Genomic DNA, 65,482 nt, shown 5'->3' with positions numbered 1-65,482 from the left:
TGCAAGGGTTATAGCACTTATAACCCTTCTGCTCGTCCCAGTAACCGACCAAGATGCATTTCTCGGCCTTTGCGTCCAGCTTCCTCCTTTTCTCCTTCGATATATGCACATACGCAATGCTACCGAACACCCTCAAGTGTCGAAGGTTCGGCTTCGTTCCGAAATATTGCTCGTGCGCCGACACTTTGTCTCCGATCCGGTTCTGGATATATACCGCGGTCCTTACCGCTTCGGCCTAGTAGAACTTGGGCAAGCTCTTCTCCTCCAGCATTGCCCGTGTCGCTTCCACAACTGACCGATTCTTCCTCTCGACCACGCCGTTTTGCTCCGGCGTGTATCTACAACTGAATTCGCGCCGAACTCCCATTTGTTGTAGATAACCGTTGAATTGACCGGAAAAGTACTCTTTTCCGCCATCCGACCGCAGGCACTTGATCTTTCGTCCCGTTTCCGTTTCCACGAACCCTTTTGAGGTCCCGAAAACAGTCGAAGACTTCGCTCTTCCTCTCAATGAGGTAGATCCACGTGTGCCCCGTGTGGTCGTCGATGAAGGAGACGAAATATCGGCTCCCGCCAAGACTAACGTTTTGTGTCGGCCCCCATACATCGGAGTGTATAAGGTCGAGCTTGTTCCGGCTCCGGTTTCGCTCGTTGGGGAAGGGAAGCCGATGTTGCTTCCCGAGCTAGCAGGCTTCACAAATTTGTGCCTTTCGGCCACTAAATTTGGGCAATCCAAACACTACCTGTTTCGATTGCAGATCTTGAAGCCGCTGGTAGTTGACGTGGCCTATCCGCTTGTGCCACAAGTCGATGTCCGACTCGGGTTTTTGTCCCTTCGCGAACATTGTGGTGCCGCCGTCAGTGGAATCGAGGATGAACATCCTCCCGTCTCTGCGCCCTTGCGCAATCACACGGCCTTCTTCCTCAATGAAGCACCCGAGGTGTGTAAACCGAACCTCCATCCCTTGGTCGACGATCTGTCCGACCGAGACCAAGTTTTTCGTGATTGTCGGAAAGTGCAGTACGTTCATGAGTTTCCCTTTCTGCCCGACATGGCTAAGGGGAACTTCGCCGACATTCGCGATTGGATGCAGAGTGTCATCTCCAGTTGCGACTACTCCAGGTTGTATCGGTTTTTCAAGGTACGAGAACCACTCCTTATGGCTCGTCATGTGGTTTGACGCGCCGGAGTCTACGTACCACACCTCGTCCGATCTCGGGGTGGTCTGTTTCATTGAGTTTGCTTCATGTCTCGTCACGAAGGCAGACCCTTCTCCGTCTCTCCCGGAGTCTTCGGCGTAGTGCGATCGCTGCCGATTTCCCTTGTCGGTATGTCCGGAGCCGTTTCTGGAACTGGTTCTCTCCGAATCGGTGCGCTTCTTCCAGCACTCACTTTCCTTGTGGCCTTTCTTGCCACAGTACCAGCACTCCGCGATGGCCTTCCCTTGCCGGTTCTCATCGCTTCGACTCCCCCTGTTTCCGGAGGGTCCAGAGTTGTTGTCGGCATCACTTCGGTGCCTTCTTCCTTGATCTCGTCGGCCGCCTCCATTGCGTACCGACTTGCCTCGTCCGCCACGACCACGGGGCCTTTCTCCCTCCGTGTACAATGTCTTGTTGTCGGTGTGCGTGCTCGTTGACGCACCCGCGTGGTTCTCCTATACCATGAGCATTGACTGTAAGTCGAAAAAGAACGGCGTATTCTCCCGGGTACACACAACCGTTCGGAACGCTTCGAACTTCGACGCCAAACCTCTGAGACAAATTTGGACCATCTCGCTCTCCTCGATGTTTACCTCTATGGAGGCGAGGGAGTCGCATATATCCTTGATCTTCGAGGTATAGTCCGCCACCGACAAGTCGCGTTGTCGTAGGTTGCTCAACTCCTGTCGGAGCTGGAGCTTCCTGGCTGTGGTGCTCGCGGCGAAAATCTTCTTCAGATTTTCCCACGCACCCTTCGATGTCTTTGCATCCCGAACATAGCTCAATAGTTGTTCGCCCACACACGACGCGAAGTAGTATAATACCCTGCTCGCCGATTGCTCCCATGACGGGAAGTCTCTGTGTGTCGATTCAGGTGCCGCGTCATTAGCTCCTTCGACATAACTCCAGTAGCCGTGCCCGAGCAGGTACTGGTGCATCTTGTAGGACCAAGATGCGTAGTTGGTTCTGTCGAGCTTCTCTGTTGGAAGCGAGCTCGCCATGCCTCTATCCATCGTTCTTCTTGTTCTTCTTCGCCAAGCTGTGTCGGCTGCGGAGAGGTTCTCAACCCTCACGCTCTGATATCATGTAGAAAGTAGCGTGCGGAAGCAAGTATAAAGACAGAATAGAAGGAAGAACACTCAGGTTTAATGGAGAGCTTGAGCTTACACAGTATACGCAGCAGAGACAGAGAGAAAGACAAGAAAAACTATTTTCAACAATAATACTCGATCTGTACATAAGACGTGCTTCAGTGAACACTTTTATACAAGTCCTAGAAGGACTGACCGAAGTACTGACAGTACTTCAATGCTCATTAAGAGCTCCTACACTAACTCCCAAATGTATTCCTCACGGAATATCTTTCCTAACGGCCTCCCGGTTTACGCACTCGGCCTAACTGATCAGTCCCAACCGATCCGATCCTCGGCTTCTTCAGCCAATCCAGCCGATGTTGAGCTTGACTCTCAACAAATTTGAACTTGAATTTTTTGTAACGGTTTCATGTTTGTTTTGGTTTGGTTTGGTTCGGTTTAAGTTTCGATTTTTTTAAATGGTTTGAAATTCTCCAAGAACAGGTCTCTTGGAATGCACTGATTGCAGGATATGTCGAGAATGGGAAATTTGAGGAAATGCTCAATCAATTCTATCAAATGAAGGACCCATGGCTAGCCATTTTCCTACATAAGACAAGCTTGTGAATAATTGTAATTTATCGCGTCCTTTCCATCAATTGTGTATTTTGTAGCTGATATGCCTTTTTAAAACTAATGGGAGTATATTTTGTTTGGAAAAAAACAAACGGTTTGAAATACATAATTGATAAACCAAAATTGCAATCTTATTCATTACCACTTCTTACTTTAGGGAATAACTGTGATTGAGGCTCAATAATACCTACTATATTGTAGTTGATCGCTCTTCTGTTGAGCTATACACCCGTCCATTGAGTTCAAACGAATAATAACCACAAAAGTGAATACGAAAACCCATCTTACTTTAGGGCACAACAAAGATGGAAGTGATTGACCTATTACACTACAAGTGATTGTTTTACTATTGAGCAATGACATTGCCATGAGAAACATATCATTCATATATAAACGATTATTTCCACACTATTCACCATGAATTCCTACTTTAGGGAGTAACTACCATTGATCGGATGACCAATTAGATTGCAACCGATTGCTCCACCACTGAGCTATGCACCCTTTGACTAAACACTAAACTAAGCATGATAACCACATCATTTACATATAAACACCATTCACATCATATGGAAAGAGAAACATATGTGCCACATCATTTATATATAAACACCATCAACATCACATGGAAAGCGAACCACGAGAAGCACACAATTGATATAAAACCAAAATTGAACCTTATTCACCACCACTTCTTACTTTAGGGAATAACCATATGATTGAGGCTCAAGAATACCTACTAGGTTGTAGCAAATCACTCTTCCATTGAGCTATACACCATTAATTTGAGTTCGAATTTCAGAGAAGCACACAATCGATATAAAACCAAAATTGAACCTTATTCACCACCACTTCTTACTTTAGGGAATAACCATATGATTGAGGCTCAAGAATACCTACTAGATTGTAGCAAATCACTCTTCCATTGAGCTATACACCATTAATTTGAATCCAAATGAAATTCGCGACTTCTGATTGCTTTTCCATGAAGATGTGGTGTTGGGATGAGAAACATATCATTCATATATAAACAAAAAAATCCACATTATTCACCGCAATTTCCCACTTCTAGGGCGCAACCAGGATTGAACTGATGACCTACCAAACCGTAGCCAATTGCTCTACAACTAGGCTATACACCCATATATAAATATATATAAACAAAAAATTCAACCATATTCACGACCAATTCTTGCGTTAGGGAATAACAATGATTGAAAATTATGAGCACCAACCAAATTGTAGTTGATTGTGTATTTTTAAACCGAATTTCAAGCATATTCACCACAAACTGACTAATCATGCATATTCACCATGATTGAAAATGATGAGTACCTACCAAATTGTGGTTGATGGCGTTACCATTGAGCTATACACACTTCAATTGAGATCAAATGAATAAGGATCACACAAGCAAATATGGAAACCCCTATTAATCACATCTTACTTTAGGGCACAACCAAGATTGACGTGACTGACCTATTGGATGGAGTTATACACCATTCATTTGAGTTCAAACGAATAAGAGCCACAAAAGCAAATACAGAAACCCTATTCACCACACAGGGCGTACCCAAGATTGAAGTGATTGACCTACAGTGTTGTCATGCATATCATTCATGTATACATGAAATATGCCGCACTATTCACCACAACTTTACATTAGGATGTAACCAAAATTCAACTAATGAAATATTGAGTTGCAAATGATTGCTCTATCACTAAGGTATACACCCTTGAATTAAATTCAAATACTTCTATTGGCATCATATTCAAATAAAACCAACAAAAATATGGTATTTATATATAATCACATTGAATTAATGATTGAGTGGTCTACCATTAAGGTATTGAAAGCTTCATTCAAGCTCATATGAAAGAAACCCCTATTTGAGAAATATATGTTATTTATGAATAATCACATTGAACCAATGATCAAGTGCTTTGCCATTAAGTTACTGAAAGCTTCATTCAAGCTCAAATGGAAAGAAAACCCTATTCACCACATCTTAGTTCAGGGGAGAACGAGTATTGAACTAATGACATATCAAATTGCAAGTGATTGCTCTACCACTCCAATTAATTTCCTTGTACATTCAAAGTAAACATATTGATGCTTCATAACATTAATATCATGTTGAAAGAGAAGGACAAGAAACACATCATTTATTTATAAACACCATCAACATTTTATGAAAAGAGATGCATGGGTTAAAATGGTTGCACCATTTCTTCCTCCAGGGCATAACTAGGATTGACCTATTAGAATGTAGTTGATAGCTTGACCACTGGGTTGTAGACCCTTGAATTCAAATGCATCTACTTCTCAAATTAAATGTTCCATCAACATCAGGAAGAGTGACAACCATGACATTTACATACAAAGAAAAATTGCAACTATTTCCATCACCACTTCTTACTTTTGGTCGCAACTATGATTGAATTAATGACCTATCGAACCATGGTTGATTTGCTCTAACAATAAGCTATACACTCTTCATTGGAGTTGAAATGCTTCTCTCTTCAAGGATAAGAAACACATCAACATAATATCAAAGAGAACCGTCGCTCGATTGCTCTAGCACTAAGTAAAAGTTGCATAGGTTATATAGTTGTGTTCAGTACAAAAGGAAAGGAGATAACTCATCACTTTCGATCAAACTTCCTTTGCATGAGAGAATTCCCATAAGCAATGCTCTAGAGGTTTGAGTCCCGAAGAGCACAACCTGTAGTTACCATCAATTCCCCTTTTCTGCAGCCAAGTGCCTATCGGAAGAGATATGTGGCTACATAGCCATAAGAAAGTTTTTATCTTTCCGGCAATCTTAGTGGCCCATAATTGTTTCTAGTATTGTTTTAGGAAATCATAATCCAAGTGTTCCCTGATCCACTTGCTAGAAAGGCCCTCTTGCTCCAAGTTCTTACATTGTAGGATACTACAACCAAGCTTAAACGAATAACGGAAAAACTGAATATTACCTTTCAGAGTTTTCCATCCTAGTTTTGTTGGAACCCATGTCAAGGTCTTCATGCATGCATCCTCCAAGATCTAGATTTTAAAAACTACATCATTTTTGCATCTCTCTAGATCTACTTCCCATTGTTTTTTGGATCTAGTAAGCACTCTAATTGGCATCCATTCCTGAAATTCTACCATTGTATCCAAGGTCTTCAAGGTCTTCAGGCATGTATCCTCCAAGATCTAGATTTTAAAAACTACATCATTTTTGCATTTGTCTAGATCTACTTTGATTTTTGGATCTAGTAAGCACTCTAATTGGCATCCATTCCTGAAATTCTACCATTGTGGTAGAGCTCTCAACATCTGCATTAACTTGTTTAATGTATTGAATAACCCCTCTAGCATTGAAGTGCCCCGATCATTTACATCCCTCAGAGCCACTTTCTGCCACATGAGCTTCCCAAGGATACATCCACATAGAATTTTTTATGAGTGTAATCATTTTCTTCCATTTTTATTGCCACTTTCCATTATGTTACTAATTTCTTGTTTGTGTTCCCACCACTTAACCACTGTGGGCCGCTATTGCTTAACTAAATCAGCCCAAGGAAGACCCACATCCATTCCCATGATTCAATCACTAACATTTGTAATGTTGGGATTGCAAGTAAACATTTTACCATCAATATCAAATGGAAAGAATACCAAACAATATAGTCAAAATATTGAAACTCTAAACTCTAAACCCTAGTAATTACTAATGACAACCATTGGTACATTTGGAATATTATGAAGGATATATTCCCCCACAAGAAATCCATGTGTGTAGAGGGTTTACATAGTAGGTAATGCATGCGCGCGCGCGCACACACACACACACACACACAATAAGTCACATGATTACTTGCTCAAGTTTTCCATGAACCATTTGAGGGTCATGCCCTTCAAAATCTTCTCCCATCTAAACTATATAGGGTCATACCTTGTTGTAGCATGTCTTTGGCCTTTCTTGTGTATCCCTCTCGTCCACCGTCCTCATCACTTGTTTTATAATCTCTTCGAGCTATGGTTCTCCTGAGATTATGCAACATTGAGGAAACCCATTAAACTCGTAAATTTTCATGCCTTAGATTTAATGCAAGGATAATTTATTCATGTGCGAACAATTATTTTCTTTGAATGCTTATGTATGCAAGTGCATGTACTAACTCCCACATAGGCTCGCTCACCATTCACCCTTTATGTTTACTAGTTGGAAACTTGTGCCCTCCCTTGTTTCTTTGAAGTTGTTCCTCCAATCTCATGTAGTTCTACATACAATAAAGCCTAAAGTGCCTTTGATAGCGTAAATAGGGAATATTTTCAAATTGTGCTTTAAAAATTGTAATATCTTGTTGTAACTGCAATTGACCGGTAGCACCTACCTATAGTCACCCATATGAAAGAGCAAGAAATTTTTTTCTTCAGTTGTGGAGCTTTGATGTGGGATTGGCCAAGTGCATTCATAAAGCTCATGTCTCAAATTAAAATTATAGAGAACAAAGATGCATGCAACAAGAGTTAGGAAATTATTATCGTGCAAGGGGATACAACATGCCTTTTCATACAATATATACAATGCTATCCTTTAGAAATTGGAAGGAAGGGCTATAACACATGAAATATGAGGAGATATTTAATCCTCAACCAAGATTCTATCACGAAAGGAGTTTTTTAATTTCCTATCTCAAATTTGTTTATTTCTTTAAAAATATGTGATATTGAGTTATTATTACTTAACATGGTTGCAACATGATTAAAATCACATAACATTTAAGTACAGTAGACATTCGGTTAAGTGCGCATTGATATTGGGGAATAAGTGCGCTTAAGGTTGAATATGAAAATCCTATTGATACAAGGGGCATTTGGTACACCAGTTAGCCTCATGATCTTCTCTTCCTTAACTGGAAGGGTTATGCAAATGACAAAGCAATAGATGGCTTGGAAGGAGATGTTCCTCCATGTGACATTAGAGATGATCAAACAATTAGGGGCTCTTTCCACCCGATTAGGGGCATGTTTAACAAATTATCAGTGGGTTGCTCTGCAACGGATTATCATTGGGTTCTTTCCACCTGATTGGGGGTATGTTCAACAAATGATCAATGGCCTGATCTATTGTGGATTATCAGTGGGCTCTTTGGGGCATGCTTAGTAGATTATTGACGACCTCCTATATATCAAATTATAGGTGGGCTCCTTTTACCCAATTGGGGCATGCTCAACAAATTATCCATTGGCTTCTCTCTAGAGTCCATAGGGAGGAAAGGCTATGTAGGTTGTGCCACATAGAGATAGAGGATGAGTATCACTTCACATGCAAGTGCCCAACTTATACTGAGATATGAGTGGAATGCCAAGACATATTAGGACCCTCTCCCACCCTCTCCAAACTATTAGATACCCTGGATGTAAAGAGACTAGGTAGGTATATCTTAGAGCTAAAACAACATAGGGAGAATAAATTACAAAGTGTTAACCATAACCCTTTTACTATTCATCAACTTGTAACTAGTGTAATTTTTCAGGAACAAGGGGAGACGATGAATGTGGATACACTTACACCGCTTGGCCTCTCTCTTGAGGAAGCCAAAATGCAAAGAACAACCAAACGCCCTCGGATGTTGGGCTTCAAAACAACTCGACACGGAGTAGAAAGGATTAAGAAGATAAGGGAACGTGGGCTGCGTCGACTAGAAGCTATGGTTGGGGTACCTTTTACATTGGGGCCACGAGCCACATCCACATCGAAACCCTTTGACCTCTCGCTTCTCTTCGAGAGACTTGGATGGAAATGAAATTAGGCCTAGTATACCATCATTTTCATTGTAGAACATGTTTGTTATTTTATTTTACTAGAACTATTTAGCTTAAAACTCTATTTTTATTTTTATGTTTTACTTTCGATGAATGGGTAAATATCCCATTTTTTGTTGTAAACCATTTGTCTCATGGGCCAATTTTGGCCTTAGAAGACATTAATATATCTTTCTTTCTATAATTATAGGAGTCAATCTGAAGTAGATGACTTTTTGTATGTTGTCATAAACCAATCAGCCCCGCCATACCACTAATGCAAAATTGTCATCCATAATCATGAAGTCTAAACTCTCCTTTGATGCCCTAACATCCACTTCTTCAATTGTCGATGCATGATTAGTACCATGACCTATCACGACAATAACCTCACCCATTTCCTTCAATGTCCCCAACATCAATAGCTTATCTGATAGAGACGATCTTGACAAGATAGAGATGCTTTGCAAATGCTTCTTTCTTTCCTCGTTCGAATATAATAGAATGTAATTTTGTGAAGAAACAATGTAAATTTTTTGAATGGGATTTTGGTCTCCCAAAAAAGCTCACTTAATAGAATGGCACACTTAAATGAATGCGCAATTAACCGAAGGTCTACTATCCTTTTTGGTGGCGTATGTGAGATTGACTGGGGCGTGGCTACAAAAACCAAAAGGAATCTAGCGATGGGAGTGCAAAACAAACAAGAACACTGGGGTACAAAAAATAAGAGCGACAAACATGCCAATAGGTGATTGCAAGAGGAAGGATAAACAATCACATGCCAATAAAAGGTTGTCATATAATGGTCGACAAGCCATCCAAACACATATAAACATATCATTAACAAGCAACAAAGCCATGGTGAAATTGATCTAGGGGCATAGATAAGTAACTAACAACAAAGCCATTGTTAGATTAGTTGGAAACACACATTTGATGAATGACAAATTTGCAGTTGAATAAGTTGAAGATGTACGGTTACGAAACGATAATAAAATTGTAGAAGATCAATTTGGCTAGACAGATCAATAAGTAATGAGCGCACAAATTTGCCAAGCATCGTGGAATGAGTGATAAATGGCAACACGATCCCCACAAATGAATTCGTTAAGATCGTTTCATTTTTAAATACCACTGGAGGAGTTTTCGGTGAAAGATAGTTCACTCCTTCGCAATTCGTTGATTGAGCGTCGATTGTACTACACAACACTTGGTGGGTTAGTTGACGTTGGAATTTTCTTCCAATACGTGCCATGGTCAATCCATATCATTTCAAGTTGGGGTGAAAATGGAATGAGGCACATCGGCGTCACACTATATCCAAGGCAAGTGAAGTCAATGAAATTCAAGTCAACACTTGGTGGGTTAGTTGACGTTGGAATTTTCTTTCAATACGTGCCATGGTCAATCCATATCATTTCAAGTTGGGGTGAAAATGGAATGAGGCACATCAGCGTCACACTATATCCAAGGCAAGTGAAATCAATGAAATCCAAGTCAAGAAGAGTCAATCAAAGTCAAGTCAAGTGTACATAGTTATGATGAGTGAGTATTTTTTGTACATATATACTTACATACATATTACATAATACATACGAAAAATACACTTTGGTGTGGTTGGGATTTTCTTTTTTTTACAATGACGCAACAAGAAAAGCTTCTCGAGTTTCGTTTAATTTTTTCTACTCTCCAAATTTCTTTTTGCTTTTAGCAATTTCGAAAAACAAAATAAATAACAAAAGGAATTTGCCAAATCGTTTGGTTAGTTTTTTCTTTCTTTCTTCAAAGAAATCATTTCTTTGAATGACTCGAAAAGAAGGGAAAAAAAGACTCCACATTTATTTTCCTTTCAAATATTATTCAAAAAATAACCCCATCATCCTGAAATCAATGCCGAACCCTAACTCTAACCCTAACCCTAACCCTAATGCTGCTGCTGCTTCTTCTTCTTCTTGTTCTTCTCCTTCCTCTACAATCCGGCGTCCCCGATATGGCTCATCGCATGAAAGACCTATCCACAACCAGACCTCTGATTCCGTATTGCTTGTCCTCGAGAATGGGTTCTGTCTTCTCTCTGATCGCCCTGGATCCTGTACAGACCAGCTCTCTGCTTGCATATGGCAGAAAGACTACCCCGAAAAAGACTCGACTCCCGTGGATTTTCCATACAAATCAGGGATGGTGGAAAACGATTGCGGAAAAGCCGAGATGGTGGAAAACGACAGCAGAAAAACAGATATCCGGAGAAGAAGATCAGCTATGATTGAAAACGGTAGCAGAAGAAAACCAGCTATGAAGGAAAATGTCGATAGAAACACGGCTACGGTGGACAATTATAACAAAAAAACAGACATGGTGGACAACAAAAGCAGGCGAAAATCAGCCATATCTGAACCAGACGGCCAACCTTCACCTAGATTTCCCATTCATTCTTCTCTGAGAAAAATGCACCGTTTTTCTGGATTAAATCAAACAACGGTTAGTTCTTCTCATACTTCTTCTGAACTTTCTTTCCCGTCGCCAAAACCTGTTGCTTCTTCATCTCCTTCTCCTGTATGGAAATCCAACAACAACAAGGCCTCCATAGCCGGAAGAAATTGTTATCTTCCTCATATCGACTCTTCAGAGCATGATACCACTTCAATCGATGGTGATGGTCGCAGCCTTTCTTCGAGCGAGTTCTACTTCAAAGAAAAGGATACAAGACCCCATATTTGTAAAGAAAGTAGAAATATATTGAACCATGGGTATCATCGACATGGCTATGGTGAAGAAGGAACGGAGACGACAGAACTCGAAGAAAGGGAAGGCCAGATCCCAGACTCCATCTATTCTCCGTTCCATTTCAAACAAAATGTTAACAGGCATGATGAAGAATGTACAGGTAAAGTGTGCCATAGTAAAGAACCTACTCAGAGAGAGGTTGCAGAAAGGACTGATCAAATAGCTGAATTCATGCAATTTCCGTTTCATTTCAAAGAAAATGCCACGAGATTTCACGGCGTTGAAAAAATAAGATGTCAACTAAACCATGGTTATGGTGACGAAGGAACTCGGCAAGAAGTTGCAGAAACAAATGATCGTAGCATCCATTTGCCGTTCCATTTTGGAAAAAACTGTATGAAATTTCAAGCTAGTGAAGGAAGTAGAGTCCTGTTAAGCCATGGCTGCGAATATAGTGAAGGTAATGAGAGAGAAGAAGTTGCGGAAAAGAACAATCAGAATTCAGAATCTCACCAATCTCCATTCAATTTCAAAGAAAAGGTTGCCATATCTGAAGCTAATAAAGAAAGTAGAGATTATTTCAGTCAAGTACATCACCACCATTGTGAAGAAGGTACTGACAGAGAAGAAGGTGCAGAAAGAAACGGCCATATCTCAGAATCGATACCTTCTTCGATTAATTTCAAAGAAAAGCTCAACATGTCCCGATCTAGTAAAGAAAGTATAGATTATGTTTTCAGCCGTGAACATCATTACCATGGGCATGGTCTAGAAGGAGGTGATTCGGAAAGGAATCTTCAGACCTCAGAATCTATACATTCTTCCCTGAAAAACGTGGGAAATTTCTCTTCTGCAACTTGTTCTGACATTTTCTCTGCAAATTGTTCAATTTGTGGATCAGAACAACAACAGCAATCTTCTTACCATAGCAAACAACAAACAAAGCTAGATGATCTCTTAGAAAAACAATGGCAGATGAAATGTAGGCCAAACACTCATCACCATGCCAGACCTAGGGTTTTAAGGGACGGGTTAGGGTGTTCAGAACATCCCCATGATGACCATCAATATAATCGTCTTCAGCAGCAGCAGCAGAGACACCACCGTCCCCATCATGTATGCCATGATCACCATTCAGACGCAGTAATGTGCAGGAAAAGGTGCACGAAAGAATACGAGGATGATGACGACGAAGGCGGCAAGGAGAACAGGAATCCTACAAGCACTAATCAGAGGTCTGACGGTGGTGCGACGCTAAACCTAAAGCCGGGTGCCACGTCAGCCCTAAGACGAGGTTCCGTCACGCCGGGCTTGAAGGCGAGCGCCACGTCAGCCCTGAGGCAAAGCGTCCGTCAGTCGTACAAGCATGAAGCACATGATGATGGAGGTACGACGACGAACAGATGCCGTCCATCAGACTCTCATCCCATGGCCCCCTTCCACAGTTTTGGTTGGCCTTGCATGGAGCATGGTCGCCATCGCCATCGCCATCACCATCACCATCACCGTCATTGTGCAAGTGGATATTCCACGTCTTGTACCAGTCCTGGGACGAATCAAATGGACACGCCTGTCTCGGTGGCTGGCTCTTCTTCGTCTACTGCTCCGTCGTGCCCACACAGCCACCAATTCCATCGATCTCCCGCCATGTCTGATCCGCACCGCCAACCCCCCTCGTGACACCAAACGAGGAGATGCCTCCTTCTTCCACATTGATTCAATAAGATCTGTGACATCCATTAAAACCATGGAGAGGTGCATCTCGCCTATATTTATTGATTCCATTCTCCTCTTCCCTCCATTTCAACCTCTCTCCACCCACAATTTTGGCTATCATTCTTATTTTATCCTCGTGTAGAGTTTGTTTATTCTGGTTTGCACACAATAATAAACTACAGTTTACATTTTCAGTTCTCTTTCGCTCCAATTGAAACGTATCATCAATCATTTCTTTGCTTTGGGAAATTTAAGAAACATAAGAATCATTTCTTCTGCTACACTGAGGTGTGAAAGGGCTTTCTGATGTGTCCATGTGTATTCATTCCTTTATTTCTAAAGTATTTTTAAATATATCAGCATCGAAGGGTGTATAGCTCAGTGGTAGAGCAATCGGCTGCAGTCCGATAGGTCATCAGTTCAATCCTGGTTGCGCCCTACCAAGTTTTTTCTCAATATTTTCTGTTGTTATTATAATTATAATCACACTCCATATGTGGTACCATCCATGATTGCTTCGTACATAATAAAGTCGTAGGGGATTACACTATGAATTCATCCATGTATGAGAGGTAAGTAATCAAATGTTATAGTTATCATATATCCCCTTCCATTTCACTGGAAGGGGGTTAACTTTAACCATTATAAACATATCTTTAAAGACTTTGAATCATTGAGTTCCTTCTTTCCTATACATTTTAAACAATAAGCAAGCAAAGGGATGTTCCTTTGCTTCTAGTCCACGTACATAAACAACAATAGAATAATGTGGAGATAATGAAGCGGTACTATAGCTCATCATCATTCCATATAGGAGCATGTTTCACTACTCATGCTTCACAAATTTTGAGAATAATATGATTGTACTTTGTAATATCTCTTCAACATATAAGTAATTTTCTGATCTAGGCCAGGAACACGAGCTCCTCAACGGAGTTTTGGCCATCTTTATAAACATGCTTGTTTTGCAACAACTTATGGTGACTATCAATAAGCTCATAAACATGCTTGTTTTGCAACAACTTATGGTGACTATCAATAAGCTCATAAACATGCTTGTTTTACCAACAACTTATGGTGACTGTCAATAATCTCAAAAACATGCTTGTTTTATCAACAACTTATGGTGAGAATCAATATGGGTTTGGGAATAAAAAATTTGAGATAACTTCGAGCAAAAAAGAATTGCAATTATGTAGCAATGAGTTCAATCAATGACTTGTTACCGCATAAAATGGTTTTGAATGGAAGCTCTTGGATTGGCCTCACTACATAAAGTTGATTGTACAATTATTTTTGGAGGATCCTATGTAGGATGTAGGGTTCCAAATACATATTTGGAAAGAAGAGAAAGGAATGCAAGACAATCATTATAGTGGAAATTGCAACAAAAATGTTTCACCACAAAACTACCATCCTAAAATTACCATGAGGGTGGGCATGAAGGAGCCAATGGTAAAGCTATATATGAACAATCCTTGTATATATTGGAAAAGAGGAATGAATTCATTACCAATGCACACTAGCAAATCATGCAAGGCACATCCCCTAAAATCTACCATTTCTTATTACCATCATTTTGTACATGTGTGAATGTTGCATTTGGGTTTTCATCATGCATTTACCAAAGACACCTCGTTTTCGTGATAATAGAGATACGCTACAAATCATAACATCTCCTATCATTTATATAGAATTACAGTTACTCTATGATCTTGTCATATGGACCATATTATAGCAATCAAAATTACGATGAAAACAATTCATTTGTTATCATCATAATGAAAATATTCATGAAATTGCAAGAAGAGTGTAGCCATTAGATTAGCCATGAGCCCCAAGACTAACATTTCCAAAAGACACATTGTCATTATGTGTGTGAATAGAGCTGATCATAGGAAAAAAGCAGCCTTTATCTATAACCTTGAATTGACAACTTCTACACATTAGATAGGGAATTAGACGACGAGAGAGAGAATAGACTAGATTTTTATTTTCCATAAACGAGGAGGCCAATTTCTATATATATGTATTACATATATATACATAATGTATACATACGTATGTATACATATACACATTTGTATGTATATATACATGCATATGTATATGTATATAGACGTAAATATTAATAGTTAGCGAGCCCGGAGTCGGGACAAAAGCAGACAAAAAGTAGAAAAGCTAAAAGCAGAAAGCAGAAAGTGCAAGAGAGCCCCAAAAATGATGGTATCAAGCAGATCCAAATTGGGATCCTTTTTTTTTATTATTACTATCGGGGCGTGAAAAATGAAAAAGAAAAGGATCCATTTGTGGCATTGCTGCTAAATTTAGAGAAGAAATGCGCATGGATTTTAGCCCCCCCTCCTCCTTCCTCTCTCTCTCTCTCTCTCTCTCTCTCTCTCTCTCTCTCTCTCTTCCTCCTCTGGAGGTTCTCTGTCTGTCTCTTCACTCAGATCCTTGTAACTCCTACATTCCCAATGTCTGTTCCTTCCTCCTCCCCCAAGCGGCCATGGCATGGCCCTTGTTCCTTTTCTGCAGACGGAAACGCTGGGAGGCTAGTCAAGGTAAAAACCATCCCTCTCCCTCTCCCTCTCCCCCTCTAAGCTGCCTTTCGTTTTTCTTCTCCCTCACCTTACGATAATAGTAATACTGTATAGTAATGGCGATGGCATTGAGATGGAAGCAGGAAACGTTTTGATAGATCATGATGCTTGATGATGATGGTGAACGTTAGATCTGTGTGTGTGTGTGTGTGTGTGCGCGCGCGCGCGTGTCCCTCTCCCTTTTGTTTTGAATCCAATCTGATGAAATTCTTGATTTGCTTTTCCTCCTTCAGCTTGAAGATCAAGAAGAGTCATGAGAGAGAGAGCTCACAGCTGAAACATGTAATGACCAGTCTTATGAGACCAAACAGAAAAGAAAAACTTGTTCTTCAATTCATACATTTTCTTGCTTGGTATTACTGTTTTGAGTTCAAATGAATCATGAGCATTGAGGTGGAAACAAGTCTTCGTGTCCGAACAGCAGCACGGAAGCACCTTCATGCAGTGCCATGGAGTATGAACACTGCTACAGAATGGCCAATCACAGATTTTGAGGACAACACTACAATGCAGGAAACAAGATCGTCTCCTGGCGATGCATATGAGCTCGGAAATCGCCTCCTAAGACACCATGCCAGTTACTGCGAGGAGGAGGACATCCGAGAATTCTCTTTAACACACTACACAAGCTTAAAAGACCTCATCTCGGCGAGTTCCTTGAAGAGAGGTAGCAGTACTCTGGAGGTGAACCATGACGAAGCTCCTCTTGTCTGGTTTGATATCTCTAAGGCGAGTTTCAAGAACAAGTTGCTGAATGAGGCTGCCAGAGCTTATTTGCTTCCTGTGGCGGCCCAACGATCTCAGAAAACATGCTTTTTCCGGCGGTATTGGTCCACTTTCACATGCCATAATCTCACCACTAACATGAAGATACGCCTCCATGATCACCTCGATGCTTGGCTCGATTTCTTCAGCGGAAATCGCATTGTCAAGGCCTTCCAATCCATCGGCCGGATCTTCAAAAACATGATGAGATTAGGCATCGAAAAGCCGAATCCACAGTACACACGATGACCCTCGGATTCTTGTTTTATTCATTCATTGACACTAGGTTGTGTACATATATATGACTGTGTTATCATCATGGTGTGTGTGTTTGGGGTGGGGGGGGAGGGCACAGAATATAAATGTTACTCAGGCTTACATTACAAACCATGAATAGAAGTTGCCTGATGGCCTGCCTGCCTAGTCTTTTTGTGATTTATGTATATGAACCCCATCATCTCAGAAAGAAAAGAGACGACTTGATGGCAGGAGAGTCAATTATTGAGTGCAGGATCAATACTAGATGCTCATTCAAATGAGATTCAGATCAATACTAGATTCTCACTCAAAGGAGAAGATCAATACTAAATTCTCAATTGAGACGGTCTTTTTTGCCTGTTAAAATCACAGCCTCGGCTCAAACCCCCCTCTCTAATTGGGGAATTTGTAAGTCTTGTACCGGAACACAAAATAAATGTACCTAGACCTCAGAGAATTCATTCATCTTGCAATTGTGTTTGATTTGATTTTGCTCGTTGAAAACCTTCGCAAGCATAGCTGTACCCAATGTGTTTCATTGGACAAACAAATCCTTTATTTGTCAATTTTAATGCAGAACGATGGAATTTAACAATTAGAAGTTGTTTGTTGCATATAATGTTGACATAAAGCATTTACCCTAACGATTGTCCTGATCTAATAACAACTTGTGTGTCTAAAATGTGTTGAATGATGGCGTGTTTACAATCCAACTAGTATGTAAGCTCTGCATTTTGAGTTTTTATTTCGTAATGCAAGCAATCTATCATAAAACATCATCTTAGAAAAGGTAAACTTAATCGAACAACGGAATTCTTCGATATCTGAAATAGGAAGCATTATGACAACATGAATGACGATTATTTGTAGCAATCTATTATAGATCATTATTTTAGAATTTAGCTTCATGGGAGAAGCTAGTTAGCAAACCAGGAATCTATTATATATCATTTATCTTGGGAGAAGCTAGTTAGCAAACCAGGAATCTATTATATATCATTTATCTTAGAATTTAGCTTCGTGGGAGAAGCTAGTTAGTAAGCCAGGAATCTGAAATGTGATTTAGTTCTAACTAACATGTGAGGTATGTGAGCCCTAACATCACAATACACTACTAAATGCATTACTTGTGAACATACAAAAATACATAGAGAGACACCAAAATCTCCCTCTTGTAAATTAGGACTAATGGTGGCATCGATCTACCCTCAAAGTCTCTCGAATTATCACTTGAAACTGAGCCGTTCCTTGTGGCATAGATCTATCTATCTATATGACAATCAAAACTGTCTCATATAACATCCATTAGTGGGTTGGATGGAGAAAAGGGTAGAGGAATGTTGAAGAAGTTCTACCAGCTCACATACATATCCGGGTGCGGTGTCCACGTAGTCATCCAAGCGGAAGACGGAAACATCTACGAATTCCATCTCAAAATGAACCCTCTCCTCCAAAAGACCATATTGCAAACCTCCCTCGTCAATTCGTCTCCAATGAAGAACTCTTTGTCTTCTTTTTGTCCTAACCTATCGGTATAACACTCCTCACATATTGACCACGACATTAATAAGCTCCCTACCAGTTATATTAGTCCTAGATTGGGCGAATGCAACCCTAGCAATTTCATGGGCCAATTTGAGACATCCTCACCACATGTAGGTGGACTAGTTCCTCCAGTAATGATGGCAGCGCATGATTCATTCAAAGATCACTGTGAATTAGAATTCGAACAATCCCCCATTTGCAAGATCTTTCTCTATGTGAACTCTCTCTCTAATTACCTCATGTTTTTATCGCCTTATATGAATCTTATCATCATGTTAACTAATATCATTATTAAGTAGACATTAAATTAGTGGTAATTTATCTCAAAAGCATGCCCATGCTATAGGAAGTCCTCACAACCATCACAAGTCAAGTCTCTGCCTCTGTCTCTCTCCATATAGGCTCCAATCTCTTGAAGTCATGAGGCAATTTTAATTGTATATATGTATTAGGGTTTGGGTGTCTACTTAGTAGGGCTTTGGGTCTAGACATGTCTCTAAGGGTTTAAATACGGGTGATTAAATTCTTCTTCATCATACATTTCATCTTCAATCAATTAATCACTACATATCTCGGTACAATTGTACATACATATAATCATAGGATTAATGGGGCTCGGGGATGTAAGGTAATTATTTGTGATTTTTGTGAATATAACCCCATATTTTGAATATTACTTTGTCTCATCCTAGACATTACTAAATGTGATCAACAACACAAAGAACAATTGGTTCAATATAGAGATGATGGACTGGAGCTACCTAATATTTCCCAGGACAACAGTATGCCAAGTACTAGCCTACCAACAAACCCTTCATTGAGTCTCTCGGGGGAGTCCTTAGCATATGGAACATGTTTCGGAGGAACTAATACAAGTTTCACTAGTTAAATGGACACAATCGAATCCTATTTTGGCTTCAATTCATTCAATGACTTTGTGAATCCTAGTGATTCTTTGCATTTCCATAGTTATGTAAAGGAGGAGATTCAAGGTGTCATATCTAAGCTTCCTTAATGTAAACCCTAGGTGTATTTCACAATATAAATTACTTGTACATATAATGTAGGATATTTTCATCTATTGATATACATACTACTACTGTCTAATGACTTACCTTTTTTTTTAGGACAAAATAAAATCAGGGCTTACATTGGTGGAACATCATAAAATGCTTGTGTAGCATGATTCTTATATTGGCTTTGAACTAGCAAGTTTGCTTGTGAGTGCACACTTGCTTCGATGTAGATAATGCCTCGTCGACCAATCACAAAGGCCCCACCCCACTTATTCATGTATTTATATGTTGTCTACGATGTATATACATAATGCCTCGATCACTCACACGGCCCATCTTTTCATCATAGGATGTAAGTATAGGGTTATAGAACAAATAATTCTATTGAATTTTAGATATTATAACAGATGGGTCAGCTAACTAGTCTTTGATGTCAAAGAGCGAATTATTCTATTTGTATTATAACCAATTTCAACCTAAAGGCCATATCCTTATATGCTGGTTTGCGATGTAAAGCATCTGAGGAACAATGTCTTTATAGTAAATGTTTTTCACAATTAGTGAGGCAATTCATTAAACGTTTATGCAATCATAATGGATTAACACCCATGGAGGATGCAACAATAATTTTGGAAGAGTTAAGACAAACATTAGGGAGGGGATCATTAGGCTTAGCTGCAACCTCATTCTGGAAGGTCATTGTACACTCACTCACAATGATGAGAATGAGGAAGGTATGCATAACAGATTGTTATTGCCTTATGCGTCTGGTCTGGTCTGGTCTGATCGCAACCGAACAGATATGAATCATATAAAGAACAAATTAGGAGAGATCACAAATTTGAAGCAGCAGAACGATCATATGATGGTATAAGAACACTTGTAGTAGTAGTGGTAGTAGTGGTAGTAGTAGTAGTAGAGGATAAACATTTTTGTGTAAGGGTGCCTCAAAGCAATGCAATTGGTAATGGGACTCTTTTGCTTTCTTTTATAGGGAGATTAGTTAAGGAAAAGAAAAGACAAAAAGCAAAGGAACTACTAATTACAAAGTGTTTTGTGTTGGGTTAACTACTAATCAAGTTCCCCATGATCACTGCATGCATGTCTTGTTGGTTCATGTAGAATCAGAATCATCAGAATCAGGCTCCTCACTATGATGATGGCGGCTCTCTACATGCTGGTCCTCATTGCCACAGACTTCTCCATCATGATGATCATGGGGCCCCTGGTGGCCACAAGGATGCATGTTGTTATAGTCGGCATCGTCCTCCTCATCATGGATGGCCGCATCGAATGCCGCGGACGATGCATGCATGGAGTTGTTGGAGGCATCCATGTACTCCTGCGAGGCCTGGGATGCGGTGAGGGTGAGAGTGTCGAGGAGGCGTTCGGCCGCCTCCGCCACATCCCGTAGAATGTCGAAATCGGGGGTTCCGACCGCAGCAGCCGCGGCCAGGTAGGCTGCGGCTGCATCTTCGGCCGCCTGCGCCGCCTGGGCCTCCGCAGTGGTAGCCGCCTCAGCCAACACCATGGACTTGGCGGTGGCCTCCGAGAAGTTGTCCAAGAGCAGGTCCAGCTTGGAGGCGTTGGGGAGGATGCCATCATGTTGTGGCGATGGCGATGGCGATGGCGATGGCGATGCTGATTGTTCTTGAGGTGGGGCTAACCCTAACGAAGCCATCCCTTTCCTGCTTTCTTTGGCGTTTTGCTTTCTGTCCCGTGTTATCTGTCTCTGTAACCTGTTTCTCTTTTCCTCGCACAGATCGATCGATCTCTGTCTCTGTCTCTCTGTGTTTTCTCCCTGCAGACAGACGCCTCCTACGAAAGGGTTCGTTCAAACTGCATAGAAAAATTGCTTGTTTTTAGTTATATTTCCTCACTTCTTTACTCTAATCATTAGTTTGTCCTGAATTTTCATTCTTTATTTTTCCATCTCCTCTCTTTGGGAAACCCTAAAATAAGAAATAGCACTAACATGTGTGTGTGTAATCAGTGTTGCCCAAAGTTCCTCTGATCCCGACCGAAAATTCTCCTTGCTTCTTATGTATGATCCTATGTATGTGTGTCGCAATTTGAATTCCTCAAATCCTCTGGCTTTAATGAGATTTTCCGATATCCATTTACTCGTCGTGGCACAACCCTATGGTATTCACCATGTTTTTATGCTCGACAATGACATATTCCTGTGATTGTTTGCTACTGACAGCGGAGACTATATTTGGTCAATGGTCACGTGGTCAATGATATGGCGGCGATCGTTGCTTCCTTACTGTTTCACATGGCCTCATTACATGGATGATGTTTTCTCGTGTGGTTAGTTATGAACCCAACACATTCAAAGAAGAGGGCCCATTTCGGTGGGAGAGATGAGGGACTCATTAAACATGCTTGTCCATACGAGCAACTAACAAGAACTAGACATAATGGGTGAGGCATCAATGTGAATGTTCAATTAGTGGCCAACCAATTGTCTTGATTCTTGAACTAAATTGTCTTCCTCATATAATTCGCATCCCCATAACAAAATAGGCTCCTTACATATACACACTTATAACACACGCACAAGTACAACATACACACTCTCGCTAGCCACCTTGTGTTTTCAACTTGATCATCACTTGTAAGCTAGGCCACCCCACACATGCCCCACCCACACTCTCATGTGACTCCCTCGTGCCACCTTCCACTAATATATAATATAACTTAAACTTTCTTAGAAGATGCAAATCCATCCAATCACATATATGTGACTTAAGGCTTTCTAAAGTTGCGTGTAAGAAGAGTTTTCAAATGAGAGAAATGAAAGTGATAGAGACAACACACAAGTTCATGGACAACTTCATTTTAGATTTAACTCAAAATGGGGCATCGATTATAAGATAGTGTACATACAACAAGTGTTTTGTACAACTTGAATGAGAATGAGAGGCAATTTAATAAATGAGATAACGAGAAGAGGAGGAGAAATAATGAACAAATCTATAATGCATAGGAAACACTTAATGGGAGAGGTTCCCTAGTAAATAGTAAGAGAAAGGAGAGAAATTAATAAGGGAGTTATACAAGTGGAGAGAATCAACATAATGCCTACGAATGCTATCTTTGCAATATGCAAGCTAGATTACATACTAATCGAAACATGTGCCCAAGTACAAAGCATTTGCATTTGTTAGAATTGATTCCTATCCATTGTTGAACACCACTATGTGTGCTTTTGGTTGTTTATGTACTAGAAAGCTCTTAGATGAATATAAAGCCAAACTAAATCAAACAATATAGAATGTGAAGTTCTTGAATTGTGCACTCATCTTGATAGCACGAAACAACAATCCCGAAGTTCTTGAATCGTTGGACTTCATCTTGATCACACGAAACACTCGAGTCTCTAAGTAGGAGGGGGCAGGCATGTATGATAGTTGCTCTTAGTTTCCATGTGCAAAAGGATTTCTTGGGGTCCATTTTAGTGCTTCACGAACTCTTACCCACGTGCGTGTTTGTGTATACACACATAAGTTATAACCAAAATGTCATCAAACAACCTTGCATCATAGGGTGTGCATTGGTGGAGGTGAAGAAAATGAATGAAAATTGACTCATACAATGAATGAAAGCATGTTGTTATTGGGAACCATTGGATGAGAATGTTGATGAAGCACTGACTAAATATGCATTGTTTCAATCCTATTATTACATATTGTTTGAGAGTGCTCCACTACATACTACAAGTCGATTTCTTCCTTCATCAACGAGGAGCAAAGCTCCCCCAAGCCGAAGGGGCATTGCCAAACTTCGCGGTTGCACTATGGCGTCTAGCATTTTGTTGATATAGACAATGTGTTTTAAAGAATTATGTGAAGGAAAGGTGCAACCATTATATGCTTCTTGGTTGGTTTGCTTGCTTTCTTTACTAGCTCCTTATGACAACAATATGCATGGTTTGACGTTCTTTTGTAAGGTCACATTGTACGTCATGGAAGTATGGCTTGCCACAATCCTCCTATAAGTTGAACTAGGTGAATCCCACAAAAATGGCACTACTTTTTAGATTGAATGTTCACAATTAACTCTCTGGTGAATCTTTTGTTCTTTTCTTGGAACCTTATTCACAAACCTCACTTTCGAGGACATTTATTGTTAATGCAAAGTGTATATTTCACCATGGGAGTTTTGTTATGCTTTTTGGGCCCACATGTAGGATAGTGTCATTCAACAAAACACCATTAGGTAGTGTTATTAGGTAATGATGTTCATGCTCATTGGATTGTGCAAACATAGGAAGTCATATTTGTTTCTTTATGTTTGAATAGTTATGTAGTGTTTTAAAATGATTCCATAATGTGCACAATGTAATGCTTTCTACAGTTGATTAACCTTCCTCTGTATTAATCTCTCTCATGCCTTGTGTGAAGAATTGTTCTTGTACGGTACCATACATTGCTTTCTAAAGGTTTCTCTACAAGGGTTTCCCATTGTTTTGAAAATCGTGGTTTTGTAAGTTACTCTACATCGCATGATAACAAAATATTGAAAGTAATTGGATTTTTCTATAGTTGTGTTGGCTTCTTTCTAAGTTCCATTGGGTTGCTCGAAGTTGTATTGCAAAGCTAATATTCTTAGGATGAAGCCCAACCAACCTTTTATAGCTTACAATAACTTTGTACAAGTACTAGGAAACTTTTTGCTTGGAATAACTTGAGGTGGTGTCTTGCTTATAATATATATGTTCTCCTAATTTAGCTAAATGATGGTCCTAATATAGTGTTTTTTATTAATCTTTTGTTAGTATTGTGGTTATATCGTTGGAGTCATGCAAAAGTTTGGTTTCAATAGCTACAACTTTTAGACTTGACGACTAGTCATGAACCTTTGGTTACTCCGTGGGTTTTAATTATCAACGAAGAAGCCAAATAAAAGAATACAATCTCTCTTAGAAAAACGTGGACAAGTTTTTCCATGGTTTTTAGTAGCATTCTTTTTCCTTTATTGAATAGGAGCAAATCGAGGTGTCCTCTTTTCTTGTTCCGTGTTCCACTAAAATGATGTATCGCTATAAAGTAAAAAACTTCAACATTGACAAATCTAATATTCCAAGAATCTATGTTTGAACAATCAGTTGAATTGGCACAATGAACAAGATAATTACATATACAACACTATGTGATACACCATTCCATAAGTAAAAGCAATGCATCACATTGTATAATAATACGCACGTAACATCTACTTCATATTGCCGTTCATTCCCCCAATCTTTTACAATTTGCTTCCTTACATTTAGCTTATAGACAACGTTCAACCCAATTTTCATCATTTATAAAATCACTCCTTTCTACACATCCCACCCTTGCTAATTCCCTTACCAAACCTAATTGTGATATATATCAAATGGAAGTTTTTATTCATTAATATCTTTGCACATCATTGCTCCTGGTGCTATTACTGTGGCAATAAACTCATGAATTCTAGAGATATGTCCTACTCTAGGAATGTCAAGCTTGAACTGAATAGAGTCTTCATGGAATCTAGGAATGTCAAGCTTGAACAGAATAGAGTCGTCATGGAATCGATTCCATGAACCACAAACAATGGTTATACAAGTCTAATTGCTAATGCAATGGCATACATACAAAGAAGTTCTTACAATCGATCTAAGTTCTCAAATATATTGTCCCAACCTTTCCCACGTAGATTGCCACTATTGCCAATGATCTTTCTATGCCCTAAGCCAATCATCCATCATGTTATCTTGCATTTTAATGAATAACAACTTTTGTGACCACCATAAGCTTGTCAAGAATAACAGCTTTTGTCAAGACAAAAATAGTCGAGAAAAAAGTTAACATCAAGTAAAGATGCAAAATAGCTTTTATGAGAGGGAAAGAAGAATCATTTTAAGAAAGAATGATTACAAAATCATGGAATTAATACCTGCTAAATCCAAACAAACAAACATAACAAATGATGACGGTTAAACGATGGCACTCAATCAAATGAAATTAACCGTCTTCTCTTGGCTTATATTGTCTACAAGAAGACTGGCATAGATCTCCAGGTTAAACGCTCTAGGTTTACGCTCCCCATACTCAACCCACATATTAAAAAGACCATACCATACCATTGCCAACAATCTCTGCACAATCTCCATTCACCAATAATTGTATCTGAAATTCACAATTTGAACATGATTAATTATGTGACACACAAACATCTACCATGTAACTAAAGCACACAAACTATGTTAAAACATTAAGCATCACCATGTATTAATCAACCATTATGTCAGACCTAAGGAATCAGTTCAAATATAACATCATATAATTTGTTAAAGAATACAAAATATCAAGACAAATTTGGAAGCACCACAGTTGAACATTTGACAAAAAGATTTGTCTATTACATAGATAAAACATGTAGAGTTGAGTACTCTTAACATTATCCCCATCTCTAGATTGTGCATCTATTACATATATAAAACATGTAGATGAGTACTCTCTTAACATTATCCTGTTCTCTAGATTGTGTACCCAAGCAGTTCTTCCTCGAGCCTGGTTCATTCTCGAAACCTATTGTGTTCCAATTACGAGAATATGAACCCACCCTAGCATGACCATTCTCATCCAACAACCTCAGAATCTCTAGAGCTGTCACCAATTGATTTTGCCATATAAAACACACCTTACAATGATCCTCAATGATACTTCTTCTCCTCCTCCCCCATCAAAAAAAAAAAACCTTAGCTGCTGCTTTCACCACTATAATTTTCCACACCTCCTAGAAACGCTGAGATTCATCAAAGTTTCCAAATCTTGGGTGCTTTCACCACCGGATTTGCCTTAGCTATGGCTTCTTTGGCTGCCGTTCTATAATCGAATCTACAATTATGCTTATCCGAGTAGCGATGCAAAGCGCAAAAGAGATCACCACATCTGCACTTGAACCCGAGGAGGCCGAGCTTCTTTCGACAACAAAGGCAGCGAGCAGGGCCAGGCTTTTGTGGGGGGATGCCCGATCGAACATCAGGCTTTTGTGGCAAAAAGCCAGTATCAGAAGAAGCCTTCAACTCGGACGATGAATTTGTAAGACTATGCCCTTGAGACACTGTATTGAAGGGATCCGGAGCGCTACATGCATCATGTGCTTGTGGCACATGGGCAATGTCATCAAAGGATGAGGAATCCCCGTCATAATAACTCAAACCAGAACTAGAAGCTGTGGTACCTGAGGTTTCTGAACATTCAGAGCACAGAATGTCCGCCCTGACATCTGGCTCTTGCGGCAGGGGCCCAAACATGTTGTTATCAGATGAAGGCTTCCCACAAAAGCTAACCTCGAAGGATGGAACTGTGATGCCATGTGAACTGCAGGCCGAGATGTCTAGGGAAGTAGACAAACATTCTGATCTTCTAAGAAACTCCTGTGAGGAGCCAAAGATTAAAGATGATGGAAGACCGGCGGTATCATCACTCCCCAGATTCTTCACCCTCTTCTCTTCATCCGAAGAAGATGAGAAATCATTCTTCATCTTCATCATCTTCCCATTCATGCTCTTATTCTTCTCCGAGGGCGTGCAAATGACATTGAGATCTGCATAGACCACAGGACCTTCTGCTGTAGAAGATTGTTGGCATCTAGCTTCAGATTCTTGATGATCTCGGTTCACGCCTTCTCGAGCCATAGACCAAAATCCAAATCCAAACCCTAACCCGTCAATCCAAATGGAAGAATCTGCAAGAAAGAAGATGGAGATGATAAGGAAGGTAAGAAGAGGGAAGGGAGGATTAGGGAGATCTATCTAATCTATAGCCTTGACAAGACGGTGAAGGAAGGTCGGCTATGGTGGAGAGAAAAAGGGGTGAGGGAAATGGAAGGGGCAATTAAGGGGGAAAAAGGGGGCCTTTGACTGCGTCCTCATGCTTCTCTGATTAAACCACCGCCTTTTGCATGCATGCCATGTTGTAGAGAGAGAGGGAGACAGACAGACAGAAACAGAGGAGGCAGAAGGGATTATAGTGAAAGAGGGAGGAAGGGGTATTAACTAGATATAGAGATAGATATGTACATACATATTATGTAGATATAATCTTTCGATAGAGATAGAGATAGATATAGAGACAGATATACACATATATACATACATACATATTACATAGATTAATGATGTCCACGGCAGTTCGAATACAATGAACCCGTAGGCTTCTTCCGAATACGAGGGTCTAGGGGACAGGAGGCATGTCTTGTGTGTGTGTGTGTCAGACAGAGAGAGATAGACAGATAGATTCTCTACCGATAGTGTGTGTGTTCCTACTTCAGATTTGGTGACAAACTTTGTCCTATCCCTAGTAGAACGGATTTAGCGTTGCAACTATGCATTAACCATCAAACAGTTGCCACTGCGAAAAGGGATTGGGGCCTATTCTCAAACATTTGATACATGCAGGAGGCATTCGACACTTCATTTTGTTAAGGTATGGGCCTTGGCAATCTCATCCCACTTAATTCTTAACTTGGGTGGTCTGTCTATTGAATTTTGTCACCGTTGAAGACTTTAACCCATTATTGTGACATGTGAATGTTATGTGTAATACACTGTGTGGAGAAAACTCGTCTAACAAAAAATTATGAATGAACAAAGAGGAGAAGCAACCTTTGGTGCTGCCATTTTTAGCATAGGAAAAATAAACAAAAAAGACACTTTCAGTGGAAGATGGACACATTTTTCCTGTGTCGATTTTCTATTTTATTCAGAGTGGAAGAGTAAAGGGGTGGGCAGTATGTACCAAGTCATATGTGTAACGCGTTTCCCTTCACTCAAAGCATCCATGACACATCAAACTAAAGTGGTACCATAACATGAATGGGGTGTACCTACTCTCTGTGCTACAAATTATATATGTGATAATTGATTGCTTCACCACATAGACAAATGTTACCCATGAATAGGTTGGCATGGTTAAGTGAGCCTTCAAACTATGGTTAGCTAGTTCCCCATTATCTTTCAATCAGAGGTATACTTCGTTTTTGTGTTTACTACATAATTTATAGAAGGAAAAGGAAAAACAAATTGCCATTTATGTACGACATAGAATATGATATTTTTATTAATGAAAGAGACTAGATTGAGACCTTTTGGAATGCTACGCTTCCATATCCATTCTTAATCACATTTTTCCTCTAGTGTTATTCGTTCGATGGAGTTGCTCAGTGGAGTTGGGGTGTTGTCTAACTAAGAGGTTCTTATTACCTAAGTACTTGGAAATCTAAAACATTGTTTAAAAATGGTTAAGATTCTAGTGTTTCAGTCTTAAGAGTGAAAACTTCATAATAGTACAACGTGGAGATGGAAGCATAATGATCATATTAATGGAAGCATGGAACACTAGGTTGAGACACATATGTGAAGGGATATCTAAACCAAAAGGGACCAAGGTCCAAGAGGTTGATAATCTAACTTGTCACACTTGGTATATCTCATTTGGGAAGAGATAACGAATGGTTTAAAAGGGTGATAATCTAATTGTCACATGGCCTTATGGTATTCCCAAAAGTTTGATGTCTCCAGTGAGGAATCGAGGCAACGATGATATGTAATGAACTTATGTGAGGTTGGTCACCATGTTGTCATGTGTATACAAAACCCAATAAGCTTTATGGTGATTCAAACCCATGACCTCCTCAAAGAAGACATACAACCCCATCCATTAGGATACATCATATTGTATATATTAAATAATAAATTCTATTATATCAATAAGAAATACATATAATAATATTATTGAAATGTCGCCACCTTGCATAGGCTAACGCATGATTGCCAAGGGGCATGCTTGCATGAATGCCAAGTGGCGATCATGCGTGCCTATGAGGTGGCGAGCATGCATGTATCCAAACCATGCTATATAAACATGTATTTGACTATTGATGAACCGTTATGGTTCAACGCTAGTCTTCGGCATATTCTTGTAAACATTGCTCTCGTTGTTAATACATTATCAAATTCTTCTTATCTCTCTCATATCTTTCGCTTCTCATTCTCTTCTTCATTTTAAAACTCGTTCCTAACTTTGGGCCTAATAGTATGAACCAGAATTTTCCTACCTTCTCTCTTTCTTCCTTGCTCTCTCTCTCTCTCTCTCCCTCTCCCTCTCTTTCTGTGTCTCTTTCACTCTCTCCTCCTTCCTTCCTTCTCCTTGAAAATCTTGCCAAACGTTATCCTCTCCATGGAGTCAGTTAGCAAGCAAGAGTATGTTCGAGTCGTCTCTGAACTAGAGCATCTCGCAAATAAGTTTGTGGCGTTAGAACAAGAGAATCAACGATTGCTTGGAGATTTGCAACAAGTAAGCATAGAAAAGGCACAACAATATGATGAGTTATCGACACGTGTATTGCAACTCGAAACAACATTGCGGTCTCTTCATCAACAAGCTTCAATGCAACAAACCTCTCCCAAAGAACCGAAGATTTGTTTGCCTGGGAAGTTCGATGGTAATCAATCACAGTTTCAAGGGGTTTCTAAACCAAGTATGTCTAGTAATTCATATGCACCCTAATAGGTATCCGACTGATGCAGCTCAAGTTGGACTAGTTAGGACCCTCTTAACAGGAACTGCATTAGCGTGGTTTGCACCACTTCTAGAAAAGAAGTCTCCTCTTCTCCAAGACTTCGAAGGTTTTATTAGGGAATTTCCAGCAAACTTTGGAGACACTGATTGTGTTAGAACATCGATTAACAAGATTTGAAGACTTCGTCAAGGGGACCGTCTTGCCTCTGCCTATGGCACAGATTTCCGCCTCCTAGCTTGTGATATTCCGTGGGATGAAGAAATCTTAATGGATCAATTTCGCTATGGACTAAGAAATGATGTAAAGGATTTGCTATTAACTTTTCATGAAGATCCAAGATCACTTACAGAAGCGATAAGTCGTGCAGTGCGATGTGACAACTGCTTATTCGAGCGACGTTCGGAGCGTCAATTAATGTCACGACCAAGAACAGATTGAACATATGCTTCGGTAGTAGCCTCGACACCTACGAGCACTACCCAAACTTCACACATGATTCCATCAGGTGGTCCAAGTCCAATGGAGATCGATATAACATGTCGTCGAGGGCCTTTATCTGAAGTTGAGAAGCAAAGACGTCGAGCAAACCGTCTATGTTTGTATTGTGGTGGTCCAGGACACATCGCGATCACATGCCCACATAGGCCAAAACGACAAGTAAATCAAGTAAGTATTAGTGAGAATCTTCATTTTAATTCTCTAGTTAGATCGTCTAGCCCTAGTAGTCCCACATGTCATGGGCAGTCCAATAGTTTTGAAGTCTCGAGTCAACTTTATGAAATATTAAACGATTAAGTCCAACCAAAATCAGAGCCATTTGGTTGGACAATCCTGAATATGTAAAGTCAATCCCAAGTAGTGGTTCCATTTTATCGAATCACATTAGCAAAGTTTTTTTAGCACAAGTTGAGCTTAGCACTTCTAGGTGTCGTCGAGTTCTTGCCTCTGCTCTCTTAGATTTAGGAGCCAACTCTTGTTTTATGGACAAAGTATTTGCTTTATCCGAGAAAATCATATTGAAAAACCTCCCTTGCCATGCATCTGTTGTAGTCATTGATGGTCGCCCTATTTCATCCGGGAATATAGTTGAAGAATTTGAGCCAATTCGAGTAGTTCTTGGTAGCTTTGTTTGTATGATTTCCTTCAATACAATTAGTAGCCTTGAGCATTCGGTTATCCTTGGTTTGAACTCCACAATCCTAAAATTGACTGGAGAAATCGAACAATCAATGATTTCCAACAGAAACCTGAATCCAACTACCTTGTTACTACCAACCAAGATTCAAAGCCTCACCAAATCTCGCCCATCTCTCTACAAAAATTACGAGAAGACGGGCAAACAAATGAAATGTTTGTCTTTGCAGTAATAGCAAACCCATCCTCTAGCTCACAAGGGGCAAGTACTCCCCTCCCTACCAAGTACTTGGATTTTGAAGACATCTTCAACAAAGCTAAAGATAGTTCTCTCCCAAACCATCGGCCTTATGATTCTCCTATCGATCTACAACCTGGGAAAGAGCCACCATGGGGCCCAATATATAATCTATCACCTTCCGAACTCAAGGCCCTTCGAGAGCATATAGACGAGCACTTAGAAAATGGATTCATTCGACATTCTAAAAGCCCTGTTGGTGCACCCATCTTCTTTGTCAAGAAGAAAGATGGATCTCTACGACTGGTCATGGACTATCGAGGTCTAAACAAAATCACAGTTCGAAATAGATATGTTCTACCCTTGATTTCGAGTTTACTAGAGCGTCTTAGTGGAGCGAAAGTTTTCACGAAGCTAGATCTTCGAGGTGCATATAACCTTGTTCGGATACGTCCAGGAGATGAATGGAAGACAACATTTTGTACTCGATACGGACATTTCGAGTACACAGTTATGCCTTTTGTTCTCACGAATGCGCCCGCAGTTTTTCAACACATGGCGAATGATATTTTCCGCGATTTTTTGGATTCATTCACCATAGTATATCTTGATGACATCTTGATCTACTCGAAAACTCAAGAAGAGCATGCCATACATGTCCGCCAAGTCTTCCAACAATTACGAGAATATGGGCTCTATGCCAAAGTTGAGAAATGTAGCTTTGATCAAAACCACGTGGAGTTTCTGGGGTATATGGTTTCACAACAAGGTATATCTATGGATCCGTCTAAGGTTCAGACAATTCTAAACTAGCAACCACCTCGTTCAGTGCGTGATGTTCAATGTTTCTTAGGATTTGCGAATTTTTACCGCAAATTTATCAAGAATTATTCAAACATTGTGATGCCTCTCATAGAGCTTACACGAAAGAACAAGTCATTCACATGGAGTTCTAGTGCAACCAAAGCTTTTGAAAGCCTAAAGAGCGCATTCACTTCTGCTCCAATTCTACTTCATGCTGACCTAGAAAAACCGTTTATCATCGAGACGGATGTGTTTGATTTTGCACTAGGAAGTATCTTGTCACAGATAGGAGATGATGGGAAGCTACATCCAATTGCTTTCCATTCACGCAAATTCGAAGCTGCAGAGATCAATTACGAGATTCATGACAAAGAGCTTCTAGCCATTATAGACTTATTTGAACATTGGATACATTTCTTAGAAGGTTCTCCCCACCAAATCATTGTTTACAATGATCATAAAAACCTCACATACTTTCAAAGTGCTAGAGTCTTGAGTCGTCGCCAAGCTCGTTGGGCACAGTTTCTAACGCGTTTTGACTTCGTCATCACATATCACCCAGGAGTACAACAAGGAAAGGCAGATGCTCTCTCACGACGATCTTATTTGGCTCCACAACCAGGAGAGCCCACATTTGATCAACAAAAACAAATCGTCTTGGGGCCTAATCGGTTACGACTATTAACTATTAATGTCTCTCAAGCATTTGAAGATTCAAATCTTCTTGATGCAATCCAAACAACTATCATTTCTGATGAATTTTCTCAAGATGTATTGAATCATATAATTTCAGATCGCGCTTCTTCTTCAAGCTCCATGAATCCTCGTAAAGATTATAACCAGTTTAAATGGGATAATGGTTTACTTTTTCGCAACACTCTTTTGTATGTCCCAAATGGTTCGTCTCGACTTCAAGTAATGCAATATTGTCACGACAACCCAATGGCCGGGCACTTTGGAATCCACAAAACTTTGGAGCTAGTTTCTCGAAACTATTGGTGGCCTCACCTTCGAGAGTTTATTGAAGATTATGTTCGTAGTTGTGATGTGTGTTGTCGGTCAAAGATTCCACGACATCGACCATATGGGTTGTTACAACCATTGCCAATTCCTATTGGTCCATGGAAATCCATCTCGATGGTTTTTATTACAAATATTCCAATTTCGAAGAGTTTTGATGCTATTCTCACTATAGTAGATTGATTCACAAAGATGGCGCATTTTCTTCCATGCACGAAAACCATCAACAGTAAAGAAACTGTAGACATCGTTATGAAAGAAGTATTTCGGCTTCACGGTCTTCCGAATGACATCATTAGTGATCGTGGCCCACAATTCATCTCAAAATTCTAGAAACACTTGCTTGAGATGCTCAAAATTTCCTATAAACTTTCGTCAAGCTATCATCCACAAAGTGACGGTCAAACCGAGCAGACGAGTCAAACATTAGAGCAATATCTTCGGTGTTTCATCAATTACCAACAGGATGATTGGGTGGATTTTTTGCACTTTGTAGAGTTTGCATACAATAATTTAGTTCATTCCTCAACATGGTATATTCCGTTTTTTGCAAAGATAGGATATCATCCTTGTTGGACAATGATGGAACATCCAGAAATCTCGAAAAATCATGTTGTTGAAGATCGTCTGCGTCAACTCCAAGATGTGCATGTTGCACTTTCTCAACATTTGCAAACTGCTCAAGCCACACACAAAAAAACCGCAGATCGTCACCGTCTTGACTCTTCACCAAAGGAACCGAAGTTTCGAATTGGGGATCGTGTATGGTTAATACGACGTAATGTGAAGACTACTAAACCTTGTGACAAGCTGGATTATCAACGACTTGGTCCATTTATTATCTCCAATCAGATTAATGATGTTGCATTCCGCCTTGATGTACCTCCATAGATGCATCTACATCCGGCATTTCATGTCTCATTGTTGGAACCCTACATTGGTAGTTCCATTCCAAATCGGGTTGTTCTACCCCCACCTCCAGTTCAACTTGTTGATGGCCCAGAATTTGAAGTCAAAGCTATTTTGGACTCCAAGATAATATCTCGTGGATTGGTTAGGATATACACCAAATGATCGTACTTGGGAGCCAACTAAGAACCTTGATAATGCCTCTGACTTGGTGGCTGAATTTCATTGCCAATATCCATATAAGCCAAGTACTCGTCGTCAAAGGAGGAGGATGGTGTCATGTGTATAATATCTCGTGGATTGGTTAGGATATACACCAAATGATCGTACTTGGGAGCCAACTGAGAACCTTGATAATGCCTCTGACTTGGTGGCTGAATTTCATTGCCAATATCCATATAAGCCAAGTACTCGTCGTCAAAGGAGGGGGATGGTGTCATGTGTATACAAAACCCAATAAGCTTTATGGTGATTTGAACCCACGACCTCCTCAAAGAAGGCATACAACCCCATCCATTAGGATACATCATATTGTATATATTAAATAATAAATTCTATTATATCAATAGGAAATACATATAATAATATTATTGAAATGTCGCCACCTTGCATAGGCTAACGCATGATTGCCAAGGGGCATGCTTGCATGAATGCCAAGTGGCAATCATGCGTGCCTATGATGTGGCGAGCATGCATGTATCCAAACCATGCTATATAAACATGTATTTGACTATTGATGAACCATTATGGTTCAACGCCAGTCTTCGGCATATTCTTGTAAACATTGCTCTCATTGTTAATACATTATCAAATTCTTCTTATCTCTCTCATATCTTTCGCGATCTCATTCTCTTCTTCATTTTAAAACTCGTTCCTAACTTTGGGCCTGACACATGCAAATGGCAAGGAATCTCACTTCGAATATTGTAGAATTGAATGTGATTATCATAACAACATTAATAGACCCTAAACCGTAAACCGGTTTAATGAGGGGGATGATTTGTGTTTGATACCTAATTGCCCTATTGATATATGATGAAACATAAGAGATAAGATTGTGACATATAATCCATACACTCATTTGGATTGACATTTTGTCTTGATAGCTCAAGCAGACTTTGGTAGAGATTGTGAGTATATTGAGAACAAATGCTTCCAAATTTTGAGATGTGCAAGCCATAATCATGGATAATGTTATCTAGAAAACCATGACACTTGAATACTTCTTACATAACCAAATTTGTTGTTTCCTTACTATTGAGTAAAAGGAAATGTGGCATCTTAGCAAATCAATTCACCGTTTTGAAAATGACATCCTAACCTTTGAGGATGAAGGATTTGTAATTAAACAAGCCTAAATGTGAAATAGAAGGGCGATACAAAAGAGAGTGCAAAAGAATAAATTAGGGAAATGTCCCAAAACACCAAGTGTGGCTTAAATTTATGTAATTATAGGTCATAATATTACTAGCCTTCTTTGTAAAATCCACTCTTGCCTTATTGCCTTTGATACTATAATTTGGTAATTGTGGGCGCTTAATCATCTAGTTTATTTGAAATTGGAATTTTCTACTTAAATATTATTGAGCTCTAAGAACATTAGAATCACATGCACACGACTTAAGACTCCATCTCATTATGTATGTGACCGTCCTCAAATGTTTCCTAATGAAATTTGCATACACTTCTTGTTTAGGACCCCCATGCTTTTGGCTCAACACACACACACACACAACAACAACAACAATATTTTCATAATTGTGGAATATTTTATGAAGTAGAAGTTTTGATACACCCACCTAACTATAGAAATGTTGATTGGGTAGACAATTTAGTGGATTGATGATCTACATTAAGCTTTGAATTTTACTCTAAAAGTGGTGCCACCTCTTAGGGCATTAAGGAGAAACCTATCATGGCATTGCCTAGCATGAAGGAGCATTACAATTATTGCAAGTGAACCCATTCCTAAAAGGGTTCAATGAATTCAAGTAGATATTTATGAAAATCTCAACAATATACAATTGGTACAAAATCTAATATTCCAGTTCCACATGCAACACATTGAGGTGCATAATCACTATCCAGAGAGGGCTCATCAACTTGTAAGGAATATCAACATAGAATGAGCTCGAGACAAATGGAGAATTGGCCTAGAAAGAGCTAGTGGATTTTGGCACAACATCGAACTAGAAAATGGTTGGAGCATTGATATAGAACGAGTTGTTAGTCATTGTTGCACGTAGGTTTCAGAATAAGTCAAACTACAACATAAATTAGATGATAATGACTATGGTGATATGTAATATTAGACTATTTTGTATAAGGCCTTTGGCCACTCACTGTAATTCTAATACCAATGAAGAATATATTTTCATGAAAAAAAAATAGAGGACCATGATGGAGGGCATGCAAAACGGAAGGGCATGAACAAACATGGTGGATCAATAAAGGATCATAAACAAATCAATGGATAGTTGGAAGAGGTTGAGTGAGTTCAATTAGGAGGATCTAGATAGATGAAAACTTAGGAGGGGAATAAAATGCGTAAAGTCAGGATAAGTGAGGAGGTTAGACGCAACCCAATGGCTCAAGGTGAGAGAGATGAGGAACATAGGGGAATCAAAGAGAGTTGCGGAGCAAAGAGACAAATGGTTGGACAAAACCACGAAGCTAGATAGGAAAGTAATGAATTAACATCACCATGACTTACATTTGTCTATTTGAGATTATGTGTGGGGAGCTCCCATCCCCTTATATATTATACATTACAATGCAATAATTATATGTGCAGACTCTAAGGACTTTATAGTTGGACAAGTCTCAAGATTGTTCGATGTCACGAAGAAATTTACAATACAATACAATCCCTCAATCTTACAATCAATACAATCTCTCAACCACACAAACTTACAACCCACCTCTTGATGATCATAACATCAACATTGGCATGGTATGTGGAACTATCATATTGTTTTGGACAACAAGAGCAAGGTTTAATCAATTGGTTGAGAAAAGTAGTTTTAAGGTCAGTGAATATTCTCAAATAGTAGGGAATTAGGAGAACGCATTTAACAAGGCATTTCGTCTTAGCACGAGTTCAAAGCATTGTCATTCCATATCACATAAAACATTATAGTTATCACAATCCAATTAAATTACTATTATATCTACAAATAGCTAGATTATAAATTCACAAAGTTATCTCCTTTCATTCTCATGCACATTAAAACATAGTCATACATATTAACAAGGCTTTATAAGTTTAGTTTCCACGACTCAATGGACCAAAATATTACATTTTCACTTTATTAATCACAATAGAGATTTAACATTGTTCTATTTAATAATGATTAAAGAATTTGCACATTGCAGAGTGATGAAATGCATCTAAAAACAAGGCTTTCATAATCACTTCTATCTCCTTCTCACAACCCAAGGGTTGAAAACGGAAGTGTTGCTTGTTATGTTAATCATAAGACAAAATGCTAATATACTATTTTTAATCTTGAGATAATACCTAAGAATTGTTTGTGCCTACAATTAGTTCTATGAAAATGGATTCCCTTTATAGAAATTCTCAAAACCACAAGTTCAAAATTTTGAAAGTTCATATTGAAATGCTCAAATTTTGGATAAAAAAATGGGACCATACGCAACAATTCTAGAGTTCAACTATTGCCCCCAGTTTTCTACACGTGATGGTTGCACTAATTTCCTATTTACCAAATACGTCCAATTGACTTATTGTGAACAAAAGTACTTGCTTTATGGAACATAGAGTCAAGGTGGACTTGTTTATAAGTGTTTGATATTGGGAGCTTCTACATGCATGCCAGTTAAGGATACATAAAGCAATGTCATGCTTCAATGCAAGTTCCTTTGCTAGCACAACCTATATGATTTTTGAGGGAACTCCAGTACTCCATTATTGTAATCAATTGTATGACATAACAAGACAATACATTCTTGATCACACCACGAAAACAATACTACAATTTAGTTCACTATGGTGTCATATATGGTGTGGGGGTAAAGCTTATGGAATGTGTTCAAATATCAAGGCAATAAGCTTCGTGAAATATTAACTGAAAAATGCCACCATATTTTTCAAAGTTTAGTTCATGTGCACTAACTAGTATTTGGTTAGTTTTTACAACATTGACATCGTCATGTACAATGCCATATTTTACGCAATTTATACATAGAGTGAAAGCATAACATTGCCGTTTAAGGGAACGCTAACAATGAATAAACATGTGAAGAGTGAATGAAGGCTAGAGTTTAACTTACTACCTAGCCATTTATGCCCCTGGTTGAGGTGAGGGCCATGCATCCTCGAACTCCTACCACATACATTGGTTTCCATGTGGAGAGACGAATGGTAAAGAAACAATCACACTTCATGTGAAGGATTATAGAGAGGGCAACCAAACCTTCATGCAAATAGGCTATGTCAAGGACATTCCCATCCAAATGCATCTATCCAAGGGACCCTTGATTGACCACCATTATTCGGAGAGGAAAATAAGGATCCATGTCACAAAGAATGAAGAATGAAGAATGAAGGGGTGGGTAGGTTGTTGTATAAGTACAAAATCTAAGGTCTATCTCACAAATAGAGGCCATCTAACCAATGGACCTTTAGCCTTCATTAACTCGCAATTGTTGCAAATTTATGTCCTTGTAGCCCGTGTTGTCCATTTCTCATACTCTAGACATCGTGAGATAAGAGATTGCGAAATTTATAAAGTTGTATGCAAACATGAAGACATACATATATCCATGCTTGCCATGTTAAAACTTGTGCCATCATTCACTAGCAATATAGCTTAAGTGACAATCAGAGGTTGCAAAACAAATACTTGACATAGAGACAAAACAGACGCACCACGTATTTAACATACAAAAGACAAAAACAATCCGAGCAACACAAACACAAGAGCTTGGCACTAGCAACCCACAACTTAATAAGGCAATGTGGGTGAAGCTGGATTGGGCAGAGCTATAACTTGCTCATTGACATCTCATGAATATTTCCGCCGAACAGAAAGACGAGACGAGACGAGACTATAGAAGCATAACAGAACACAAAACACGGTAGCCATGGCCCATGTGCATGTGTTGGATGCCATCCATGACCATGTCCATCATCATGTAGCATCATAATCTATCTATTTATATATGTACATCATCATCTATTATAATCTATCATCATATCATCATCATCACCATCACCATCATCATCACCATCATCATCACCATCAGCATCATCATCATCATCATCATCATCATCACCATCACCATCACCATCACCATGGCCATCACCATCATCATTATAAATTATCATTTTCAAAAGTGCATGTGATCCATGGATATGGCCATCCATGAACATGAGGATGGCCATGAGTATGAACATCATCATCCATCATCCATCCATCACGAGCATCATTTTCAAAAAATGCAGGCATCTTCTCTGTTGTCTCTCTCTCTCTCTCTCTCTCTCTCTCTCTCTCATTCATTCAAAATTTTCGCCATAGCCACAACAGCAACAAAAGAACCCTCCCTTTTCTTCTGCTTCTTCTTTCTCCTCCTCCTTTTTGTTTTGAAAGCTCGCCGCCATGGCGTTTTCTTGTCCAGAAACGTGCTTCAGTACACGTACACAGTAACAGAGAAAGGAATCCCGAGGGTGGGCAGGCTCAGATCTGCGCAGAAACCGATTTCCGCTCATCACCTCTCTGAAAACAGAAAGCTTTTGAAACAAACTCCGAGCTTCTTCTTTTTTTAATACATATTTTAGGAGAGAGAGAGAGAGAGAGAGAGAGAGAGAGAGAGAGAGAGAGAGAGAGAGAGAGAGAGAGAGAGAGTCTATTGTCTTTTATTTTCTCAGCGACGAGTGGATTTCCTCTATTTTCGTCTCATGAACTTCCTCTGAGGAGACCCTACCAATTTTGTATGTTTAAAAACTGAAGGCAAATTCTGAAGATTTCTGCTCAGACCAGAAGACGAAGAAGAAGAAGAGAAACTCAAGTGGAGGAATCCAAAATATCAGCTAACTGTGGAGATTCCTACTCAGAGAAAAAGGAGCGTCGTCTAAATGTGAAGGAAAAACAACCATAGTTGTTACATGAGAAAACCTCTCAATCTCAGAGGAAAGTCGAAAGAATATCGTTTATATGTGAAAAGAAATCAGCAAAAGCACCGGGAAGGCTGCTTCACTACAAAGGAATACAAGAGTATGTGCATATTTCTCTCTCTATCCATTTGCAGAGCTTTGAACTATAATTCACCGTGTCTGCTCCATTATGAAATGGTCTCTCACTGGTTTCATCTGTCTTTGCTTTTCCTTCCATATCTCTGTTTTTGTGGTTCTGTGATCTCTCTAGAAAATTTCTTCTTGTTTTTTTCGTAGAGATTTGAACTTTGATCTATAATTCCATGTCCAAATTTCCACTTTGCCACATTCATTTACTGTGTACGTTGTAGAAGAAGAATCAGTGGAAGATCCATTTCTATCAGAAAATAAGCTTTTTCAGCTCAGTAGATTGTAAGCTCAGTGCTGTCGAAAAATATGCGTCTTCAGCTAGGAAGTAGGAGATAAATGTCTTTTGGCATATAATGCTATACGTTACTTCTCAGACAATCATGATTCTCTGTTTGTTCTGTGGCTTTAATTTAGACATTAGGATAGGATTATGCAGTCTAGTGTTAGCCATATACATAGAAAATCTCTGTACAGATAGCCCATTTCTTCCCTATATAAGAACTATCTCGTGTGTTAGTTCCAATACAATCGGGCTTTGTAGATCATTCATTGTCTTTTTGTCTCTCTCAGATCCAATTATTTCTGCGCTGCATGACATAAAAACCTTACTTTGCACTTTTGATAGTTTAATGTTCACCCGCACTTTTGTTGTGTAACTCTGTTGCTCTTGCAGGTGGTTTGTTTCCTGATGGATGTCTTAACACCTCAGCTTGATAACTCTTATGAAGGTAGTCTTTTAGATTTCTCCAAAGAATATATGGACGTGAAAGAGCTGTGCACTCGAGACTGTCCAGAAAATTCCTCTGATGCACCGACAGAAGATTCGATCACAGATGCTGAGATTAAAGAGGTTGATTGCCAGAGTTTTATAGAAACCAGCAAGCAAGTGGACGATGACGAGTCATCTTTAAATGTAGTTGAGTCAAAAGCATGCAAAGATGATGAGACGGCCATGTTAACAAAGGCCAAAGACAATGGTTTGCGGATTGAAGAATTCGAGAATAAGGTGTGTGCATAGGTGTCTGCGTATATGTATTTTAGAGAGTGAGAGAGAAGCGCCAAGTTTTGCCTAGAAGACAAATCATGATTATAAATATGCTAGAGTGAGAGAAAAAAAGATTAAAAGAGAGAAAGGTATATGAACTCCTCTGGAGACTGAATTCAACCTAGAAAGAAAGAAAGATATATTAATGTTTCCTGGGCAAAATCTGCCTGTAAGTCGAATCACGAGTCATGACTATAAAAATGAGAGAGGACCGAAACAAACAAAGAACGAAATATTAACGTCTACTAGAGGCTGATAATGACCTTTGAGACAAATCATGATTACAAATGTTAGAGAAAGGGGGTTAGCAAGAAAGAACAAAAGGTAACATGATCTGGCCGGCTTACTTGACCTAGAGAGATGATGATGATGATGATGATGGATTAATGTCCATGGGGGCCACATGATCTATGAAGTACAAAGGTCTTTCTGTAGCCGTGTAAGCTTGTTTTCTAATTTCACATTTTGGATCTTAAGTGAGTTGTTTTCGGTCATGAAGTGAATGAGTAAAGGGCATTCCTAGTGCTGTCATCGATAGTTCCATACTCGTAAGAAGTTTTTGAAAGGTAATACTACCTTGTACAAAATCATGAAAAACATGCTTGATGTCCTCATATGTGAGCATTCCAAAGTGACATTATTCTCTTCTGTTTCTGGTACATTGACGCAGTGTAGGTCACCAAATTCCCTTTTCCTGTTTCTAATTTCAATGTGTGTGAGTGTGTGCGCAGCAGTTTGATGGCTCTGTTGTGCATGGCTTCTCACTAGGTTACAGTCCTAATACAAGAGAGAGAGAGAGAGAGAGTGTTGTTTTTAATACTTATGAGCATTTTCTTAGGGAATTAATTCTGGATTTCAAATGGGACCTAGGTTGTTATGGAAAAGCTTGGGGCATCACCATATCTATCAAGAAAAGGAAAACCAGAAAGCGTGGTTCAGAAATCTCTGAGTAACAACATCACTCGGACAAATGCCACCATATTTCAGCCTTTTTCTCTTGCAAATGATAAGCGCTCGCCATTTGGAGGGAAAGAAATGCCCGAGAAAACCTCATTAAATTCTCGTAACTCCCGCCTTCTTAATGTTGCTCATGGGAGGATTACAGCAAAGAATGCATATGTAAGTATTATTTATTTATTTATTGCTTATAGATATGTAAAGATGTTACATACTATTTTGTTTACGTGTGATGTATTTGTTTTTTGGGGAAACTCTGAAATACTGAACTTTTTACCCCAATGCCCTTATGTTTTTGTTGATTTTTGGTCCTGTCTTTCTGGCAATTATGTGTGCTATTTGTGCAATTATATGACAAATACATCCCCTTTCTCTTTTTTGAAGTTGTTCAGGCATTTGGTGAAATGAGAGAAAACCCAGGGCTATTTTCCGTTTTGTTTTCTTTTGCTTACAGTGCTTGATGTTAAATAATTTTGCTTCTTCTTACATGTTTACATGCGACTGATTATTTGCAACAGACCAACCTTAAGACAGAACCCAGGAGCACCAAGTTCTCTAATGATGACTGCAGAAAGTGAGCTTTGTGTCTTTATCACTGATTTCTTGAATCATATATTTGCTATTATTATTTTTGTTTTACCTTTCATTTATGCTGGTGTTCTGAGCATATGTATGTATGTGTGTGTGTGTGTGTATATATTGGATCAATATGTGAAATACAAGGTCGTTCGATTGCGTGAGTGTTAAAAGCAAAACCCAAGATGATGATATACAATCTGTATCTTCAATGTATCCTTAAACCGAACCAGTGGTCTTGGAGCTATTCTTTCTTTCCTAGTATTTCAACCAGAAAGGACATATATTGCTTAACTTTGTTTAGGAAATCAATAACCACAAAGACAAAGGGTTGCGGTTTCAACTTCAAATGCGATGAACGTGCGGAAAAGAGAAAACAGGTGCCTTCCCTTTATCTAATATTATAATTTAGTTTTCTCTTTGGATACAAATCTGCCTCCTCTTTACTATCTACTTAGTATCATATTCATCTACGATATATTATATTGCTCACTAATTCTGCATGATTGTGTGGGATTTTAGTAACACATTGAAGGCATCTGATTTAAAAACATCTTATTTTATTTAAACTAATATGGTTTTTGACTATATTAGTTCTACATGAAGTTGGAGGAGATCCATAATGCTAAAGAAGAGGAGAAAATTCAAATTCAAGCAAAGTCACAGGTAATATGCATGTAACAACGCAATTTTTTCACATCCTGGCAGGTTATTACTAAACATTTTAACCATCTACGGTAAATATTTAACAGGAGGAAACACAAGCAGAACTAAGATTGCTCAGGAAAAGCTTGACATTCAAAGCTTCGCCAATGCCTACATTCTATCATGAGGGAACACCCCCAAAAGCAGAGCTCAAAAAGGTGCATGATCTTGTAAAAAGAATTTAGGAGCTGGTTACTCTCTGGATATATTAGGAAGCATTTGCCTAACAATTCTATCAAGATAATTCGAAAACAAAATCATGCATGGAGGCTTGAGAGGAACCGGTTGTATTAAGATTAATTCTAGATGCAACATGGGAACTAGACTTATCTTTGATTAACTATTTAACCCATGTACTCACGTGTATGGATCTTGGAATGTGCCTAATGCTCATTGATGTGTTATTTTGTACCTAGTACTACAATACTGTTTTGAATTTGAATCAAACTAAATATTTTTTTCATTTTTATGATTAGTTATGGCTGAAACAATTATGTGTTGGTGCACATTATTCCAGATTCCTACCACCCGGGCCAAGTCACCGAAATTTAGTAGACGGAATAGTTCTGTCAGTGAAGGCATGAATGGGAGTTTTGAAAGCTCCAACAGGAGACATACCTCTACTGGTGTATCCCCTGAAGGTCAAAATGGAGGTTTCTCAAACTCCAGCAGGAGCATTTCTATTGGTGTGTTCAATGAAAGATCACATCTGACGCCAAATGATGTAAAATCTGGGAAGGCTAAGAATAGCCTAGATAATCCAAAGCAACCTATTAAGAGATCTTTGTCCAGATCACAGTCTGAAAAGCTGAAAGTCAATGGTACAGAGAACAGCTCAAAATACAATGATGTTGTTGGAACTATGAAAGCATGCCAGGAAACACCTACTAAAAATGGTTCAAAAGACTATGATGTTGATGATCCTGCAACTGATGTTGGGCAAGTGATATCAGTATCTATAAGCGAATCAGAAAATGTGAAAGTTGAAGATTTGGAGGAAGCTATAGATTCTCATGATGGAGAAGATGTCAATAACCCAAGTATAAGCGAATCAGAGAATGTGAAAGTTGAAGACTTGGAGGAAGCTATAGATTCTCATGATGGAGAAGATGTCAATAACCCAAGCAACGGGGTTGTTTTTGATGTGGGGTGTAATGCTATTAGTGAAGTTCTTGCAACAATGGTACATGAATCACCTACCCAGAAAGATGTTGCGCGAAAAGGTGTAAAGAATATCTTGAATTCAGTGGAGAAGAAGTGGGACTCTAGTAGCTCCAAGAATGGATGGACTCATCAAAACAGATCAAAGGAGGAAATTACTGGAACCAAAGAGAGAATTATTAGAAGAGAAAAGCTTAAGGCATCAACACCATTGTTTCGGGTCAAGAAGAAAGATGAGCCACATTAAGTGTTGCAGGAGATTTTGGTGCAAAGAGAAGCAATAAATTAAAAAGCAAATGATTTGGAAGTAGGTCAAAACACTTGAAATTTGAGGTTTCGAAAGTTGTGCTTTATTTAGCACTCCTTTTAGTGTAACCTGAATGTAGAGTCGATTAAAAGCTTTGGGAATTTATGGCCTGAAGTAGGGATGAAGCTTACCCCATCTATCCGCATACTTACATAATCTATCCTCATAAATGATCCACTTGCAGAGATTCAAGCTTGAAGTGCTGTCTAGGTTTATTTAGTTTTTTTGCCATAAAAATCATATTTCCTAGGCTGAACCCAGTTATGATATATCTCAGCCAACTTAGAATGTTCAAGCACGATCGTTTTGTTTTGGGAAGATTATTACAATTAATCCTTATTATGGTCTCTACATCTTTATTTGTCAAGGTCTTGCAAAGACTGTTGAAGGGGAATGAAAATCAATATTAAAAGTGCGATTTTAGTTATGTTCATTATTTCACTTGTTACACCCTAAACCCTATATGTATAAGTTATTTTGTCATATACATAGTATTTTGGAAAGAATTTCTATCTCAGTTTCACCATAACTAGACAATTCTCTTTGTATTTCTTATTATAGCATTGTGCTATGTTTGTCGAACATATTATTTCAAGTGATATTGATTGTTTCCGATGGTAATAAACTGCAGTACTCTGATTTTGAACATCTATCTATATTTAAACTTTCAACATATATAATATATGAACATGTAGCCTTGATGTTTAAATCATTGCATTCATTTCAGTTAAATGAATAAACTGTATGCATGATCTGTAGCTTTCTATCTACCAGGTACATATATGTGCACAGGTAGATACATATGTATATATACTCTGCCACTCTCGTACTCTTTGGAACAAACCTTGCCTTGAAATATTTTCTCAACTTGTTGATTAGACCAAACACTCGAGGGCTTGTTAGGGAAGAAGTCAACTGAACTAAAATCAGCGAGATAAATGCCTGTACTATCCAATGCAACATATGGTTCTACATACTTTAATTTTTCACGTATATTTTTGAAGAACAAACGTAAGCATATTTAGAAATGAAATCTGGTTTTTCAATGGGTTACTCTGTGCAAACCAAGATTGTGTGTACATATATGTAGTAAGGAGCCAAGCACTTAGAAGTTATTTTGTTCGAACTGAACAATGATCATATTATGTATATAATAGAAAAAGTGCTGTAGATATTGTGAAATGCACATAAACACATGCACACCACAATATATTAGTAGAGAGCTAAAAAATTTCAAATTCATTTCAAAATGATAAGAGATTCGATAAACGGAGGGAAAAGAAGTGGCCCCAGCGAGGATCGAACTCGCGACCTTTCGCGTGTAAAGCGAACGTGATAACCACTACACCATGGGACCTTGTTGTTTAGCTATTGAAACTATACAAATATAGAGATTTATGAGACCACGCATCTTGCCATTCCCATAATATTAACGTATGGGTGATGAGCTTATTTTGGGATCAAATGGCTATTGATTACTATTGAATTCTGTTCATGAGCATCAAAATATCTATTCCATCTTTACAAGCAGAATTTGCTAGTAATCATATAAAGCAAACGCTCTTTCTCACCATCACATTTGCATGGAGTGTAGAAGCACACCATAAACACATTTGATCATCGATTGTTTGGTAACGATAAAATAATGAGGCCTAAGCAACATAGCCCTTGCATTTTTTTTGGCATGGGTAGGTAGTTGAAGGGATAATCATATAATAAATTTACTATTTGCAAAGGTTCATAAAAGTAAACTATCCAAAAATATCGAAGATTAAACCAAGACGCAAAAGCTAAATCCTCGAACTCTAGACATCTCTTATTAAGTTTTAATCACCCCAAAATGAAGCGCTAACTATGCCTTGCAAACTACTCTGGTCAAAATCAAATATTCAACGAACCACTTGAATTCAATGCGGATCATCTCCAATCTTATATAATTATCTCAACTTTTGAGTGGTTCACGGCCCCCACCCAACAATTAACAAGTGATGAGATGGGATATACATAAAATTTTCAAAAGTTCTATATGCTAATATGAGAGACGCAAAAGTCGCTAATATTATGAAGGGAAAAGTACCAAGATACCCCTGGAAGTTCGTCTATTTACCAGAATGCCCTTGGAAGTTCCAAATTTACCAAACTACCCCTATGTCCAAAAAAATACACTTTATAAAGTAATTATACACTCAAATGTTTGGTAAATAGGGCTAGTTCGGGTCCATTTCTTCCATCTTTGGTAAATAGGGCTTGTAGATTTGAGTGTATAATTACTTTATAAAGTGTAATTTTTTGGACATAGGGGTAGTTTGGTAAATTTGGAACTTCCAGGGGCATTCTGGTAAATAGACGAACATCAAGGGGTATCTTGGTACTTTTCCCTATTATGAAATCTACAAGTTAACGATGGTACATTTTAGCAAATTCTGAAGAGGGGTTTAAAGTTCAATCGATAGGTTTGGTGTAGACTGTAAATGTGGTTTGAACGAGAGACTCTCACAGATTTGAGTGATTTTTGGAGGAGGTAGAGGAAGGCCCATCATGATCCATATACATATATTATGCACACAAGAAAAACAGAGTTTTCTTCATCAGTTCTTCTTCTCACAAGCTTCTTATGTGGCCCCATCCATGCCACCAACAGCATCTCACAAGGTAAGCTTCTTCATGCCCACATCATCAAATCCCTCCCTCAAGATCATGAATTCCATTGCCTCACACAGAGAGGTTTGGTCCAAATGTACTGCAAGTTGGGTTGTATCCAAGACGCCTTCTCCCTCTTTAATGCCATGGATCCTCCATCCCGGCATCACCCGTCCACGTGGCATCACATGATTGGCATATGTGCCCGCCTTGGCTGCCCTGGCAATGCTCATACGTGTTTCTACCGGATGCTCTCTGAAGCTCTTATCCCAGGAAAGAACGCATTCTCGAGCCTTCTTTCATTGTGCGTGAATCGATCACATCTTCCCCAGGGATGCCGTTTACATGCTCAAATATGGAGTAGTGAACTCAAGTACGACGTGGCTATGGGGACCTCTCTCATCATCATGTATAGCAAATGTAGTAACTTGGATGATGCCATCCAGGTGTTTCATCACTTGCCATCACCAGATGTGGTATCGTGGACTGCATTGATCAACACTTATGTTCTATATGGAAAGAGTAAGCTGGCTCTAGGAGCTTTTCATCTCTTGCAACACGGTGATGCCATCGTCCCTAGTAGAGTGACATTCATTAGTATACTCTCAGCATGCATCCGTCGAGATGAACTAAATGAAGGGAAGGAGATACATCGATGCATTAAGAAGAATGGGTTTGATTATGATGTGGTGGTATGCAATGCTCTGATTAGTATGTATGGAAGGTGTGGTAGTTTGGAGGATGCAAGAGATGTGTTTGATGCTATGTTAGAAAGAAACGTGGTCTCCTGGAATGCCATGATTGGAGCATATGCTAAGAGTGGAGAGGAACGGGAAGCTCTTACCCTTGGATTTCGAATGCATCAACACATGTTGCCAGATGATGTCACTCTAGTGAGTTTGCTGGATGTGTGCGCTACCTTATCTGCTTTTATTGATGGGAAAATCGTTCATTGTTACACTTTAGATGTCAAATCAAAATCAAATATAACACTCGGAAATGCTCTAGTTCATATGTATGGTAGATGTGGGCACATGGATGATGCAAACAAAGTATTTGATGATATGAATACACATAATGAGACTAGCTGGAATGCTTTGATATCAATATTTGTGAGTAACGGGCAAGGTTCGAAGGCAATCCAACTTTTTGGCCATATGAAGCAAGAAGGTACGTTGCCGAACAAAATCACATTTGTAAGTGTTTTCTCGGCTTGTGCTGCTGGCCAACAATACTTAGTATCAGGAAAATATTTACACTCATCTGCAATTGCTTGTGATTTTGAATCAGATTTAGTTGTTGGAACTGCACTTGTTAACATGTATGGAAAGTCTCTATGCTTGGATCATGCAATGGAGATATTTCACCGAATGCCTGAGCATAACATGGTATGTATCACAGCAATGATTTCTGCATTTGCTCAAAATGGGCAGGCAAACAATGCCGTTGCTTTATTCCATTCAATCAATGACAAGTGTGATGCCATCTTATGGAATTCCGTTATATCCTCTCTTGCTCAAAATGGTCAGGGAAATAGAGCTCTGGCAATGTTTGAACAAATGCTTCTGGAGGGGACAATGCCAGATAGGGTAACTTTCATAAGCAATTTGGATGCATGTGCAAACGTGGCTATCCTTGGAGAAGCAAAAAGAATGCATTCGCGAGTCGCGGGCAGTGTATTCAAATCAGATGATATGATTCAAAATGAGCTGGTTAATATGTATGGAAGGTGTGGTAGTGTAGAAGTAGCTTGGAATCTATTCAAGCAATTGCAGAAAAGAGATGTGTTCTCTTGGTCCTCTATTATAGCAGCATATGCGCAAATTGGGAGAGGAAAAGATGCATTGAATGTCTTTAAACAAATGAAGCAAGAGGGTGTAACTCCAGACAAAATCACATTTATTAATGTTCTTTCAGCATGTAGCCATGCTGGCTTAGTTCGAGAGGGGTGCCAACAATTTGCATCTATGAAGGATGACTATGGAATCACACCAATGATAGATCACTATAATTGCATGATAGACCTGTTAGGGAGATCAGGACGATTAGACGAGGCTGAGGAATTGATTCTTAGTATGAGAGTTCAAGCAACTGTTGTATCATGGCTCACAATGTTGAGTGCCTGTAGGAACAACTTAGATGTAAGGCGCGGGGAGTGGGCTGCTGAGGCTTTGTTTAAACTTGATCCAGATAATGCAACACCTTATATAATGTTGGCAAACATTTATACTGCAACAGGTCAATCACTTAAGGCTGAGGATGTATTAAATAGGATGGGGACCAAAGGCTTGATGCCAGGCAATGAGTTGTGCTCCCAACAAGCCTGGAATAAGACCTCAAATAGAATAACGTGAAATTAATGAACTGAGTGACATTTTAAAGTTATTCTGGAACAAATGGATTTGGATGAATGTGCTCTTTTATGCACTAAGCACTAAGATTAATGTTGAACAAAAGGCCAGCCTAGTGCCAGAAGGTTAATAGAGTCAGTGGCCTCCACTGTTATGTTATTATGGTCCCAACCAACTGCAGGTAAAACAAGTGATATCTTCTGTCAGACGAAAGCTGGAAAGAAGTTAAGAGGCCCGTACCACTTGCCTACCCTCCTACAGATGATTTGCCTAGTAGAAAACAGAGAGTCAATGCAATTGTCATGCCTGGGGTTCGAAGCAAGTTTCACCTAAATTAATTGAAAAACTCGCCCAACAAACAAAAGTCAGCTCTTTGACAAGAGTTCACATTGTCAGCTCTTTGTCACCGGGGCTGTAAGTATTTCACTACCTATTAAAGTTCACCAATGCCAATATTCAATGAAGCCCCCTTCAGGCGTCAATGTTCCATCAAACAACCAAGTACTGTTGAGGTGTGAAGGAGTAATTTTACCACTATCAAATGTGTCACAAAATCTCCACCAACTTTTTTTCATGTAGCCTCTTGGTCAGTCAAAATTTTCCATTTATTGTGAGCCCAAATAATGAATTCAATGAGTTAATGCCAACATCCATGACTGCTGAATAGGAACATTAAACTGAAACCCCAAGGGAACAAAACTCCCAAGTAGAGGAGACCGCATGCCAATAATGAGGAACCATATGATAGAATGACTTGGGAAGCTTGTGACCATAAGAAGTCCTATATCCATCCATTGATGGTTGTTTAACTCTGTACCAACAGTAATGAAATTTCTGACAGGCATTGTTTCAAGACTCAACCTTTGTTTCTGCATAGATTTTAGACATCATAACATAGGGTATAGCATGTTTCCCATTTAAGACTAATGCACGCTCAAAGGCTTGTCTTCCAAATTCCACATTTCCAGACTTCATGCAAGCAACAAGCACCGTTTTCCAAGTCACAAGATCAGGAGAAAAGGGCACATCATTTATAATTGATACTGCCTCATTTAGTTGACCTTTACGGCTAAGGAGATCTATGATACATGTATGGTGCTCTAAAGTTGGAGCTACCCCATAGTCTTTACTCATGGATTCAAGGTAACTCTGTCCTTTCTGGTATAAACCTTTACGACTGCATGCATTAAGAACAATGAGAAATGTTACTGGACCTGGTTTTATACCTTCACCTACCATCCTATTGAACGTATCAAAGACATTGCCACTTTCACTGAGGTGGGTATATCCTCCTAATAGAGTATTCCACGATATTATATCTCTGACTGCAAGGTGGTCAAAAACACTTTGTGCTCTAAACAAGGAGCCACATTTGATATACATACTGACCAAGCTATTTCCAACAATAAGGTCAGTTTCTAGCAAACCTCTTCTTTCTATTTCAGCATGGATTTCTTGCCCTTTCTTTGTAGCCCCTATACTACCACAAGCTTTAAGGCTGCAAACTAATATGAATGCATCTAAGGGAAAGCCTTCAAACTGCATTTTTTCAAGGCATTGAATTGCCTCTTCCCCATTACCCTGTTCAGTATGGCCAGCAATCAATGCTGTCCATGAGACCACATCTCGAACAGGGAGTTTATCAAACACACTTTGAGCTTTGGAGATCAATCCGCATTGAACATACATATCTACTAAAGTGCTACCAACAGAAACATCTCTTTCAAGCAATCCTGACCTTTCAACTTCAGTGTGTATTTCAGAAGCTTTGTCTACTGCCGCAATATTACCACAAGCTTTCATAGCACAAGTGAAAGTAACAGCATTTGCAGGTATACCATCCACTTGCATCTGATTAAAATAATCCAATGCCTCTTCAGCATGACCATGTTCAACATAACCTGAAATCAGTGCATTCCATGACACAACATCCCGAACAGGAAGCTTGTTAAACACTTCTTTTGCTTTTGTAAACATTTCAAATTTGGCATACATATCGATCAAGGTGTTAGCTACAAAAAGATCGCTTTCTAGGAGACTATTTTTTTCAATATCAGAATGTATTTCATTTCCCTTGTCTATGGCTCCTATGTTGGAACAAGCTTTCAAAGTGCAAACGTATGTGACAACAGTTGGAGAAACACCCTCAACTCGCATCATTTCATAACAATTCAGAGATTCCTCACCATACCCCAGTTCTGAGTATCCGTTAATTAGTGCATTCCATGTGATTGCATCTCGAATTGGAATTACGTCAAATACTTGCCATGCTTTGGCAAGCAAGCCCCATTTTGCATATATATCAACCAAAACACTACCGACATATGGGTCTTTTTCTAGAAGCCCACTTTTCTCAATCTCAGCATGTATCTCTTGACCCTTGTCTATGGCTTTCAAGTTACCACACGCTTTTAAGCTGCAGACAAATGTAATAGCATCTGGTGAAAAACCATCAAGTTTCATTTTCTCAAAACAATTGAGTGCTTCTTCAGCATGACCATTTTCAGTGTATCCCGAGATCAATGCTGTCCATGCAATAAGACCTCGTATTGGAAATTTGTCAAATACCTCTTGTGCTTTGGCAACTACGCCACATTTAGCATACATATCAACCAATATGCTGCTAACAAGAACATCTGTATGCAACAACCCTTTCCTTTCAATCTCAGCATGTATATCTTGACCCATATCTAAGGCTTTTATAAGACTACAAGCTTTCAAGCTTGAAATATATGTGGCATTGTCTGGGTCGAAACCTCGGTTTAGCATTTCTTTGAAACACGTAAGTGCTTCCTCACCATGACCATGTGTAACATATCCAGAAATAAGTGTATTCCAAGAGACTACATTTTGAACTCGTAGCATGTCAAACACATTGCGCGCTTTAACAAGCAAGCCACATTTAGCATACAGGTCTACAAGCACATTCCCTAAGGTGACGTCTTGATCCAAGAAACCTCTTTGGGAGATCTCCTCATGCAGTTCACAACCCTTATTGATATCTCTTATGCTAGCACAAGCTTTTAAGGTGCAAATATAAGTAACAGGATCTGGTGAAATACATGCAAGTTTCATTTGTTTGAAACATTCAAGAGCTCTCTTTCCATGTCCATGCTCAACATATCCAGCAATGAGTGCATTCCAAGTAACTACATCTCGGATCGGAAGTTTATCAAACACTTCTTGTGCTTTTGCAAGCCAACCCCATTTCACATACATATCAACCAAAGTATTTCCAAGGAAAATGTTTCCTTCCAATAGTTTTCTTCTTTTGAGCTCATCATGTATTTCGACACCCTTCCTCACATCGCCTATAGGACCACAGGCTTTCAAGACACAGACAAACGTTATGACCGTAGGGTCAATACCATCAAGTTGCATCTTCTCAAAGCATTTAAGCGCTTCAACTTCATGACCATATTTGGCATAACCATGAATCAATGAATTCCACATCACAACATCATGGAATGGGAGAAAATCGAACACTTTCTGCGCTTTAACAATTAAACCACATTTCACATACATATCTACCAAAGCACTACCAACATAAATATCATTTCTTAGCAAACCAAGTTTATCTATCTTCGAATGTATTTGAATTCCTCTCTCAAGATCTTTCAACATCGCACATGCTTTCAATATAGCAACATATATATGACCACTTGTTTGTATTGATTCATTGCTTTCCATTTCTTGGTATAACTGAAGAGCCTCCTGGGGCTTCTTAGCCTTGATATAACCATAGATGAGAACGTACCAAGCTCGGTCATTTCTATAGTTTATCTTTCTAAATACACTGCATGCAATGTCTATAAATCCTATCTCTGTAAGCATCAAAACAACGCTGTTTCCAAATAATCGATGGTATTCAAAACCTCCTTTCTGCATGTATTCATATAAACTCAATGCTTCCTGGAGGTCCTTCTTCTGTCTGCATTGATGCAACCTGTGACAAAGGTCTTCAATAGATGCTCGAAATGGCATATTTCTTTTTTCTATTGTCTTCTTCTTCTTCTTCTTCTTCTTCCTCCTCCTCCTCCTCATTTTGGGTCTTGGCTATGGTTTAGGATATCCGAAAAAACATATCCCATCACTTGGTTTTTGATCTCTGGGTATCTCCATGTCAGTGAAAGGGTCCATCTTTGCACAGAGGAGTATGGTAGAAGTTGATCTTTGATGAATTCTCATGAAAAGAAACGTTTACTTGCTGATACTGCTGCTGAAGAGGAGCCATTTGTATGCATATGGGCATGATGTGGCATCATCGTCAGCATTGGGATAATTGGAAGGCATGAAAAGTGAATCAACATCAGAAGTTTGGGCTGTAAAACCTCCACAATTATGTATGTATGTATGTATGTATGTATGTATGTATTCCCCAACCCAACACTAGATATAGACATACAGACAAGTCTACTCTCAATCGACCATAACTTCGCTCCCCATGTAGAATCAATGAATGATTGAGCTCCCATGGTATGTAATAAATAGAACAGATCTAGGGACAAGGACTTCCTTTTCGTATGAATGTCGTTGATCACTAATTGTCTATTGAACTTTCGATCAATATTATTATGTTGTTCCTAGAATCTAATTGTCGCATTGTAGGCATACTGGATGGGATGTAAGAGGCATTTTCTATGACAATTAGAAACATCATGGCTTGAGAGCACTTACATATTCCATTCCATTGTGTAGATTCTGTCATGGGTAATTGTAATGGGTGTAGACCTTCCTTCCAAAGAGATGATGGGATATATTCAATTCCAAGACTTTTTTACCATGTAGTGTATGGCATGCTTATGCGATCTCAAAACTCTAGCATACATTGTATAGGGTATCATTTGTATGACGTTTGTTCAATATCTGAAAAAGTCAAGTCCATATCTATGCTTCTTTTTAATATATTTGGTTGGCAATAGGTTGATACAAAAACTTCTCGAGCAACATAAACCTTTGGGGATGTTATAGACTCATTAGCAAGACATATTTAAATACTATATTTAACACATTCATTCGCTAATTTGATGTTATTATTGAGTTTTACTAATAACATTTCTTCTTGCATTTTGACACATTTGACTATTTCAATTCTCAACATGCAACCTATAGAGAATGTGTTCGTAGCTCATATATGTGTAGTTTTTTCACTTGAGGAAATATTGCCATAATCTATTGAACATCATATATAAGTTGAATGTTGAGGCACTAATTATCTATACTCATGTCTTAGGTGAAGATATGTCATAATTTCAAGCCCTAGTTGCAACTACTAACTTTTTTGTTACTTGATCTAACTATTCAAAGAGATAAAATCTAAACGTACCATTCATATCTACAATAATTTGCATATGATGCATGATCAAAAGTGTGATAAACAAATGTTCTAATGCACCATTTTTATTACATAATAAACCCCCAAATTTTAAGCCATTGTATTGAGCATGATTTTACAATGTTCAACGAATAAATTGCATGATGCATGAGTGAAAGTGTACATTTGATGCAATGAGTGCACTATTTTCAAGTGAAGATATCACGGCTTGCAACATTTACCATGTATGTTTAGAGGCAAGGTGTTCTTGAGGGGTTAGTTATCACAAGGTATGCCTATAACACAAGTTAGGGAACAAGGAGATAAACCTAAGGGGGCTTGTAGAAAGAACTTTGTTCCACCACAAAACAAGATAAATTGTTGTGAAGTGTTAAGCATTTTCATTCCATGGATAATTAATCAATCACTTTACCAATCTACTCTATAAGTTGTGAACTGTTGTTAAGCATTGTCATTCCATGGATAATTAATCAATCACTTTACCAATCTACTCTACCTTCGATACATTGTAAGAAAACAATCACCAAATATCATTCCACGTTGTTAGTATGAAGCTTCATTGTAATTTGGATTTTGAATGACTAGCATCCCTAATATATGCTTTAGAGAGAATTGTTATTAAATAGTATTGGGCACAAATGGGATTTATAGAAGTTCTCTGAATCACCGACTCAATCACATGTCATTACTAAATTGGAATATGGGTAGAAAATGCTTCCACTTTCTAGGAAAGTCCAAAAACTTCAGGCCATATAGACAAAACAGGTATCCAAACTTCAAAAGACTTGGAGGATCATTTATCAGACACACAACATTCTTCTCCTATTACAAGAGTTTGATCCCTGAACACAAAATAGGTAGGTTATAATGTAGTTTTGAATAAAAAAAACTTCATAGAAGTCCCAACCTCTGAACTAAGTGCAAATAGAAACTAATAATATTTGCCTTTTAGCTCTTTTGGAACTACATCAACGACTTTTTAAAATGTGTGGAAGTCTTTATCACAGATTTTCTTTTGGTCACATACAATGTATATTGTCATAAGCTTTCTTCGATATATCATTAAAGAAAGGTGCATGTTGCTTTCCTTTTGTATATAATATAGTAGTCCCTATTATCTAAAAGGCAGAATGGTATATGACAACAAAATGGAATTTTTAAATGTGAAGGGCTAGATTGAGCAGGAATAGGAATAGATTGTGTCCTACCAAAACCATGTGGTTGATCCAAAAACGAATCAAAAGCCTACCTCAATCTAGGCTTTCAAATCACCCAGAATCCAGGATCACATTAGTGATATATTATTATAAGTAAATAAAGAGTAATGGCATAGTAAACAATGCCTACTAAACGCATTCTTTTGGATATTGTACATTAGCTCGGTAGAAAAAAATTGATATATGCATATATCAACTTCACATTTTTATATGCATTGGTAGTTAGCCAGACAAGCACTTTCTATACTATAACATGGACGCCTATAGATCAAAGTTGTTACAAAATGATCCCAATGCTTGTTTGAATTAGATGCATCGGATGCATCTCTTGGAGATGTATGATGAACAATTCAAATCCATAATTAGCAAAGAATTTTATGAGGATCCCAATGCTTCCTTGAATTAGACACATCTCTTGTGGGTATATATATCATGATGTATGATTCAAACCCACAATTAGCAATGGTTTTATTTGTTGATATACAATTTACAATGATAATAACATTCCCAAAAGGTTACTTATGCAGCAGGTGGCCTCAGAATGGCATCAAGTTCAATCTCACTCTCCATTTCTGACAAGCTTTTACCAGAAAGTGTGTTTCCATCAATAATAATATATAGGTCAGTCTCAGTTGGAGAGAAGTCTTGGTTCTTCTTCATAAGCGTAGAAAAGATACATTGCTCTGTGGGTTCTATATGTTGTAATTTTGACGTCACTGTCCTCGCATTATCCTGCTTTTCCTGCATGAACAAATAAAAAAGATAGATAGATCACACAACATGTCAATGGTAGAGCTAAACAACATATTGTGTGTGAATCTGTATCAATTTTTTATAGAATGTATAAGTTTGTTCTTATAAGATCAGAATGTTTCAATTTTTTGTTTCTCAAAAGACCAGAATGCTTCTATTTTGTGTTTCTTATGAGACCAGGATGGTCTCAATTTCATAAATTTATATGTTGAAAGACTACATGGTATCCCAATCATAAAATTTGTATCTCAAAATATCAGAATGCATCCAATTTCATGGATTGGTGTTTTAAAATATCAGAATGTGATTTCCAGAATTGGCGTCTTAAAAGAATAAACAAGCAAAACAGGTCATAAGGTCAGCTTGCACATGAGTGGCCTTTTATTACTATTTCAAATTAAGTGTTCGAAAATGCATGGCATTTACTATGATTAATAAAACAACATTTTAATAGAGTAAAACTAGAATTTAAGTAATCCTCCTTGACTGATGATCCCTAATCTTGATCAAGGAAAAGAGAAAAATCATACTATGAGCTCAGCTACAGTGGGCAAATCAACAAAAGATAAACATCAAAATAAATTATTCCAGTCTCCAAATTATAAAGCAAACCAGATCTAGAAATTTAACTACATAATAAACTCAATGACAAGATAAAACCAAACCAGATTTAATGGTCACTAAATTCTATGGAAAATCCAATATACCAAAAGGAAAAACTAATTAACAGGCAATCCCGTCACAACAAACCTGAGTAATAGGAGATTGGAATCTCGCACTTTCTTCCTGATGTGGAGGAACATTGCCACCTTTGGAAGTTCCACTTCTCCTCTGTTGATGTGAATTGGAATTCTGAGGATTATGCAAAGATATATTCGAGGATGAAGTTGAGGTTTCATGATGTTCAGATACTGGCAACGTAGAGGGCAGAATGTAGCCAGGAACAGGTTGAAGAGGAGAAGGGTATTGAGCATATGGCCTCTCCACATGTAAAGGTGTGTGTGAGAGTGTTGCATAAGTTGAATAAGGGTGAATCCCTACACCATCTCCAGATCTATTCCCAAACATAGCATAGGATGGAGTACCTGAAGGCACATGAAATGCTCCACCTCCTCCTAGAGGAGACATTATAGGCATGTATGGTGTAGGTGGAAGGATGGGATGAGGTGGTCCTGATATCGCACTAGAATCTGTGGGAGGATTTGTTTGATAAGGATGATGAAGAGACAATGGGTAAGGAAAAGTTGCTCCATCAATCATCCTTGAAGAACCCAACCATGGCATGCATTCTTGGATCTGGCTTTGTAGCTGACTCGTTTCATTCTTCAAGGTTGCTTTCTCCTCTCGTAAATCCTTCCTTTCTTGTTTAAGCTTTTAAAAGATAAAATTAAATGCTTGAGTTAGAGGGTTGAGAATTTGAATGCAATTCTAGAATTCATAAATTAGTGAATTGGTAATCTTGAACCACATTCTTGAAATAACAAGCTTTCTATAGGATTTTGCATTAGGAGACATTAAACTCATGGACATGAAGCCCTCACGCACATCACGAGATTCCTCCAGAAGAGCTTCATGTTGTATCTTTAACCGCTTCACCTCTGCCCGAAGGTCTTTCATTAGTTGGATACTTTCAACTAGAATAGTAGCTTTGTCATTCTTTTGCCAATCTAGCTCTACAAAAAACGAAAACAAAGTATATCATCAAGGAGGCCCAGAATATCAAAGAAAATCTTCTCTCCGTACATATCATCAAAAAACATCATTTACCTAGAGAACTAGCAAGCTCTGAGAACTGTTCATTCAACTTATCCCTTCTTATTTTCTCCCTATCTGCTTTAAGAGACCTTCGTGCAGACAATCGGTCATTTACATTACCACCCACAGCAAGACTGCAATCACAAAAATAAAGTAATGATACACTCAAACAAGAAAACCAGATCACAATCAACACTTTTAATAAACAGAACGCTTGGCTAGCAATTAATGAAGAAACAAAAGCTTTGGAGAATGCAGCATTACCTATTAAAACAGCAAAGAGGGAAGACTAGTGGTGAAAAAAGCATAAAAGAGGACATAAGAAGAAAATGATGGCGAACTAAGGCATAAATTCATAGGCAAGTCCTTAAGGCATAGATTCATTGGCAAGTCCGTAAGGCATAGACTCAGCCAAATGCTTTGTTGCTCCGTAACATTTCAGGATGGTGTTCCCCAAACATATGTTCTCAAAAAGCTGCCAACAGAGTTTAGCTCGTCTGCAGTATGATGCTAACAAATAAATACGCCACACTACAACTAAGAAATTTTAATCGAAGCGTTTCCAGAATTCTAACATAGAGAAGAACACTTAAAAGGAAATTTTCCTGAAAAATGAAAAGAAAAAGTATTTCTCTAAAGAAGACTAAGGAAAAAATCACTAAGGAAAACTAACCAAGAAAAAGTTTTAAACAAAAAAATCAAAGAAACATTTGCCAAATTTTGAGTAAAAAGGAGAATTTCGAGGCAAATATTTTCCAAAAAGCAAAGGAAACAATTTCCGAAACAGTAAAGAAGAAAGAAGTGTATACACAAACATTCCCAAACACTATCCATGAATCTTTCCAATCACTCAAGAAGAAACAAATGTTAACATACGTGCATACATACATACAGGAATATACATACACATTCATACGAATGTATGTATGTATGTACATATAGATATACATACCAAGAAGAAGAAGGATTTACATCCCAGAGACCTGTAGTGAAATCCGGGAGCAAATGTTGAGGAAGCGGTGTGAGGAAATCATCATAACTTGAAGAAGGGGCAACAATCTCATCGGCTTCAGCGAGGTTCGGATCAAAGGTTGAAGAGGAGAACTCTATCTGCTCATGAATCCTGTCCTCGCAACGACGGTAGTGATGATCACTGTCTTCATGGTCATCAGCGGATATCATTCTTTTTTGTTATCTTCAACTTGAAAAACTAAAGACAAAAGGAGAAACCCTAAAAGAAGAGAGAAAGGCAGTAGAACAGCTAGGGGAAGAGCTCTGCATGATCACAGGCATGGATCCATGGCTTCTCTTTGTCTGTGTCTGCTTCTTCTTTCTCACACATTGACTAAACCCATCCTTCTTTCAGGCAGGCAGAAAATTTTATTTATTTACTTATTTATAAATATACATTATAAATATACATATATATATATATATATATTGTAGGGGTACCCTCCACAATTTAAAATGAAAATCTCTCTCTCTCTCTCTCTCTCTAAAGGTGGATTCACATGATGCTCATTTTCTTTATGTCCACAAAAAACAATATCTAATTCTCCCAATGCATGTTTTCTTGTGTCGGCCCGACCCTTTCTTTCGGCCTCCGAGCGGCTGTCGATGCTTCCTGTGTAGTTCTCTTTTTTTCTCTTCTTCTTGTAGGAAGAAATAGAGACCCTCCAGTGTTGTGGCTTATGACCTAAACGGCTTCTTGGTAGCAAGACGTTTGAGTTCAAGTAAAGAGCAATCACACACATCCGCGTTGTTTTCCTTCCTTTTGTGCATCTGTACAAAAAGACAGGCCCAATATGACATTGATACATTTGGATGCTTTCACATTTGTGCTCTAGTGCGACTTGCAGACGTAGATTGGATTCAGACTCATATGTCATTTTAATGTAGGGTTTCCATTAAAAAATTAGGATGGGCTCCCACATTGGGCTAGCATTTAAGTTAAATAAAAGGTCCCCTAACTTCGCTTTATGGTTTTGGGCCTAACCCCAAAATGCGGGAGGGAAGTGGCACCAGATTGTGTGACATTGATGAGTTTGAGTTCGGCCCCTCTCAGTCTAGGTTGAAGTTTCCACCCTCGACACGCAAAGTGCTTACTGCTCGTTTTGCGAGGGCGCATTGAGAAAATGTAATCAGCATAAAACTTGGTTGTACTCACGATGAGCACCTTGTTAAAAAGTTTTCTAAAAATTGCACATCTTCTTTATTAATTAGCACTAACTATTGCAAAAGGCGAGTTGTTTTCATCAGCCTGATTCGAAGGCTTATATTTAGGGAGCATCTTTGGGTGCGATGAAAGGGCAATGTTAAAGTATAGCATTTTGATTATCCTTCTCTTTCCTCAATATATATTTATTTCAATCATTTATCAATTTGATACTCCTCTCTCCTCCCCCGCAAAATTATTGTTTGACATTGATTGGTTCCTTTCTAATATCTTTCCTTTATCCCTATTCTATTTTATTAGTGATTACTCTTTCTACTATTTGATCAATGATTACTCTTTGGAATATCTTTCCTTTATCCTTATTTTCTTGTATTTACCATAACAAGCTAACTCTTGGTATAAACCATTAGGCTATGAACATAAGGTTTGTTGTCTGTTCAAATCCTTACTAACTACCGCACATTGTTTCCCCATGTCTCATACATCTTGTCACTTGACTAGTAAGTGTGAAGTTATCCTCCCTATTAAACGTTGAATAATTAACATCTTGTCACTTGACTAAGAGTTTGGAATAGTTACTATAGTTTCATGCAATTGGCCATTCTTTATATACAACGTAACAACTATATGACATGTTTGTTCCTCGTTTCATAACATAAATGGTGAGTCTCATAAATGTTCCCTACACTTGAGGCTACCTAGCTACGAGAACCTATGGATATCGATTTCATGTTTTACATATGAAATAGATGAATTTTCATAATGAATCTTACTGATTGAATAAGAAAGTCACTTGTATAGTTTATTTTCAATTATATGGATAGTTATGCTCAATGAGAGTTGTAGACATTATTCAAATGGATGTCTTTGATTATGGTGGGGGGTTGGCCGCTTGTTGCAATTATGCCAAGTGCAAGGCCCCAATTGGCAGATACGAGCATCAGGAGGAGGGGATGACTTTGGTGATAAAAGAACAAGAGGTTTTTTTCTCCACAATCGGCAATGTCCACTCAACTCCTCTTAATGATAGATCTCAAGTTGTGTTGGAATTGGTCTGTCCAATAACTCTTTGGATTCTATGGAAACAATGGTGTAGACGGGTTGTAGCCACTGCCTCAAGGGCGGCTTCGATGGAGTTGAAAGACAACGAATAGCCTTCATCCAATAATGGTTGTCCTCTCCCTTTCTTGAGTCAATGGGCATCCACATAAGATGGAACTATCGTGTCCCTACAGGGATTTGTACATAATAATCTCATTTGTAAGATTTTATAACTAATGGAATGATTTTTTGGGGGAATAAAAAGAAGAAGTAAATCCATCATAGAATACAAATTGAAAAGCCCAAAATAATATCTTGAGGTATCATTGAGGTAAAATAAGTTAATGAAATCTTATATATATGCAAACTCATGTTACCTGGAAGCAAAATGGTTAATAGAAGTGATACAAAAATTGAATCCAATATATTGTAATAATCAATAAGCTTTTTGGTTGACTGCAACTCTAAAAATGGTAAAAGTTCATAAGTTCCCATGTTGTTCAACCTAATTCAATGATCCTACATGACAACCACATAAATAATACAACCAATGACAAGATCACAAAAAGTGTTGGAGGTCATTGCTTCACTAGTTTCTTCTACCCAGTATACAAGAGTTCTTTCCCTACCACATACTCTCCAAAATGATCATATCCCTCCAAGACCTAAGTTTCTCATACTTGGACTTCAAGAGTTCACATTAATGTAGCCCAATTGGCATTTCTCTCTATTGTGTTCCTATAGATAACACCTTCATTTAACTAACACCCTTATGCTTGTCATCAATCCTTGTGTATTTTATATCAATCTTGAGTAACTGAGTTTGTTGTATGTCATGATATATGATAGATATTCCTCCCTAGGATTCTCCCTAAATATTACACATAGCAAATTAGACAAACTTAGAGTACATTGCTTACATTTGTGATAAGACCTATATAGCTCAAAGTTAAGATCTTTATTATCCTTAGAAATATACTTGAATTTCCATACTTCACAAGAAATATACAATAGCATATCATCGAATAACATATAACAAAATCACATGTCCCATTTATCTTGTGTGTGTGTGTGTGTGTTGTGTTATGTATTCATGGGGACACAAAATGGGAAGTTGAAGGTTTTGCTCATGCTTAGAATATAAAATAGAAAGTACCAATTAGTCGAACCTTGTAGAGAATACTTCCGAGTAATAAATGATGTTAAAGCACATGGAAGTACATGTGATGGTATCTTCTATTTTATTTTGTTCTTAACCAAGATTCACAAGTATGTTTGAACATGAAGGTATCATTTTCTAGAGTTTCGCATTGTTAGTATGTTGTGTGTATTATTAACCCCACAAATTTGCAAACTATTAAAATATTGAATTAACTCATTGGGTGAGCATGGAATATTCAACTTGATTTCATGGTATGGCTTGCTCTTCGTGTCCCTTTAGATTCCACACGCAACAAGTGGTCAACAAAATTAGTAGTACATTTGATGCAGGGGATGGTTTGGTCATCCAAGTTAGTAGCTTATTGTCTTAAATAAAGGATAGAAATAATTTTGAAGGTTGGTTTTATCTACATCTAACCACTCATGAGAACATGAGATTGAAGTTGTTATTGTATCAAACCCTCTATTCTAATGCCACCCTTGTCCTTTTCCTCTGCAATGATCGCCCAATCATTATATCATTCCTTCTAATTCCATTGTTTATTGGCCTTTGTTTTGCAAATGTCAAATGTTGATACCTTGGGTTGTATTAGTGACATTAAATATTATGGTTGCATATCGTGTAGATTGTATATGTCAAATAGGACCACCATTTCTCATTCTTTATGTGTCCATGAATATGACGAGATGCACCACAAATTCAGACATAAACCCCCCCTTTAGAAGGTGCTTCCACTAATGTAAAATAATTATTGCTATTTATCCAAATATCAGTTTAACAAAGAAACATGTGTAACTAACCTAAAATCAGACATTATTCTATTATATGTGTTGCTTTGTGTGTGTGTGTGAAGAAGTGGGTATGTACATATCTATGTATAATATATTTCACATTGTTAGTATCTCGATAAATCAACAAATAGTTATATGCTCAATCTAGGCAAATGCTAATTTATTAAGAATTTGAAAACTGAAATCCATGGAAAATGCTAAGTACAACACAAAAAGGGATCAAGTTTTATGTATATTTTAACTAAGGGAGTATATTCTTTTTTGGAATAAGTACAACGCAAAAAAGATTGAATAATGATGTCCAAAAGAAGAAGAAAACTTTAAAAAAACCTAAAGTTCAAAGGTTATGCACTAGGAGTTTTAAATATATATATACATTTTCAATGTGTGGGAAATCTATTTTACCTTATGTAAACCAAAATTATAAACAAGTCCATCAAATATTTGCTCATGAAGTTTTTGTTTCCTAGGCTTGTAAATGAGAATTTGATATTTGTCTTCAATTCTTGTTTTGAAGCCCTTGAAACAAGAACACTATGCTAATCTTGGAACAATAATTCAATTATAATCTTGCAAACAATAACTGGATAATAAGTTTGGAAACAAGAATTGATACTTTGTGTTGAGCTCAAATTGACCCTAGCAATTTTGTTGTATTCTATGATCTCGATTGGGAAACCTAATATATTGTTAGTTTAATTGTTAACATTATAAATCCATCTACTTCCTTAATGTTAATTTTTATTTCGTTTCTTAATTTTAAAGTATAACTTATTTTCTAACACTTCAACTTTTTTATAGTTTTCAACAATTCGCAAAACAATTTCTGCACATGTTAGTCTTCAACAATAGTTCAATTCAGCTCAACCAAATTTATGGTTTGAAAGAAAATATCTTAAAACAATTCATTAAATGATGAAAGCAAGTTAATGGATGATAACGAGAGGGGATGTGGATTAGGAGGATTGAATCATAAGGATGACAATGATGGTGAGTGTAATTATGTGTCGCATTGAAACGAGAGCGATACGATGAGTAATCAAGGACGAGGAATCGAACAAGTTGATGAGCAAATTTGCATCCAACAAGAGAACTAGATTCAATCCACAAGCCAATGATACTAGTATCTTCTCTTTTAGTCTGTTCTCACACTGCACAAATTCATCTATTGTTTTCTAGTGTTTGACATTATTATACTATTGGATGTATCCAAACACTGCCAATCCTTTCGCTCAACCCTA

At 38.4% G+C, this 65,482-nt stretch overlaps 6 protein-coding genes and 2 non-coding genes across 12 annotated transcripts; 4 read left to right on the top strand and 4 right to left on the bottom strand.

The window, feature by feature from the left end:
• Positions 1-13,519: 13,519 nt before the first annotated feature.
• TRNAC-GCA (transfer RNA cysteine (anticodon GCA)) lies at positions 13,520-13,591 on the top strand. The gene has a single exon. It is a non-coding gene; the product is annotated as a tRNA-Cys (tRNA).
• A 2,040-nt stretch (positions 13,592-15,631) lies between these two features.
• LOC147867979 (uncharacterized) lies at positions 15,632-16,837 on the top strand. Its single transcript, XM_087339640.1, has 2 exons — positions 15,632-15,716; positions 15,989-16,837. The coding sequence occupies exon 2, from the start codon at positions 16,137-16,139 to the stop codon at positions 16,767-16,769; it is 633 nt and encodes a 210-aa protein (XP_087195766.1). The 5' UTR covers positions 15,632-15,716; positions 15,989-16,136; the 3' UTR covers positions 16,770-16,837.
• An 8,841-nt stretch (positions 16,838-25,678) lies between these two features.
• Positions 25,679-27,191, bottom strand: LOC147867978 (uncharacterized). Its single transcript, XM_087315904.1, has one exon. It carries the CDS (start codon positions 27,012-27,014, stop codon positions 26,130-26,132), a length of 885 nt encoding a protein of 294 aa, XP_087172030.1. The 5' UTR covers positions 27,015-27,191; the 3' UTR covers positions 25,679-26,129.
• A 12,841-nt stretch (positions 27,192-40,032) lies between these two features.
• LOC147867977 (uncharacterized) lies at positions 40,033-45,447 on the top strand. Of its 4 annotated transcripts, XM_087315900.1 has the most exons (9): positions 40,034-40,240; positions 40,943-41,275; positions 42,185-42,433; positions 42,790-42,845; positions 42,995-43,060; positions 43,152-43,227; positions 43,442-43,513; positions 43,600-43,710; positions 44,070-45,447. In XM_087315900.1, exons 2-9 carry the CDS (start codon positions 40,958-40,960, stop codon positions 44,958-44,960), a joined length of 1,839 nt encoding a protein of 612 aa, XP_087172026.1. In that variant the 5' UTR covers positions 40,034-40,240; positions 40,943-40,957; the 3' UTR covers positions 44,961-45,447. The 4 variants fall into 4 exon arrangements, with proteins under 4 accessions (XP_087172028.1, XP_087172027.1, XP_087172029.1 ...); XM_087315902.1 differs by lacking the exon at positions 42,185-42,433 and having other exon boundaries at positions 40,033-40,240; XM_087315901.1 differs by lacking the exon at positions 42,995-43,060 and having other exon boundaries at positions 40,033-40,240.
• Positions 45,448-46,304: 857 nt separating this feature from the next.
• Positions 46,305-46,377, bottom strand: TRNAV-UAC (transfer RNA valine (anticodon UAC)). Its single transcript has one exon. It is a non-coding gene; the product is annotated as a tRNA-Val (tRNA).
• A 1,089-nt stretch (positions 46,378-47,466) lies between these two features.
• LOC147867975 (pentatricopeptide repeat-containing protein At5g39350-like) lies at positions 47,467-50,014 on the top strand. Its single transcript, XM_087315896.1, has one exon. It carries the CDS (start codon positions 47,579-47,581, stop codon positions 50,012-50,014), a length of 2,436 nt encoding a protein of 811 aa, XP_087172022.1. The 5' UTR covers positions 47,467-47,578.
• Positions 50,015-50,702: 688 nt separating this feature from the next.
• LOC147867974 (putative pentatricopeptide repeat-containing protein At3g01580) lies at positions 50,703-54,012 on the bottom strand. The gene has a single exon (XM_087315895.1). It carries the CDS (start codon positions 53,993-53,995, stop codon positions 50,861-50,863), a length of 3,135 nt encoding a protein of 1,044 aa, XP_087172021.1. The 5' UTR covers positions 53,996-54,012; the 3' UTR covers positions 50,703-50,860.
• A 2,715-nt stretch (positions 54,013-56,727) lies between these two features.
• Positions 56,728-60,325, bottom strand: LOC147867973 (uncharacterized). Of its 2 annotated transcripts, none has more exons than XM_087315899.1 (5): positions 60,024-60,325; positions 59,084-59,205; positions 58,862-58,989; positions 58,067-58,687; positions 56,728-57,298 (listed from the first exon to the last, which is right to left on the bottom strand). In XM_087315899.1, the coding sequence occupies exons 1-5, from the start codon at positions 60,251-60,253 to the stop codon at positions 57,083-57,085; spliced, it is 1,317 nt and encodes a 438-aa protein (XP_087172025.1). In that variant the 5' UTR covers positions 60,254-60,325; the 3' UTR covers positions 56,728-57,082. The 2 variants fall into 2 exon arrangements, with proteins under 2 accessions (XP_087172025.1, XP_087172023.1); XM_087315897.1 differs by having other exon boundaries at positions 56,728-57,304; positions 60,024-60,322.
• Positions 60,326-65,482: the final 5,157 nt, after the last annotated feature.

The sequence above is a fragment of the Azolla caroliniana genome, unplaced genomic scaffold, assembly GCF_043228905.1.
Source record: "Azolla caroliniana isolate FFs.n. ecotype wild unplaced genomic scaffold, voAzoCaro1.0.p SCAF_2, whole genome shotgun sequence".
NCBI lineage: Eukaryota > Viridiplantae > Streptophyta > Polypodiopsida > Salviniales > Salviniaceae > Azolla > Azolla caroliniana.
Note: the sequence above shows the minus strand (reverse complement) of the source record. Positions and strands in the feature narration are given on the sequence as shown.

Bases quoted from the DNA above. Each gene is read 5' to 3' on its own strand.
- LOC147867979 (XM_087339640.1), top strand. From the start codon at position 16,137: ATGAGCATTGAGGTGGAAACAAGTCTTCGTGTCCGAACAGCAGCACGG.
- LOC147867978 (XM_087315904.1), bottom strand. From the start codon at position 27,014: ATGGCTCGAGAAGGCGTGAACCGAGATCATCAAGAATCTGAAGCTAGA.
- LOC147867977 (XM_087315900.1), top strand. From the start codon at position 40,958: ATGGATGTCTTAACACCTCAGCTTGATAACTCTTATGAAGGTAGTCTT. The intron at 41,276-42,184 runs GTGTGTGCATAG...AATGGGACCTAG, and splicing joins TTGAAGAATTCGAGAATAAG to GTTGTTATGGAAAAGCTTGG. The intron at 42,846-42,994 runs GTGAGCTTTGTG...GTGAAATACAAG, and splicing joins TCTAATGATGACTGCAGAAA to GTCGTTCGATTGCGTGAGTG.
- LOC147867975 (XM_087315896.1), top strand. From the start codon at position 47,579: ATGCACACAAGAAAAACAGAGTTTTCTTCATCAGTTCTTCTTCTCACA.
- LOC147867974 (XM_087315895.1), bottom strand. From the start codon at position 53,995: ATGCCATTTCGAGCATCTATTGAAGACCTTTGTCACAGGTTGCATCAA.
- LOC147867973 (XM_087315897.1), bottom strand. From the start codon at position 60,253: ATGATATCCGCTGATGACCATGAAGACAGTGATCATCACTACCGTCGT. The intron at 58,688-58,861 runs GTGCGTGAGGGC...ATCTTTTAAAAG, and splicing joins TTCTGGAGGAATCTCGTGAT to CTTAAACAAGAAAGGAAGGA. The intron at 57,305-58,066 runs GTTTGTTGTGAC...TTGTTCATGCAG, and splicing joins TCCAATCTCCTATTACTCAG to GAAAAGCAGGATAATGCGAG.